This window comes from Zootoca vivipara, chromosome 6, assembly GCF_963506605.1.
Source record: "Zootoca vivipara chromosome 6, rZooViv1.1, whole genome shotgun sequence".
NCBI lineage: Eukaryota > Metazoa > Chordata > Lepidosauria > Squamata > Lacertidae > Zootoca > Zootoca vivipara.
In genome coordinates, this window is record NC_083281.1 from 32,480,860 (window position 1) to 32,552,436 (window position 71,577).

At 47.5% G+C, this 71,577-nt stretch overlaps 1 protein-coding gene across 3 annotated transcripts; it reads left to right on the forward strand.

Annotated features, from left to right (window-relative positions):
- The first annotated feature begins 27,132 nt into the window (after positions 1-27,132).
- Positions 27,133-60,128, forward strand: TMEM200B (transmembrane protein 200B). 3 transcript variants are annotated; one of them, XM_060275738.1, is made up of 4 exons: positions 27,133-27,768; positions 28,944-29,170; positions 32,193-36,570; positions 57,932-60,128. In XM_060275738.1, exons 3-4 carry the CDS (start codon positions 36,533-36,535, stop codon positions 59,319-59,321), a joined length of 1,428 nt encoding a protein of 475 aa, XP_060131721.1. In that variant the 5' UTR covers positions 27,133-27,768; positions 28,944-29,170; positions 32,193-36,532; the 3' UTR covers positions 59,322-60,128. The 3 variants fall into 3 exon arrangements, with proteins under 3 accessions (XP_060131721.1, XP_034976278.1, XP_060131722.1); XM_035120387.2 differs by lacking the exon at positions 32,193-36,570; XM_060275739.1 differs by having other exon boundaries at positions 29,020-36,570.
- The last annotated feature ends 11,449 nt before the right edge of the window (positions 60,129-71,577 follow it).

Sequence of the window (71,577 nt, forward strand, 5' to 3'; positions counted from 1 at the left end):
GGGAAAAATGTTATGTTAATATTGCAGCTGTTGTATAAGGGATTATTATTTTGATCGGAATGTAATTGAAATTAATAAGATTTTGGAATGCAGAAATAAAGAAAATCATCAAACCATCAAATCTAGCATGTGGGGGACCACCTAAATTATATAATTCAGTATTTGAATGATTGGTATTAGCAATTGTATTATAATTTGGTATTGTTACAATGAGGCTATTATTGGATTTTAATAGAAAATTATTATCAAAAAATAAACATGAAAAAAATGCATGACAACCACATAACAAAAGTAGTCATAAGCAATAAATGAAGAATTTAAAAATACAAAGCCAAATGCAACAATTTCCACATACAGTAAATCAATTTCCGCAGAATAAAAAATAAACTGCATGGACTTTTAAACCCTAATTTTATTTAACAATGTGCTGCCTTGAGTGGAAGTGCCCAGTCTGTTTACTGCTGTTGAATTCTGCAGTTATATGGCAGTGCAAAATTACAGCTACATGACTGGCCCTTGAGGAAGGAAATCAATCAATTTAGGGTTGTTGCTAAGTGGATTAAATCCAGCCAAACAAGTTTGGATGCTGTCAGCTAGCCATCAGGGTGAAAGGCTGTTGGCTTCCTGCAGGGAATTTTCAAAACAGAGACCTGGGATTGAATGAAGAGCTGGACTTCAGCAAGCAGCAATTCATACTGTTTCAAGTGGGCAGTGTTGTCAAATGCATACTGGTTAGAGCAGAGCTGGGGAACCTCAGCCTGGGGGACGGGGTGAATGTGGCCCTCCAGGCCTTTCTAACTGGCCCTCAAAGCTCTCCCGATGCCACAAGACCCCTCACTGGCCCTGTGCCAGCCTTAACAGTTGAGGATGGGTGAATCTGCCAGTTTCAGTTTCTCTCAGTTTTCCAGTCTCCAGTCCGGTTCTCTGCATTTCCGCAACACTTTGTTGGGGGGTTTTATATTAAAAAAATCATTATGAATTTCTCCTACTATGCATGAGTTTATATGCAATGTTGCTTTAAAAACACATTTTTGCAAAGCAATTTCCCCTAATAGAAAGTGTTTTAAAATGTTATTTTCATCAGTACTGTACATTTTGTGCACACATTGCCCTACCCTACTACCTTTTTATTTTTTTATTTTTATTTTTCTACAAAAACACACATCACTTGGCTAAAGAACTGCATTGCAAAGAGGAGCAGCTTATAATAGCAATAATTGTATTATTTATACTCCAACCATCGGACTGTATCCTGATCCCCTGGTCTACCTGGTGGCAAGTCAGTATGTCAAGTCCCCAGTCCAGGGTCAATCCGAGTGTTCAAAGCCCTGCAAAAATCTTGGAGCATCCAAGCCGAGGTCCATCAATGTGGGCAGTTGAGCAGACCCAGCACCTCAGCTCTGCTTCCCTTTGGGACTTGATTGCAGCACCTGGGCTTGACGAGGCAGGTGACCCTCACCTGCTCCCAGCCTAGTCCAACTGAACCACACCCCTCCTCCCATAGCTAATGAGCCCCACCTGGCCTGCTAGTGAGCCACTCATGGGCCCTTGCCTGCCTCAGCCTCCTGAGCACCCTGCCTGCTGCTCCCTACGCCTCAGAGCCCGCTGTGTTTGGGGAGACAGGGCCCCCCTCTGGCTCTGGTGATGGGTCCTGCAGCTCTTGTTCTTGTGCACCGACCCCCATCCCTTCACCATCCTCTGTCACTCTGTGAGTACTTCCTATGCCAGCCTCTCCTTCCCCATCCCCTGCTTGCCTCCCCGGTGTGTCCCTGTCCAGGTTACATCTCTTGCCGGGATTCTCTTCCTCCTCCCCGTTGTCCTGCCAGTTCATGACAGGGTGGGTTGCTTTCGAAGGATAGCTATGTTTTGGTTTTCATGCTGTAGGATCGCCATACATCTGGAATTTACCAGACATGCCTGGAATACTGTAGTCAGAAGCAGTGTCCAGGTGGAAATCGTCCAAAAATGTCCGGGAAAATCCGGATGTATGAAGAAGTGTGCACGCACATGAAAGCTCATACCTATGACAAACTTAGTTGGTCTCTAAGGTGCTACTGGAAGGAATTTTTTTTAATTTTTTGTTTCAACTACGTCAGACCAACACGGCTACCTACCTGTAACATGTTGACAGTGTCATTTTTGCCAATTTTCCTTAAAAAGCTCAACAGTTTTTGTGTCTGGATTTTCACTTTTTGAAACATGGCAACCCTAAGCATATTGTTTCAGAAATCGCGAATTAGGTACTTCCACCTTTAAATGCGAACAGAATCAAATTTGTCTCCCAATCCTACTGTTAGTTTTGTGCTTTCCATTCTTGTTTTGATTCATGGTGTTAATATGAAACAAAACCAAGAATGGAAAGCACAAAACGTGTGTACACATGACAGACATCAAGCTAAAGATTGAGTTCCAGCCTGCGTTTGGTTTCAGAATTCCTAAGCCCCCAGGCAGCCCAAACCATACAGATTCCTCTCTCTCTCTCTCTCTCTCTCTCTCTCTCTCTCTCTCTCTCTCTCTCTCTCTCTCTCTCTCTCTCTCTCTCTCTCTCCTTCCTGGTACCCTGGTGCTTTTGCAACACATGGCTTGTGATGCTGGGAAGCAGGCCATTGTCTCCAGGAGTTCCTGGGCATGCCCAAGTATCTTAAGAGGGGTCATAGGGAGAGATTAAGAATCAGCCAGAAAAGGGAGGGGACCAGGAGGCTTGCCGGCCAGCAGTGGAGCAGGAAAGGGCAGAGGGAACGCTCTGTTCAGTTCTCAGCTTCCCTCTGGCATGAGCATCATGGAATCTGCTATGTGTGGTGGAGGCGAGCCAATAGGCTCTGCTGGAACCTGGAAGCGTTTTCCATGATGTAGACTGCAGGAATGGGCAGGGGTGGTTTGGTAAGCACACAGGCGAATGCACACACACACCCCTGCCTGAGCCCCTTTCAACGACTGAGGATGGAGAACTGCAAGGCTGGGATATGATGCAGCTCACTTCATAGCTCTGCATAGGAAGGTGGCTTACACTGAGTCTGTTTAGCTCAGATCAGCCCAAAAGCCTTTCATGTTGAGGAGAAACCATAAGTGGGTGGAGTCACTCCAGTACCCATACCCTCCAACATTTCTCCGATGAAATTAGGTACGTCCTATTCAATAGTAATAATAATAATAATAATAATAATAATAATAATAATAATAATAATACCCCGCCCATCTGACTGGGTTGCCCCAGCCACTCTAGGTGGTTTCCAACACATATAAAAACATAATAAAACATCAAACGTTTAAAAACTTCCCTATACAGGACTGCCTTCAGATGCTAGGGCGTCATATAACTCTGTACCCTCCAGTATTTCGCCAAGGAAATTAGGGACCTCCTAAGGAAAATGGGGACATTCCGGGATGACATCAGAAACTGGAACAGCTTCTGTAAATCTAGGACTGTCCCTGGAAAATAGGGGCACTTGGAGGGTCTGAGCCATTCAGGCACAGGGATCAAATGTGGCCCCTCACACATCTCTACCTGGACCTCAGGCTCCTGCTTGTACCACACACCCCAGTGGCCCTCCTCTAGTGATTTCACCAGGCTGGAATGAGTCATTGAACTCTTGCTTGTCTGGGATGGAGAGCGATGTGGGTCTGCTCACAGCTACTTTGGCCATGTACCCCAGTGGTACACACACCCCCAGAAGATTGTCCATGAGAGCATGTGGGCTCAGAATGATAAAGGTTTCCCAACCCTGCTTTGCTACTTGTGGCCCTGCTAACTCAGCACACGTGGCAATAGCGCCCAGAGACGTGAGATCCTCTTTCCAGCCCTATTGCCAAAACCCCAGAAGGGAAATGGTGCCCCCTTTGGTTATGTAATAAGATGATGGCTACTCCGCCCTGGCTGGCTGAGGGTTCTGCCTCCCCTGGTTTGAGTGCCAAAGCCATCTTAAGTCCACAGCTCATTTTCCAAAGCATTGACTCAGGCTCTGTCCTCAAGACATGATGGCCATGCGCTGCTGTGGACACAGCGATCTGCGTTTCTGCTTTAAGCGAGTGCCTTCTGCTTAATTAATTAACTGACAGAAGCAGAGGTTGCTTCCGCACATCTTCGACTTCTCCCAATCGGAAGTGACAGCTTAAACCCCGACAAATGTATTTGAGCAGAAGTAACACAGAGAAGGAATCTGCTCTGTCACACAACGGCATGCCGTAGGCCACCCTACTAAGACGGGAGAAGGGGAGCGGATGGAATCAATCCCCCAACCTAGCAAAAGGGCCGAGAAATTGGCCGTGGTTTTTAAAGCACGGTGCTGCACACTTGGAAGTAAGTCGCACTGATTTCAGCAGGAATTGTTCTCTAGGAAGCGCCTGTCAAGCTGCAGCCTTTGGACGAGTGCCTGTGTTAAAGAAGGCGCTTCAGTATGTCAGAACTTCTGAATACACAAGCCAAAACAAAGGAATGCTTAAATAAAAATATTTATTTTTTTACAAGATTTATATGTTACTTGATTGTTATGAAACCTCAAAAAATAAAACAATAAAAGTAGCAGTAAAAAAAAAGGTTTAAAACTACAGTTCCCTGCCTACTTATGTTGTTGTTGTTTAGTCGTTTAGTTGTGTCCGACTCTTCATGACCCCATGGACCATAGCACGCCAGGCACTCCTGTCTTCCACTGCCTCCCACAGTTTGGTCAAACTCATGTTCGTAGCTTCGAGAACACTGTCCAACCATCTCGTCCTCTGTTGTCCCCTTCTCCTAGTGCCCTCCATCTTTCCCAACATCAGGGTCTTTTCCAAGGATTCTTCTCTTCTCATGAGGTGGCCAAAGTATTGGAGCCTCAGCTTCACGGTCTGTCCTTCCAGTGAGCACTCAGGGCTGATTTCCTTCAGAATGGATGCCTACTTAAACAGGGGTTAAATTTTGGGCCCCTGTGGCACATAAGTGAAATTGTGTAAAGTGGAGAACAACCCACTTTAATAGGGAGGAGAGAGAGAGAGAGAGAGAGAGAGAGAGAGAGAGAGAGAGAGAGAGAGAGAGAGAGAAGGGCAATATGCACCTTAAAGGCAAACATATTTATTGTAGCATAAACTTCCTAAAGGACTCAGGGCTTAATGGGCTTTGGTGACAGAAGGGTAGATTTTGATTTGCCATTCAGAGACACTTCTTGATGGTAAGAGCAGTTTGACAATAGAACCGCATACTCAGAATGGGTGGTAGGGATGGGGAACAATCTCAATTCCATTCACATTTAAAAGTGGACCTACCTAATTCACCCTTTCCAACACAATACACAAACCGAAACACAAATTTGGACTTTGGACAAACCGAAACACAAATTCTGAATTTTGCGGTGCAGTTATCTAGCCAACTAACGTGTACAGTGTGCTCAGGGTCTTGGCATTAAGCAACATATAGAATCATTTAATCATAATAATAATAGCTTCCGAAGCAACTCTGGCTGAATTCTATGAGACTCACAGCACTCTTACCCATGCCTGCTCAGAAATAAGTCCTGTAGAATTCAGCTCCCAGGGAAATGAGGTTAGGATTGCAGCAGAGCAATGGACCTGATTCTTACTTTTGCAAAGTAGGCTGTGTTTCAACCACACCAATGTCAGTCAGTTCTATACACATACGTGCCCATCCCTCCATCTGGGCAGGCAAGAAGCATTGCCACAGTTCAAGGACACATTTCAGCCAGGCAAAGACACTTGAGGGGTGTATGGAACAAACGTGTGGTCTGAGAGGGGTATGAGGAGAGCCTGGGGGGGCCACAAGTGGCCCCTGGGACGGATGTTCCTCACCCCTGCTTTTTTTCCATCAAGAAACATGGCAGCTGAGAGTGGGCTGCCAGGAGGCAAAAGGGACAGCCATTTCACAGGAAACAAACATGTTGCCACCGCCTTGGGTAGTAATCTGAAGTCATCTTCACAATGTATGCATTCCACTGAAGTAATATGGGAGCGAGGCTCCTGACACCCCTTCTTTCCACCCCATCTGGTGCTTCTCAGCTTCTTTCCCCATGTACCCCAGCATTTGTCTTGCTGCACCCCAGAGGCATCTGTCTCTTTCTCCCAAATTTTTCAGCGACAAGAAGGAAATTCTGTTTCCTTAAAACTATGCTCAGCTAATTAATAATAATAATATTTTATTTATACCCCACCCTTCCCGGTTCAGAAACCCGGGCTCAGGGCGGCTAAGAACAAATTTAAAACGCTTAATTGTAATACAACATAAAAGCAGCATAAAATACAGTATAAAAGCATGAATAACAACTGAGCCGTTTAAGCCACGGATAAGCAAACTAAGGCCCAGGGGCCGGCTCTGACCATAGCTGCCAAGTTTTCCCTTTTCTCGTGAGGAAGCCTATTCAGCATAAGGGAAAATCCCTTTAAAAAAGGGATAACTTGGCAGCTATGGCTCTGACCCAATTGCCTTCTAAATCTGGCCCGCGGACAGTCCAGGAATCAGCATGTTTTTACATGAGTAGAATGTGTGCTTTTATTTAAAATGCATCCCTGGGCTATTTGTGGGGCATAGGAATTTGTTCATCCTCCCCCCCCCCCAAAAAAAAAATATAGTCCGGCCCCCCACAAGGTCTGAGGGACAGTGGACCGGCCCCTGCTGAAAAAAATTGCTGACCCCTGCTTTAAGCTTTCTGGTTGCAGGATGCATGTTTGGGGACCAGCAGCGCTTGCTAAGAATCTGCACCCTGATTTTAAGCAATCGACTCTGGACAACTTACCCGCCTCTGCTCGGTGGAGCCCAAGATATCACTTAAGAAGCCATGGGCCACTGATGTGATGTGACATGCCTCCTGGGCATCCGTCCTGCATCCAGGCTTGTGCTCCCCCTTGTTAAGACATTACCCTGTGGACTACACTGATAACTCTGCGAGTATTGAGGGGAATGGGTGAGCGGACGTTCCCTGCATCAGCTTAGATTGAGCAACAAACTACAGTAGTCCGATTATGAAGCCAAGTCAGAAGCAGGAGTTACATAAGGCCAGTGGGAATAAGTATTAAGGGGATCTCTAATGTTGTGTTTTATAAAGTGTATAAATTGTATCTTTTGAAATACTTTTTTTTTTATGGGGGGGAGCCATCCTGCTGGGGCTCTACCGGCTTCTCAGATCGTGGTGGGCTTGAAATCTGCAGGAGCTCTGCTGGCCATATATACAGCAAGGCTTCTGCAGAGCAGCAGCAATCAAGCCAGGAATCCCCTCTGCCCATAAGCTGCCCTGGTGGTAGCGGAGGAGGTATCTGGGCTCTGCTACTAGAATTTGGGAAGGGAGCATTAGCTCAGCGATAAAGCAGGTTCAATTCCTGGTTCAATTAGCTCAGCGAAAAAGCAGGTTCAATGCCTGGTTCAATTTCTGCCGTCTCTAATTGCAGACCCTCCAAGTGCCCCAGGGACGCTACCATATTTACAGGAGCCGTCCCGGTTTCTGATTTGATCCTGGAACGTCCTGTTTTTCCTTAAAGGTAAAGGACCCCTGGACAGTTAAGTCTAGTCGCAGACGACTCTGGGGTTGTGGTGCTCATCTTGCTGTACAGGCTGAGGGAGCCGGCGTTTGTCCGCAGACAGTTTTTCCAGGTCATGTAGCCAGCATGACTAAGCTGCTTCAGGTGAAACCAGAGCAGCGCACGGAAACACTGTTTACCTTCCCACCTATTTATCTACTTGCACTTTGATGTGCTTTCGAACTGCTAGGTTGGCAGGAGCTGGGACCGAGCAACGGGAGCTCACCCTGTTGCGGGGATTCGAACTGCCGACCTTCCGATTGGCAAGCCCAAGAGGCTCGGTGGTTTAGACCACAGCGCCACCTGCATCCCTGCTTTTCCTTAAAGGTAAAATGACCCCTGACCATTAGGTCCAGTGGTGACCAACTCTGGGGTCGCGGTGCTCATATCTCGTTATTGGCCGAGGGAGCCAGCGTACAGCTTCCAGGTCATGCGGCCAGCATGACTAAGCCACTTCTGGCAAACCAGAGCAGCGCACGGAAACACCATTTACCTTCCCGCTTGGAGCGGTACCTATTTGTCTACTTGCACTTTGACATGCTTTCGAACTGCTAGGTTGGCAGGAGCTGGGACCGAGCAATGGGAGCTCACCGCGTCGCAGGGATTCGAACCGCCAACCTTCTAATTGGCAAGCCCTAGACTCTGTGGTTTAACCCACAGCGCCACCTGCTTTTCCTTAGGACGTCCCTATTTCCATTGGAGAGATGTTTCAGGGTATGAAGTTATGCAATGCTCAAAGTGAGCAGCATTTTAGTTGGCTCTAAGGAAGGCAATGCATTGCTTTATTTATTTTTGTAAATAAAGGAGTGCTGTAATCCTGAACATTCTAATCCTAAACACCTTCCCTTGGAAGGTTACGTTCTTCCCCACACTGGAGGTTTTTCAGCAGACGTTGGATGGCCATCTGCCATCCATTTCTGCATTGCAGGTGGTGAAACTAGATCAACCAGAAGGTCAGTGGTTCGAATCCCTGCAATGGGGTGAGCTCCCATTGTTCGGTCCCTGCTCCTGCCCACCTACGGTAGCAGTTCGAAAGCACGTCAAAGTGCAAGTAGATAAATAGGTACCGCGTCATGCTGGCCACATGACCCAGAAGCTGTACACCGGCTCCCTCGGCCAACAACGCGAGATGAGCGCCGCAACCCCAGAGTCATCTGTGACTGGACCTAACGGTCAGGGGTACCTTTACCTTTACCTTATGCTTATCTGAGAGTAAGACCCATTGGTGATAGTGGGACTTAATTCAGAGTAAACATGCCTAGGTTTGCACTGTAAATGCAACCCTCAACTAGTCTACTCAGAGGTGAGACCCGCTGAAACTTAGCTTCCCCGAAGGCTTGCTGCTTATGCCCTCTGGTTCTAAGCTAGCCTTCTTCAACTCCGTGCCTGGCTTCTGCTGTTCTGGACTACAAATCCCATCACGCCAGCCACCACGAGACTGCACTAGCTGGGGCTGATGGGAGCAGGGTCATTCCAACCAATATGCAGATTGACCTGCAGCAGGGGCTGGGGGCAGAGAGCAGGCAGAGGCTGGCCACAGGATGGGAGTTGTATTCCCAAGAGCACAAGGTTAGGAAAGGCTGTCGTTCAGAGAAATCGCTCTCTAGCACCACAAACAACTGCTGACATCTGTTCCCTATTAGAATGAACTTTTGCTCCTTTTTCTTATGGGTAAGCTTTTCAAGTGGTCACGCCAGGTCTTGTGACAGGCGTCAATGCCAGCTAAGAACACTTTGCTCATGTTTTCACCTCCCCTTGGACTGGAATTGTGGAGATGTCATCATAAACCGCCTCTTCATTTGTTTCCGCCAAAGACACCCAGCACCAAGGACCCAGATGTCTCAGAGAAGGCTGTGGAGCAGCCTTGAGCAAGGATGAAGCACTGTCGAGTGCCTCAGCATCCCGGGGAGAGAGAAGCAGAAGGGGAAAGACACATTGACAGCATCAGATGCCGGCTTCTGCTTTAGCTACCCTGGCTTTCCCCAACCTGGTCCCCTCCCCAGATGTTTTAGACTACACCTGATCAGAGGCACTGTGGTTGAGTTCCCATTGCTGGTGTTATAGCAGTTGGGGTTGGCTTTTACAGGCCAACTCTCCATCAAGGATTCCTTGTCCTCTAAGTCCATGATGGGTCAGAGAATGGATGGAGGCAGGATCCAGTGAGAGGAAGGCAGCTCTTTATTTTCCTGTTGCAACAGATGGTCCCCCTGTTCTTTTTGAAAGGAGCTGAGGACACAGAACAAAGGTGTGCAAGAACTTTTGGAATTGCCCAGCCAAAGACCACCCCAAAAGCATCATGCATGTGTCACAGAAAGAGACAGTCTACAATGGAAATTTGAGAATGTGGCTTGTCTCCTGTCTGTCAGGATACATGGCAATGTTTTACTGATTGCATTACCTGGCCAGGCTGGGCCAATCTTTTGAGATGGTAAATACCTTAGTTCTAGACTCCTGATCACAGGCCTACCCTATTCAAACACAAAACATGTCCTTAAGACAGGATTTGAGGGATTTGTAAGGGAAAGAACTATTGGGAAAGGTTTCCCCAAGATAGTTCCTTCTGCAGAGGAAATAGAGGCAATATGGCTTTGGGATGGTCCTGTGTGCTAATGTGTCTATCAGGGAAGTTTTCCTAATTCTGAAGGGTGAAGGATTGTTTTCTGTGGAGTGCAGCCCGCATCTGGTTGGTGCCCCTGTGGGGATAAGATGCTGGACTAGATGGGTCACTGGCCTCATCCTGCAAGGTCTGCTTATGTTTTTATAGAGCAGGCTTGACTCTACCATTTTCATAGCTGCCAAGTCTCCCGTTTTTCGCAGGAAACCCCCGTTTTTCAAGCCGTTTCCCGCTGGCAGCCCAGATTGAAAAATATCCTGGAAATCCCCTGGATTTCCTACCTGCCAGGGAGGCTCCATTTTTGGTCCTGGTGCCACCCAATTTCCGGTGCCCATACATGGGTAGCGTGATGCGTAGAAGCGACTTCCGGTGCCGCACCGCTGCTGATCCCGCATTTTTCAGTGGGAGACTTGGCAGCTATGGTCATTTTAAAAATCTACCTGGGAAGCTCAGTTGGTTAGAGCATGGTGCTAATAATGCCAAGGTTGCAAGTTTGATCCCCACAGCTGCATTTTCCTGCATTGCAGAGAGCTGGGCTAGAATAGATGACCCTCAGGGTCCCTTTCAACTCTACAATGTTATGATCTCATTAGGGTGGAAGGAGTGCCCTCTGGGGTGGGGGTGGGGGCAGGTGTACTGAGACCACCTCAACATTTCTGTCTGCACCTGGAAAGCCCATGTGGGAAAATGCCTGGGTGCATTGAGAGGAGCCGAAAATTAACATCCTTGCAAAAAAGAAAAGAAAAAAGGAGCTTGTAAGAGCAAATCATTTTAATCTCATCCTTGCAAGGCACAGATATTTGGATGACATTTGGAGTCCCTGCCAACCCCCCTCTTTCTCTCTTGTTGGCTGTAGCATAAAAATTTATCTACAAATAAATAATGGAATGGTCCAAAGCCAAATAAGAATGAAATGCTTTATGCTGCCTAGAGAGAAATGCATGACTCAATTATGCCTCTTATTAATAATGCATCTTTTGCATGCTTTCCGCAGTTATCTTGGGGGAGGTCTTTTATCTTCCCAAATAATGGCCACCGCCAAACAAAGAGCAAAAATCCAAACTGTCCAGCCTGGAATCCTCCCAATTCCTAGCCCAGGAGCTTTCAAAATGTGTTGTGGGGTGGTGGACTTCCAGCCAGCAAAAAAACCGCCTATATTGCAGCCTGACAGTGGAGGCTGGTCTACTCAGGTGAGTAGCACACTGGATCATCATCCTCAGTTTGCCCCACAATCCCCACCTACCTTCTTACTTGCATCCAGTTCAGGGAGGTGGTGCTGACTGTCATCTTCCTCTTCCATTGCCTCAGAATTGCCCATGTGAAGCTCAGCAGAGACCAGAGGTGTGTAGTCAGTAGACTAGGGAGTCTACGCTAGTCCCCTAAACATTCCCCTGGTGCCTCCTTCCCAAAGCCCATGAAGCTTCTGCCCAGTTTAGGGAGGGATGTGTGATGCTGCGACTACCTGCCCAAAGCCCCCAAGGGAGGGAAATGCAGTGCTCATGTGTGCAACATTGCCCACGCCCAATTGCCCTTGCAAGCTGGTGCCTCTGGCCTTAACTGTACCCCTATGAAAAATTTCGCTGCATGCCACCGGCAGGGAGAAAGATGGGGACAAATCAGGCCACATTTCTGCCATACATGTGAAGCATGATGACACCACTTTAAACAGTCATGGCTTCCCCCCAAAGAATTCTGGGAGCTGTAGCTTGTCATGGATGGTGAGAGTCATTTGGCAGTGTGTCCACATTCTCCTTCCCAGAGTTATAATTCCCAGGGTGGTTGAGCAACCAACTCCTCTTCACAGAGTGAAAGACTAGGGCGATGGCAGCAGGTTCCTTATTTGGGGTCAAATTTTGTGGTGTGATCTGTGAGTTTGTTTGCACCCTGGGTGAGAGCCAGGAGGCTAGTATTCTTATTTATTAAATGTGTATACCACCCTTTATCCGTAGATTTCAGCGCAGTAGGCAACATAAATTTACTTAGAGGTGTCGAGTGGGGAAGCGCTTCAGAAGAAGGAATTTGCCTGTTTTTATATAGGGTACCTAGTAAGAGGTGGTATAAAAATAAGTGAAAAGTAAACTCATGAAGGCTAGGGCTACCGATGGCTATTAACCACAATAGTTCTACCTCCACTGCCTCTGAATCCCAGTTGCTGGGAACCACCACTATATTGTGAACTGCCCGAGATCTTTTGATGCAGGGAAGTATATATCAATCTAATAAATAATAATGACTAAATAGGAGGGAGCTGTACTTGCTCTTGCATCTTGCTTGGGGGAGTCTGTGAGAGCAGAATGCACAGAATAGGCCCATGACCTGGCCCAGTTGGACTCTCCGAACGCGCTTGTGGTTCTTAGCAATCCTGCGCATGTGTTGCTTATGTTTGTGTGAAAGCAGCCTTCTGGACCCAAGTACGCTCATGACGAATAAGTCAGGCTGCGGCTACCAGCTGAGCTGTAGGTGTCCCCCCCCCTCCTCCTCCTCCCTCTTCTTCTTCCACCTCCTCCTCTCTTTTCCTCCATTCCACATGACTCTGCCCACCACCGATTGCCATCTGCCATCTGCCATCAGCTGCCAGTCAAGATTCCGCCCCTCCCCACTCTGGGGATTTCTAATTTGCAGAATAGAATCCCACGGACTTTCTCTCGTCTTCTTGCGGACGGCCGTTTCTGGGTAGCGAGTCACTAATAAAGTTAACCTTATATAATCAGCATAAGCCGCTGGTTCAGACCTCAAGCCAGAAAAGCACGAAGCGGGGTGGGGGTGGGGGCAGGGGCGGACAAGAGGAGGCTGTCTCCTGCCAGCAGTAACAAGGGACGTCACTTAAACCCAATCTGATCTGGCAGTGGGGCAATCCTACAACTGTTCTCCGTTTTGACATTTTCACAAGCACAATCACAAATGGGAAGAAGTACACATCTGCACTGTAGATTTAAAGTACAGCACATGGCTTCCCCAAAAGAATATTGGGAACTGCAGTTAACCCTTGCTGAGCTACACTTCCCAGCACCCTGAACAAACTTCCATTCCCAGGATTCTTGGAGAAGTTTTTTTAAACGTGTGATTGGTATGCATCTTCCATGTCTGGAGAAGGAGCTTCCAGGTTTGCATGGATTCATTGCTTTTTGTATTATTATGAGTTTGTGGGTGTCAGGCCATCCAAAGTTTGTGGGTGTCAGGCCATCCAAATTCATGGATCTGGTAAGTGTTAGAATTTAAGTGTTAGAATTTAATCAAGGCTCGGGGTGTTTAAGTGGATGCTAGACACTTAATTCCTGGACTCGGCAAGTGTTAAAAGCTTATCAAGTCAGGCTAGCTTCCTGTGTTCAGGTGAGCCTGGGTGACGAGCCATTAAGAGAACAAAGGAAATGTGAGGAGGCATTAATAAAGCAATGGAGAGGAGGCTCTGTGCCAATCTCTGCTGTGCCTCATTCCCGAAAGGAAACACAATATCTGGGTAAGTACGAACCCCTGGAATCTTGCACTGTTGGAAGATTGGGGTGGTGTGCAACAGTATGTTTGCCAGAGTTGTTGTTGTTGCAGCAGCAGCAGCACTGATAACATCCTTAGACCTCTGCTTTGCTTTCTATGGGCCTCCTCCACAAGAGGTCTGGAGGGTGGCAATACAAGAATGGGGCCTTTTCTGTGGTGGCTTCCCATTTGCGGGATGCTCTCCCCAGGGAAGCTCTCCTGGTGCCTTTGTTACATATCTTTAGAAGCCAGGCAAAAATATCCCTCTTCTCTCAGGCCTAATTAATCTGTGGTCTTTAAACTCTCTGTGTGTGGTGGTATTGTTTTTGTTTGTTATTTATGATATATATATATATATATATATATATATATATATATATATATATATATACACACACACACACACACACACACACACACACACATCACATGACATGACATGGCATATATTTTTGTGTTTTTATATTGTAAGCCACCCTGTGATCCATGGTTGATGGGCAATATAGAAATTAAATAAATAAATAAATATACTAAATAATACTCTAAAATATTTAGCTGAACTCACTCGGGTTGTACCTAGTGGAGAGATTTGGAGTGCACAGGTCCAACCTTCAGAAATATTCCTTATTCCCAAAGCAAATCTCATTTTGATCTAGAAATTAATGGAATGGAAACTATTCATTGCAAATTAATAACCTAGGAAACGTGTACAAGTTTCACTCAACCCTACCACTCTTCTAGTATCTTGGGGCTTTTAGTACCTGGGTCAGTTCCCAAGACTTATTAAAGTATTTAGAGATAATTATTTTCACAGTGACATAGAAAGACGCTGTAGACTGTAATTGCAATACTCAAAAATAGCCAGAGCTTTTGGTTTTTAAAACACACACAAAGCTATCTGCTATCCTTTAGTATCAAGGAAATCTTTTCTTTCTTTCTTTCTTTCTCTATCTATCTATCTATCATCATCTCTCCTCTGCTTAACATCCAGCCCAAGGAAGAATTCTGGTGAACCTGAAAGCTCATACTTTGTGCTTCTTTTTGTTAGTCCTAAGAAAACTATTGGCCCCACTGTGCAGTTTGGATTTCCCCCCTTTTGGGTCAACTGGGCTATCTTTGCCTTTGGGGCTCCTCCAAACCACCCATTTACTGAGCGTTCACCCTGCACTTTTCAATGAATTTCCCCTGTAACTTTCCAAACAGTAAATAGTTTGCTAGTTTTAAAGGGGGATTTGTTGTGTCATTGAAACGAATAGACCTTAGTCAGGCATAGGCAAACTCGGCCCTCCAGATGTTTTGAGACTACAGTTTCCATCATCCCTGACCACTGGTCCTGTTAAGCTAGGGATAATGGGAGTTGCAGTCCCAAAACATCTGGAGGGCCAAGTTTGCCTATGCCTGACCTTAGTCATGTTTGCCCATTCCAGTGGGTCTCCTCTCAGTAAAAGCAAGTCACATGCATGCCACCCGCTCTTCAGACAGATGATTTCCCATGTCTTGCTCAGATCTGTGGACTACAAGTCCCACTGACGCCACCTGCTGGGAATCCTGTAGCCCCCAGATGTTGCAGCTGCTGTTGTGCTCATGTCCTGCTTTTGGGCTTCCCATTGTCACCTGGTTGGCCATAGTAAGTGCAGTGTTAGACTGAGTGGGTCTTTGGCCTGATTCAGAAGGGCTTTCTTATGTTCCTGTGACCTCTCAACTGCCATCAGCTCTGGTCAGCAAGGCCAGAGTTCATGGAAGCTCTGGTGCAGCAACATCTGGAGGGATACAGGTCCCAGAATTATGAAAGCCATCCAGTTTCTGATTTGACCTCGGAATTTCCCCATTTCCCCTGCCTGTGCAACTGCAGCCGAGCTCAGGGAGGAGGATGAGCCAGCATTTTCCCCAACTAGCAGAAATGAGGGAGCACCCCGTTGCCTCTCCCCATGGCTGCTGCTGCTGCTGCTGGCCTCCTCCCTTGGGCAGCTCCTAACCCAGGCATCCTCAAACTGACACCCTCCAGATGTTTTGGCCTACAACTCCCAAGATCCCTAGCTAACAGGACCAGTGGTCGGGGAAGATGGGAATTGTAGTCCAAAACATCTGGAGGGCTGACGTTTGGGAATGCCTGTCCTAGCAGCTGCTGGATGCTGGGTGAGGGGCAGGAGAGGCTGTGGCTGCCAAGACCCAGCCCCGTGAGATGTACTGGGCGGGAAGAAAGGAGGAATGAAAAAGGGCACAAGGAGTTTCGATTTAAAAAAAAAAACAACCCACAATGCTTTGTGCTCCTGCATCTAATCTTGCCCCTTTCTAAAATTTATTGATTTATTGCTGTGTGTTTTCCTTTCTGTAAATCTACCAAAGAATAAAACAAAATAAAATTGGGATTAAGGGTTTTTCTTAGAACAGTGTGCTGTGTCACATTGGTTGCACTTGTCCGCCTTCTGATAGGAAATGCTCTGCAGGGGGAGACAAAAAAAGGGGGATCAAGGAGGGGTCAGTTTGGAGGGACTGGTAAACGTCTCTATTTTCATCTGAGGAAAGTTAGAGGGTATGAGGTTGACCGCCTCTTGTTTAAATCGTGTGCCTCGCTGGTTTCGTGCAATAGGTACACAATGGCTTTGTAGCTCCTTACTGTACTGCAGACTGATGAATTTGTGCTCGGGGTGTAGCTGGCTCCTCAGCAATAGGATCTGGGTGGGTTTTTTTTTTTATAAACTCTGGACCATGGATTCCTGCAAAGGAGATCTACCCAGTATGCTCCCCCAAAGTCAAAGCTTGCTAACAGCCATGTCTCTTTCAGCGCAAGTCATCTCGCTCTGAGCTTAGTGGCCTCTCCAGAACCGCATTCTTTCTCTATGATATAAGGACCTGGCTGCAATGAAGTGCTGTTTGCTTATATTCCTTACAGACATCCCACATTTGCAGGCTAGATGCCTAAAAAATCTCCAGAATGAAGTGTTACAGATTAGGCAGTTTAGCTGAGGTAGCCTGTTCCACTAAGGGATTGAAAAATGTACTGCAGATGTTGATTGACGGCCCTCTTTGGTTGAGGCAGGGGGGGGGCACCCGAGGTCTGGAAGCCTTCCACAAATTCTGTGCAGCTTCAAGCTGAACTGCCAGTTCAGAAATATCATGCAATGCTCTGGACAGCTTCATAGAAACTTCCAAACCATAAGAGCTGTGGAACAGACTACCTCAGGAGGTGGTAGGCTCTCCTTGGCTGGAGGTATTTAAGCAGAGGCTGGATAGCTATGTATCTGCCAAGGATGCTGTAGTTGCGGGTGGCACTGTGGTCTAAACCACGGAGCCTCTTGGGCTTACCAATCAGGTGGTCAGCGGTTCGAATCCCCAAAACAGGTTGAGCTCCCATTGCTCTGTCCCAGCTCCTGGCAACCTAGCAGTTTCAAAGCATAACAGTGCAAGTAGATAAAAAGGTACCCAGTTGGGAAGGTAAATGGCGTTTCCATGCACTCTGGTTTCCATCACAGTGTTCCGTTGCAGCAGAAGTGGTTTAGTCATGCTGGCCCATGACCTGCAAAGCTGTCTGTGGACAAATGCAGGCTCCCTTGGCCTGAAAGCAAGACAAGCGCTGCAACCCCATATAGTCACCTTTGACTGGACTTACCTGTCCAGGGGTCCTTTACCTTTACTTTTACCTAGTTGGCGTGCTATGGTCCATGGGGTCATGAAGAGTTGGACACGACTAAACGACTAAACAACAACAACAGTTGCATCTTGCATTGTAGATGATGCATTGAACAGGGGGTTGCACCAGATTAATAATCTGCAGAATATGTGTCCATTCATTTGTGTCAAGGTAATGTCTCATCGCACCAGATATATGGAACAAACTCATACAAAAAATCTAGATCACTCACTTGCTCCGATTGCTTCCCCGGGGTCAAACAACAGTGTCAATGAAAGAGATCTGCTGCTACAACTTGGGGGGGGGGGCAGTTTACCTCCTCTTCCCCTATATTCCATTGTATCACCGTTCATCCTTCATTTTTGTTCTCCACTGACACAGTATAAGGAAATATTGATAAAGAGAGGCATTCAAAATTCTAGCATGCTCAGTATATTGTGTGTGTTCTCTATTTCCAGGAGTTACATGAAATTGCAGGGGCAGCACGATTAGGTTAAGTTTCCCTTGGGTGAGGGAGAATGGAGAGAAATATATACAGCTTTCTGTAATGTATGTTTATTGATAATATCACAAGCAGAACACAAGTGGTGGCAAAGAGAAGTCAGGGGTAAGTTGAGTAGTTAATGTGCATAACAGCTGGCCACTCTGCACATTCACCAGGCATAAAGCAGAAATGGTCAGAGAATATACAAAATATAATTGAGATATGCACATTCCCAAAGTCCTGTTGGAGATTATGTACATTGACTGGGAAATGTGCACAATCTCCTCCTCAATGTCAGATCATGCACACATTCTCTATGAAGCCCGGTGAATGTGCACAATGACTGGTGGGTATGCACATTAACCACTCAATTTGTATTACCCTGAACAGAGACACCCCTTCAAGTCAGATGATCCAATGAGAGACCCTGAAGGAATCTTCACCTTCAGCCAACTCAAATCTCGTTAACTACCAACTGTAATTTTTCACAAATACACACCCTACCTGCCCCTCTCCTCAACCTGAAGCTTGTCACCTTTCCAAAATCCTGCTTGGTAACTCAGTCAAAACCACAAATTTCCCCAGTTGTAAGTAGACATCTCATACCATTGGCTTTCAATCACAGAACATCACCCAATTATGTTGGACTTCTAACCAGCAATTTGCTTAATGAAGGGATGGTTGGGCAGATGTGTGTGCATGCGACTAACAATATATCAAAATATCAATGCCACCTAAGTAAAATTATGACTAAAATTGGTTTAGGAAAAGGACGAAGGGGTTACTGTGCCGCAGGGAAGATCCTCGGACTGCTTAGGTTGCTTATTTCTGTGGGAAAGCAGAAAGACCTGCAAACTGATCCATTTTAGCCCAATTGAAGTCGATCCCAGTGAACAGGCTTCAAGCCAAGTGCAGCCGTTTAATGCAATTGGGGCTCAAATTATATCTATAGCTAATGAAACCTGGAGCATCTCAGCACCTGAGAATGAAATCAAATCTGGAATCACTTGAATGCTGCAAAGAAGGGGCTGTCTGTCGTGTGCCTAGTGACCCTGAATATCAATCAACCTCCCCTCCTTTGAAGAAGGGTGTTTTTCTTTTCCCTCACTTGCAGCATGCAGAATGCAGACAGGTTCAATCAATAGAGGAAGGAGATTTTAATGTGTCTTGATGCTTTTTCAAGGCAAGGCCAGGGGGACTTGGAAAAGGCCAGGAATGCATTTCTTAGTGTGAAATGTACAAAGTGCTGTCACATGCCGTTCCAGTCTCCAAGCAGCGAGGGGCTCCAGGGGTTCCAAGTGCTTTTCTGGGGTCCAGTTTCCTTAGAACGTAGGTCAGTGGAGATGGTGGGTGTCCCTAGCATATAGGGCAGGCACAGGCAAACTCGGCCCTCCAGATGTTTTGGGACTACAACTCCCACCATCCCTGGCTAACAGGACCAGTGGTCAGGGATGATGGGAATTGTAGAATCAAAACATCTGGAGGGCCGAGTTTGCTTATGCCTGATATAGGGTTTTGTTTACATATGTATACAGCAAGGGGATAAGATGGAGGAGCTCACAGCATTAACACCCCAACAGATCTTACCTCCCGATTCGGCTTGCAGGTGAGCCCCAGAGCCCAGCACAGAGCAAACCTCTCCTTCTTTCTCCTGCTTCCAGCATCGAACAGTCATGCACCACAACTCTAGCTATTCTCTTCCAAATACCAGTCATAAGAGGGGAAGGGAGAGAAGTCCCACCCATTTGTTCTATCACAGAGCTACTTCTTTGGATATGCCAAATTGTGGTAGTTAACTAGCCAGCCAAAGCCATCACCTTGGCAAAGGAACTGGTTTGGAAAGCTTCCTCTTATGCATTCTACCTGCGCAGATACAGGAAAATTGGAAGGGACTCCAATCCAGACTTAGCTCCCCAACTCATAATGGCACAAAGCCTTCTCACCCATCTGCATTTATGATGGCACCCTTTTTTGTTCAGACTCTGCTTCTGTGTCTTCAGCATCGGACTCTGACATAAAGGAACGATGCAAGAGAAGCTCTTTCTCATTCCTTTATCTCTTAACACCAGGAACAGCTTCACCCAGCGGTGGCTGGTGCCCAAGAGTTGGTGGAGCCAGAGGCAACGGTGGGCAGAAAAATAATAATTCTTCTACCTGGCTGAGTTCTACAAGGGGCAATGCTGAGACTATGGAGGAAGAAACTGACAGGCTGTATGTAAGTAAGGATTGGGAGGGATGTAAACAGGAAGTTGGGCAGGTGGGAGTTGGATGAGGGTAGACTGAGCTTGGTGGTACAGTACCCCGCCAAGGGGGGGGGAGACTAAAGATCTACATGGGGATCTACTGCCCCTGTGGATCTTGCCACCTGAGGCAGTTGCCTCATGGGTATGCTGGCCCTGCCTGGCAGGCTGATTTGGCCCCTGGGACCTGAGTTCCCCACCCTTCCAATAGGTTATTTGTTATAATAATAATTTATTGGCTACTTTTTTCATAGAAAGTGACTCAAATCAACCTACAAAGTGCATGGTGGGGAACCTTTGACCCCCCCTCCCGATGTTGCCGAACCACAACTCCCATCATCCGTGCCCGTTAGTCGTACTGTTTGGTGCTGATGGAGTTGTAATTCGGCAACACCTGGAAGGCCACATGTCCCCACGCTCACTCTAGTGACCTGGGAGGTCCAGGCTTTTTACAAAGAACTCTTCTTCAAGCATGTTGTGCAGTTAGTCATTGCTGGAGTCAGAGAGAGCCGCTGTGCTTGGTGATGGGACCTCTCCGCTTTAGTCACCAAGGTAGTTCTTGTGTTGATATGAGGAAGGAGAACTGGAATGGCAAACACTTGAGCTCTGCAGGAATGACGCCACAGACTTCTGCGAAGAATCTCAAGGGGCTTCTCTGAACAGTGCTGCAAGCGCACAGAGACAGACACAAGGAGATAAAAATGAAGTGCCTGAGGGTAGTAACTTGTGTAGCACACGGAATAGGAGTCTGTGGCTCCCCAAGTGCTGCTGGACTTCTTTCAGCCCCAGATTGCATAGTCAAAGGACAGGGATGGTGGGACTTTTAAGACCAACACATAGGCAGAACCACACCATACATTTAAAACACATCTAGGTCACATATAAAGGACAAGACTCCATCCCCAAGAAACCCGTGAACTGTGGTTTCCTCCTCACAAAGCTGCAGTTCCCAGCGACCATAACAAATGGCAGTTCCCGTGATTATTTGGGAGAGGTCATGTGCATTAAATGTATGGCATGCATCTGCGTGCACATCTGGAGGACCACGGGCTCCCCACTTTGTTACATATCAAATAACATATCAAATGAAATATTTAAATTAAAAACTTAAAAGTTTGATGAATAGTTTAACCAAAAAAAAAAGGCTTTCCAACAATTATCGGGAGATTAAAAGTTTTGAGGGATAGATGTAGAGGCAATTTCCTAGGGCTGGGGTAGCCAACCTTTGCGACCCCACGTCACATCTATTGCAAATTGCCTTGTGGGCAGTGCGTAAACCGTCTAAATAAAATATGCAAAGATATACATTGGCAAACTCGAGAAACTGTGGTGGGCAGCCACAACTCTCCCCAGCCCATCTGTAACCCCCACCGTACCACAGTCAGCCCCCTCCCATGCTACAATTAGGCACTATGCACATTCAAAGCACACACACCCCTCCAAAGAAAGAAAGAAAGAAAGAAAGAAAGAAAGAAAGAAAGAAAGAAAGAAAGAAAGAAAGAAAGAAAGAATTCTGGGCACTGTAGTTAGTTAAGGGGTGCAGGAAATTGTAACTCTGGGAAGGGTAAACTGCACTGCCTAGAATTCTTTGAGGAAAAAGATGTGCTTTGTGTGTTTTAAAGGTACAGAGAGCACAATGGCTTCTATTGGCTAAGGAAAGCTTCTTTCAAGCTCAATTTGAGCAGGGGGCAGGCAAGCAACAGGATCCTGCATGCACCTGGAAAGACCTCTGTGGGCACACCTGCACCTGCAGGCACCAGGTTGGTGACCCATGTCCTAGGATCTGTTTTGTTTTGTTTCTACGGATGCGAAACATGAGCCAAGGTGGCTCTCTTCATTTTGCATTCATTGTTGCCATGAATATTAAAGATCAGCTTCCCATCAACCTAATAGTTTCAATTATTAATAATAGTTCATTACTCTTCTCATGTCTACCTACATCAAACTTAACCTGGCAGATTCCTGCAAGCTCAGTTAGCCTGGCTATTTGATGTGCGCTAGCAAAGCATCCCGGTCCTGTCCGTAGATCAATGCACTGATCGTAATTCTGACGGAAGCTGCAGACTGTGATGTAAGGTTGTGGGTGGGTGCAGGGCTGCACATGCTTCTATTGCTGGCTATTTATAGGACGCCATTGTGCATCTTGCCAAAGTTTTGGATCAAAGGCTCGCCATAGCTGGAAGCAACAGGGAGAGAAAACACTTGGGCACATTTAAGCCACTTAATCTGGCCTCCCCAATTCACCCTCGCCGGAAGAACAGCTTCCATCTGAAAATTGCAGGATCTGTTTACATCGCCCGGTGGAAAAATAGGTAGGGCAGTATCCAATGAATGTCTCTCATCTCCACAAGGGTTTATGCTTCTACAGTGGAACTCCCCCCAAATCTGCTATGGAAGGTTGGGAGAAACCCCTACAACAGATACAGGGGTACCTCAGGTTACAAATTTAATTCATTCTGGAAGTCTGTTCTTAACCCGAAGCGTTCATAACCCAAGGCACGCATTCCCTACATAGGCCTCCAATGGCCCCGGAAGTGATTTGCGTTCGTATCCCAGGGCAAAATTCGCAACCTGGAAAACCTACTTCCAGGTTTGTGGAGTTCGTAACGCGAAGTGTTCATAAGCAGGAATGTTACCCACTGTATAGATGGTGTGTAGGCAGAAGAGAGGAGGAACTAGGGTAAATCCTTGCACTTACGGGATGCATTAGTTGGATACCACCCCTAGATAGGCTGTGAAATTACTTACACCGGAATAGACACTTAGAGCCGGTCCTACCGTTAGACAGTGGAGGGTGAGTGCTGCCTCAGGCAGAAGGTGCTGTTGGCAAGGGAATGGCAACAAGGTGTTGAAGATTTGTGCGCCACATGTCTTGCCCTGCACCCTCTAAGCTTGCTTGCTGCCCCCAGGTGCAGTGCAGGATGCTGTTCTGTTGCTGATACAACATTCAGTTGCCAATCCACTTGGTTTCAGCATCTTGAAGGAGGAAGCATCTTCTCCCTGTTTCCCTGTTTCACCCCATGCTCTCCAACATGCCTGTGTGGCATCATGGTTAGTTACGGAGGTTGGTTCAAAAATCAGGCAGTTCTGCGGGCATACTGGAGTGCAGGGAGAGGTTTTACTTGTTGCAGTATCTAGTCTGCTATTTTGCAGAGAATCAGAGTTTCTGAGCATTGAAAAGACAGCTTCCAGGGTGGTGGAGTTGTGGGGTGGGGAGGGGAGTGGGGTGGGGTGGGGTGGGGCCAGCTTCCCTATCAGAGACATATACTGCCAGAAGCAGTTCAGTCATGCTGGCCATATGACCAGGAAAGCTGTCTGTGGACAAACACCGGCTCCCTCGGCCTGAAGCAAGATGAGCGCCACAAACCCAGAGTCACCATCCAGGGGTCTTTTTTTTTTTGTACCGCCTATAATGGAATAGAGATGTTCTGCAGTAGTAAAAAGGTAAAGGGACTCCTGACTGTTAGGTCCAGTCACGGACAACTCTGGAGTTGCAGCGCTAATCTTGCTTTACTGGCCAAGGGAGCGGGCGTACAGCTTCCGGGTCATGTGGCCAGCATGACTAAGCCGCTTCTGGCGAAACCAGAGCAGCGCACCGCAACACCGTTTACCTTCCTGCCATAGCGGTACCTATTTATCTACTTGTACTTTGACGTGCTTTCAAACTGCTAGGTTGGCAGGAGCAGGGACCGAGCTACGGGAGCTCACCCTGTCGCGGGGATTTGAACCGCTGACCTTCTGATCAGCAAGCCCTAGGCTCTGTGGTTTAGAACACAGCACCACCCATGTCCTTTCTGCAGTAGTAGCCAGTGCCTATTGAGATTGGTAGGGTGGGAAGCAAGGAGATGAACAGTAGATGGCGCCAGAGCCAACGACAGGCAGAGCCTTATAGTTCTGTCTGCATCCTCCTCTCTGAGATATTCTATAAAGTCAACGTTAAAATTAAAAAGGACCACCCTCTGTACTGGTAAAAAGAGAGAAAGCCAGAAGGCGGGGAGTTGGCTGAGGGAAGACAAAGGTTGGTGAGGCAACCCATTTGCCCTTAATGGACCTGCATCTATTGTATTATGGCCAATTATTTCCTCTATTTCTGATATTAAGATAGGAGTCCCAAAACTTACCTAGCAATAATAATAATAATAAATATACTGCCCTATACTCAGAGGTCTCAGGGTGGTTCACACACACGAAAGAGAGGTGAAGGACAAGCAGGGTCCTGTGAGCTGAAAATTCATGGAAGCAGGAAAAAATATTTAGGGAAAAGCCCACTGAGATTGCACATATGGTACTCAATAGTTAGGGAATGCTGACCTGCTGTTGGGAGAGGAAGGGGAACTGAGTGACAAGGGGACTGTAAAGGAAAGCCGTGGAGGAGAGCATGGCTGGCTGGCTGGAACACTGAACAGGAGCATTCCACGCAGCAACATTTTGTTGCAGCGCTCATCAGGACCCACTCACAGCCTGATGCATCCTAATTTGTAAGACACAAGATCATGTCTGCCAGCGAATCCCATGAGTTATGTATTGCATGAAATAAAACCTCCTTGTGTTTATCCTAAGTGCGCTGCCGATTAGTCTTATTGGATGACTCCAAGTAAGCCACTATGAAAGATGAGTTTGATATAAGTGTGAAGAGCAAACAGACAATGATTCACTTTCTGCTCTAGAATGTGTGTGGCTGTGTACATGGGTGCAAATAACTTCCTGGCAGTAAGAGCTGTTTGATGGTGAAATGGACTACCTTGGAAAGTGGAGGGTTTTAAACAGAGGTTGGATGGCCACCTGCCAAGGACCCTGCAGCTGTGATTCGTGCATTGCAGGGGGTTGGACTAGATGACCCCCTGGAACCCGTGCAGCTCCACACTTATATTCTATGAGTCTATTCTTTTATCTCTGTGTTTGATTGCAACAGGTGAGGGCTGCTCTCTAACCAAGATTCACAGGTCGAATGCTGCTTAGTGTAGATGTGAATTTTAGATCAGGTAGTACAACAACATATGAATCCCACTGACACAACATTGCTGCTGGTAGGTCTCTGTTGCTGTTGTTGTTAAAAAGTTTGAAAACCACTGGAATATTCCATGTTCCTTGGACCTTTGAGGTTGCTCTTATTACTTGAAGCATATGTTGTGTGCATGTGATAATGAAGCATCTGGCCTTGAGTGACGGGGGCTGCTGTTACAGCACTGAATGTTCACAAACATTCCAAGGTCCCATAGAAAAAAGTGGAATGTCTGCCATCCGGTTTCTGTGAAGGAAGGGGTGCTGCTGGCCAGTTTGGCTGGGATTGAAAACCTTATTCAGCTTGGAGGGGTGGCAGCTTTGTAGGCAGGCCGGCACCTAGAGAAGAAAGGAACCTTAGAGATAGGAAGCCTAAAGGCAAGGTACTGAAGAAAGGGGAGAGAATAGGAAAGGAACTAAGAAACAGAAACCAAAGTACATAAGAAAGAGACAGGTAAACAAGTGCCTAGGAAAGGGCTGGGAACCTGGGGCCCAACAGATGATGTTGGACTCCAACTCCCATCAGACCCAGCCAGGATGGCCAATGGTCAGGGACAAAAGGAACTATTGTCCAACAACACGTGGAGTACCAAAGGTTCGTCAGCAATAGGATGGGAGATGTCTGTGTGGCAGGCCCAGCACCAGAATGCATTTATTGGGGTACCAGCAACCTGATAGGGCCTTTTCCTGACATCTGCATTGGGTCCCCTTTAAAGCTTTAAAATGACCAGTGCATTTTAATCTCCCACAAATGTCCACACTACATGATGGGAAATTAAAATGTCAGCCACCTAGCACTGATCAGAGATCCTCAATGCTGTTGTCACCAGTTAAGCCTGTTGATGTCTTCTTTTAATCTGGAGCCAAGCTCTGATGCCTGGCATATATGAGTTTCATGTGTTTGGGTTAGATCCAGACTTAGGGCTATATTTGACTCTAAGAGCTACCCAAAGCAGACGCACTGAAATCAATGGACCTATGTCATGTTTATGGGTCTACTCTGAGTATTTCTAATGTTGGATACAACCAATTGTCATGCATAGAGTAGACCCAGTGAAATTCATGGGACTTGAGTCAGCTATGACTAAATTTCACTGTTACTCTAAACAGGACTAGGTCTGTAGCGAACCACTGGTTTGAATTAACCAGCCAATTATTTGGCTACAGGCTTTTGAGTATCCAGCCTTAGTCAAACTCAAAGCATCCCCAATGAAATTAATGGACATTACTAAATGAGGACTATTAATTGCAATGGGTTTACTCTGATTGAACTTAGTCGGCTACAACCCCATTTAGTTTTTCGCCAGAATCTGTAATTTTGGTGGCATGCACAACACCATACATTTAAAGTGCATGGCTTCCCACAAGAAATCTTGGGAGTTGTAGTTAACCTCACAGAGCTACAATTCCCAGCACCTTTAACAAACTAGGAGAGTTTTTGTGTGTGGAGGATATGTGTCTTAAATCAATGGCTACTAGACATCATGGCGATATCCAGTGTCCAATGAATACCAGTTGCTGGACCCAGCAGGAGGGCAGAATGCTCTTCTTTTCCAGTCCTGCTTCCCCTAGGCATCTGGTTGGCCACTGTGAGAACAGGACGCTGGCCTTGATTGGCTATTGGTCTGATGCAGCAGGGTTTGTGCTTTTTTTATTAAATATTTTTTATTAAAGGTTTCTTGAATTACAAAGGTTTGTGCACCAGGTTTGTTCTTTATGCACGGTGTGCATCAGCCTTAAAGAAGCAGATTACACGCCTCACATCACAGCTACCATAGGAGCCAACGGTTCTAGGGGGCCGAGGGGTCTTGGCCCCCCCAATAAAATATTTGAGTGGGCTGCCCCTCTAAAGTTGATGGACATTGTCATTCCAATGTTGTGCGTACACCGCATCATGTGTGGGGGGCGGGGAGTATTTTATTCAAGTTGGCACCCCTGACGGCTACTTTCCCCAGCTCCTTGCCCATTTCGTAAGGGCAATTGAGGGCACCCACCTACCCACAGAGAATGTTTCAGAATCATTTCCCTAGGCAAGCAGTTGACGCACCTTCTATTCAATCCTACTCTGAATTCAGCTGCTCCAACACGTGTGTGTGCGCGCGGGGCGGGGGGCGCAACTCGGTTGGTTCTCTGTCCCCGCCCCCGTTTCTTCTTCGCCTTCCCCCTAACCCCTCCCCTCTTGGGCCACGAACTCTTTCCCTCTACCAAGTTTGAAGCGAGAACTGGGCGGGCAGGGAGCGAGCAAGCGAGGGCGCGACCTACCTTTTCCAGTTTCAGCCTTGGGGAAGGAGAGCGTCTCGCTCCGCGAATGAACGCAAGGCAAGAAAAGAGCGGGAGCAAATCTCTTCCAAGCGCGATCGCGAGCACGACAATTAGTCCTGAGTTCCGAGCAGAGTACAGTACTGTGTAACCCGATACAAGAGAGAGAGAGAGAGAAACTCTGGAGACAGAGCGTGTGCGTAAAAGCGCACGAGAGAAAGATTGCAGAAGGGGCCAAAGAACAAATAACAGACTTGGGCGCAACAGAAACGGGATCTAGCAGAACGACGCAGAGGAATCCTCTTCTGGAGAGGGCAGAGCGGAGGCAGGTGGGCTGGGATCCAGCGGATCTGGCTGGGTCTCTGCGCCGCCGCGGCCGCCTCTCTCTCCCCCCTCCCCACGTGGCTGCTCCATTTTGCCCTAACTGCGCGAAACCAGGAGGAGGGGGATCAAGGAGGAGGAGGAGGCGGCATCCACTGCGCTTGGGCCGCCGCGAAGGCGCCTTTGCGGGGGTGGGAAGAAGCCGGGAGCAGCTGCCGAGACTGTGGGGAGCCCGGCGGCGTGGCGCAAGGTAACGGGGGTAGCAAGGGAGTGGGACAGTCCGCGCCAGGCGCTTCGGGCGTCCGTTCCCGGGCTCGAACTTCCTTTGGCACCTCGTGGAGAGAAAGGGAGAGGAGAGGGCTGGGGCTTTGATGTGGGACGCGGTTTGGCGGAGCTAAGACGCGGCAAGGCTTGGCGACAGAGGAAGGGGGGCTGTTTTCTGGGGAGGTGGGAGAGGGTGTTTTCTCGCCTCTTCCCGGCAACAGATCCTCCAGGCTGCGGAAACTCTTCCTGCTGGGGAGCGACCCGCTTTGTGCTTTGCCCGCTATCCCATTATAAAAGGAGTAATAATGTTCATAATATGACCATATAAGACCGAGAGAGAGAGAGAGAGAGAGAGAGAGAGAGAGAGGAGAGCGCGACAGAGAACTTCGTTGGAAGCTGGCTTTTGCGGAGCCAAACCATTGCTCTACCCAGCTCAATATCCTCCACGAGGGCTCTCGGGGGTTTCAAGCGGAAGCCTCCCCACCCCCTCCGACCCTACATGCAGAACTTGCGGCCCTTTCCCCTTAATTTGCACGTGGGCGCCGTGGAACTGACTTGTGCGGAGCCCCGTAGAACACACGTGTATGTGTGTGAGAGACCACTTGGGTACAAAACCACTGCTTCCAGTATCTCCATGCATCAAGCCCTCTTCCATCCCCCCCCCTGCAAAAAAGAGGAAACAGTAATGCCCAACCAGGGAGGGCTAAACTCCCCTCCCCCAGTCAGCAACACCCCCCTCCCCATCCGCCCCAATTCCCTCAGTCAAGGGGTTGTGTGTTGTTACACAGGCAGGAATATGAGAGGAACTTTGCTCATGCAAGGTAAGCCAGAGGCCCCCAAGCATTTAAAACCCACTCAGCGTACATTTAATGCACATGACTTCACCCAAAGAAACCTGGGAACTGTAGTTCTCCCCTCACAGAGCTGCAATTCCAAGCACCCTTTATGAAACTACAGTTCCCAGGATTCTTTTTGGGGAGAGGTGCTTTAAATGTGCGTCAAAATGTGCTTTAGATATATGGTGTGGATGGACTTAATTTTCATATGCATCCTTTTGGTTTTTCTTGCTGTTTTGTGCCCGGCCAAACAAACAAACAAAACCAGAAACTAGTCTGAGAGAAACTCACAGAGGTTTACTTCTCTCTCCCCCCCCCTTTCAAGCTCACCTTCGCAAAGAGTTTATGGCTGCAGCCTGCTCCCTCCCCCTTCCTGACATGTTTCCCTTCGGATGGCTCAGGAGGAACCAGCAAGCTGGGATGCTCCACTTCTGAGCTCCTCTCTCTTCCTCCATCCTCCGCGGGAGAGCAGACCCGGGTGCCGCTGGGGGAATAAGCCGAAGGCAAAGCGATCAGCCCATACACTTGAAGCAATGCGGTGGTGGACGAACGGTAGGTGGCTCCTTCAAGTTGATTCCCCTGGGAGTTGGGGTAGGTGGGTTGCGTGCAGCTTCTCCGAAAGGGGTGTCAGGGGCATGCAAGATGTTTAGATGCATTTGTTCAGAAGGGAACGTCTTGTACTTGGAGGGAGTGTTAAACTCTGCACTTAATGTTCTTACGGGAGGGGGGCTCTTTCTTAGATGGTAGGGTGTATTAATTACTCTGTTTACTTCAAAAGGTAGGAAGGCAACCCTTCTGTGTTGTTCGGTTTTTTGAGGGGGGTGGAGTGAGGATTCCAGCTTTTTATGCTGCCTGCAATGCCTAGCCTGATGGCACCGCTGCCTGAATTCCTTCTCAGAAAGCTTCAAGTCTCTCCTTAGACAGCCCCAAAATGACATTCCTAGAAGTGTTGTAAGGGCAGGGGTGGGGTGACCCAAAGAGACCTGAAAATGGTTGAAGTTCCTGTCTGAACGCAACGCTAAGCAAGGCATTTATGCTCGACTCAGTGCAGACACTTGCTTTCTCAACTGCTGTGCCTCAGATTGGCTGGAGGGCTAAAGTCAGACAGTGGGGCTGGCCCCCTGGTTGTTTCTTTCTCTGATATAGGGATCCTTGGGGCAGTTCAGGAGAGGGGGGGGTTCAGGAAGAGAAGGAACATCCATTGTTTGAAGCCCAAAGCGTAAAGCTCTTGAAGGAAGACTGGGGGTGGAAGCATGTCCATAAATCTAGGTTCTTGGCGCGGTGACAAAATCATAATAATAATAATAAACAACCCTCCCGGGTTTTATAGGACTGGTGGGGCTGCAGAAGTGCCTGTAGCATTTCACTGTTTTTTAATCGAGGAGGCGGCTGTGTCCTGAGCATGGCTATGTGCAGGGAGGGAGGGAGAGAAGCCCTTTGGCAGGTATCCATCCACTGTTGATAAAAAGAGATTTAAACGCAAGGAGACAGGCTTTACAGCCCAAGAGAGAGAGGAGATGCAGTGGGGTGAGAGTTCAAGACAGTGTCAGGCAATATCCTAGTAAAACTAGCTGGACTCATAATTCCTCCTCTGGGGAAGGGCCATGGCTGAGTGGTACAGCATCTGCTTTGCATGCAGAAGGTCTCAGGTTCAATTCCTGGGGCTGGGGCTGTCTCTTGTCTGAAACCCTGGAGAGCTGCTGCCAGTCAATGTAGAATAGATCAGGCTGAGCTAGATATACTAATTGTCCAGCTCCAGTTAGAAATTAGCCATGTGCCAGGTGCGTTTTTCAACTGGCATGGGTCCAGTTGTGACCCATGGAGATCTCTGGATGCCAGGATGGCGACCAGTGTAGCCAGTGATGGGAGCTGTAGTCCAAAATGTATGGAGGGCGCCAGGTTGGGGAAGGATTATCTGAGCCACTGTTGTCAATTCTGACTGGCAGGAGTTCTCCAGATCCACTGGCAGAGAAGTCTTTCCCAGGCCTGTTATCTGACTTTTTTTTAGCTGGAGATACTGTGGATTGAGCCTAGGGCTTTGCAACGCATGTCCTGTGCCAATTAGCTGATTCTCAAGTGAGCATAGAATTGCAGCCTTAATTACACAGGGTGGGATTCAGTTAGGTGTTACTCAAAGTAGACCCACTGCAATTAATGGACCTAACAGAGCTATGCCCATTAATTTGAATGGTTCTGCTATGAATTGCACTTCATTGAATTCCACACATACCTTAAGATCCATAGATGTAAAATATCCCAATTCACTTGGCACATTCTCACCTCCCTCCAATAATGTGAGCTACTCTCCTGTTCTTTTACCATTGTTGGAAAAAAGTTATTAAGCACAAAAAAACCCTCTCTCCTTCCTTTGTGCGACCTTTCCTGTATGGAGTAGATAATTTTAAATGGCTAATGGGGGATCAACATTTACAGTGCAATTCTATATAATTGAGTTCAGTGGGGCTTACTCCCTGGTAAGCTGTTTCTTCCCACAGTTTTGTTTAAGGAAACTCTGCCCCCCATGGGGATTTTAGACCGTGATGCAAAAACAAAAAACAAAACAAAAACCCATTTCGGAAGAGTTTTTCTTTAGCAATTGCTTAAGCAGAGCTCCCAAACTGTGCTTTAGACTCCTCTCTTATTAATGTGTGTGATGCAAAACATGGATGAGCAGCATGGAGGGAAATGGTTATAAAAACCTCTTGAGAGATTATCTAGAACTCAGATTATGACTCAAGCCTTTCCCCACTGTTTATCACACAGCAGAAATTATTATCGTTGTGCTTCCATAAATGTAACATTCATTTGCAAACTTGAAAAGCAAAAAGCCCCCTTAGCTCCATGCAGAGCACACACTTTGTACTGAAAGGTCCCAGGTTCAGTCCCTGACATCTCCCCCTAAGGCTGAGAAAGGTCCCTGTCTCAGATTCCCTGGAGAGCTGCTGCCAGTCAGTGTAGAATGTGCTGGGTGAGATGGACCACTTATCTGACTTGATAGTTTTCTGTGTTCATATGATGCTTTTTCAAATACATTTGTAATTTTCAGTTCTCATTTTAAGCAGTGCCGGGCCAACCTAAAAGTGGAGTTTCAAGAACATGTTGATGCCCCATCAGAGGACCCTCTTTTTTTTTTCAGGGGGAGGCAAAGGAGTCCCAAAATGGAGTGGTGGGACGGAATGTGTCCATGCAACACAGCAAGGCAGTGGATGTTTCTCTCGTGGCATCCATTCTATCAGACTGTAGAGCGGGGAGGGGAGAAGGAAGGCAGGGCTATTATTCCATTGGCTCTGCTGAGAGACCATCTATTGCCTTGGGCGCTCCCTCAGCCTAGTGGTAGCATCCATTCCATCAGGCTGCAGAGCAGAGAGAAGCAGGGATATTCTGTTGGCTCTACAAAGAGACCATCTTCTGCCTTTGACTCTGCACCCAAAAAATGTCCCCTAGCAGCAGCCGTTCCATCAGGCTACCTAAATTGTTTCCTAGTTGTTAAGAAAACTGGTAACTTTCAGAACTTGTGCCTGACTTTTTCCTTCTCCTTCTCCATCCCTGTTTCCTTTTGTGTTATGTCCTTTAGATTCTGAGCTTGAGGACGGGGGCTGTGTGGCTTTGCAAATCACCCTGGGAGTCTTCTTGCCTGAAGAGTGGGATAAAAATACTTTTAATAAATGGGTTTGTGTCAATGGAGCCTGTCTGCCATCCTAACTTAAACACTTAAACACCCATTCAAAGTAAGGGGAAAGGATTGGCACTGTTGGTTCTCATTTACATTGTCCTATAGCTGGACCTGATCGGCTCTGTGACACCGTGGTGCCTTCGTGTTCACTGTGTGATCCCTAATTGGTTGGGATCACAGCAAAAAAGGAGAAAGCCTTTACAAATGGCACAGAAACAGCAGCATGGCATGAATCCCTAGTTGGAAGACTACTGCAATATTTCAGTAAAAATGAGATATGCCCCCTTGCCCCATTCTCTACTGTAGGGGTTGGCAAAGTTTTTGTGACTTGGGCCGGTTCACAGTCCCGCAGACACTGCGGTGGGCTGGAGTGGACGCACACGCATGCACAAACACTATTTCTGGTGTTCCTTCCGGCGTGGAGGAGGCGTGCGCAACTTCCCATTGGCTGCAGGAGCTTCTGCAGCTAATCGGAAGCCGGCCAGCGTCATGGAAGGCAGTCCCCACTCTGCTCCATGGCGGTTTAGCGCGGCACATGGGAGCCAACCAAGCGAGGAGCGGCGGGGGTCCCCAAGTGGGTGCCGGGGGTCCATGGGCCAGTTAAACGACCCCCATAGGCCACTTGTGGCCCATGGGCTTTAGGTTGCTAACCCCTGCTCTACTGTAACAAAGGCAAAGTGCATGTAATGGCAGTAATCCTATACACTCTCCCTGTTCATTCCCTTTCCCTTTCCATGCTTTGCATAGGAACATAGGAAGCTGCCTTATATGGAGCTGTCGGACCATTGAGTCATCCAACTCATTACTTTTGACATTGACTGGCAGTGACTTTCTCAAATGCCAAGTGGGCTCCCTCCCCCCCCCTGGGTCCTACTTGGAAGTGCTGGAGATTGAACTTGGGGCTCTCCCGCTGAACTTTGACTGCTTGGTCTCCCTCGTGGCATTGTCCAGATTGTAAGCTTCTTGGGGCAGGGATCTGACCACCTTGGAATAAGTCTCAAAGTGGTTCTCTTCCTAAGACAGTCTGCATTAGCAGATGGCATTTCATCAGTCCGTGGTAATACCAAGCGCTTTGGTGGTTTGGCATGGCAGTTAAAGGGAAGCGCTGGGGAACAAATTGGCAACCGTTTCACTTTGAGGAACTCGGGTGACACACATGTAAGCCATTTGTTGAACTAGGGAGGCTGGGGAGTTCCATGGAGGAGCATTTAACATCATGCATTTCTTTCTTTCTTTTTTAAAAAAGAAGAAATGGATCTGCCCAAGTGCAAAGCATGTTGCTCTGGATTTCTGGCTTAATTATTAAGGATGGGAACCAGCTTTGCTTAAAGAATGCCAAAGTGCTGAGTAGAAATGCTTTGCAGGAGTTGGCCGCAGTGTGCTAAATGGTCCCACGGGTATGAGTCAGGGTATATTTTTACTTTTTTGCTTTCTGTCATCCAGAGATTCCAATTACAGTCGTACCGTGGTTGTTGAATGCCCTGGAACTCGGACGTTTTGGCTCCCGATCTCCGCAAACCCGGAAGTGATTGTTCCGGTTTGCAAACGTTCTTTGGAACCTGAACGTCCAATGGGGTTGGAGCTTCCTGCAGCCAATCGGAAGCTGCACCTTGGTTTCCGAACCTTTTGGAAGTCGAACGGACTTCCGGAATGGATTCCGCTCGACTTCCAAGGTATGACTGTATATATATTTTTTGTATCCAGATTTCTCGGGGGTCCCTTCCAATTCTATTGTTCTGTGATTTTCATCTCTCTCCTCCCCTCCTCTCACTGCATGTCAACTCCTCCCTCACCGACAGTCTTAGTGATGTGTGATGTGGATTTTCAGAACAGAGCTGTGGCTCCGTGGTTGAGCATCTACTTTGCACATGGAAGGTCTCAGGTTCAGCCCCCAATATCTCCAAGTGGGGGTTCAGCCCCCAATATCTCCAAGTGGGGCTGGGAAAGTATCCTGCCTAAAACCCTGGAGAGCTGCTGACAGTCAGTGTAGGCCAGGCATAGGGAAACTTGGCCCTCCAGATGTTTTGGGACTACAACTCCCATCATCCCTAGCTAACAGGACCAGTGGTCAGGGATGATGGGAACTGTAGTCTCAAAACATCTGGAGGACCGAGTTTGCCTATGCCTGGTGTAGGCAGTACTGAGCTAGATGGACCAATGAGTCTGACCCTGTATCTGACGTGCCTAACATTTCTGATTTGGTATGTTTGAATGATGTGCTTCTTCTGGCTTTATACGATCACCTTATCTACCACCCCACCTATTTACAGATACATAGAATACATAGAACGTTTGTTTGTGCGGTGTATTTAAAATATTGCATCCAGCTAAATTTTACTGAAGAGTTGACCCATTGAAATTAATGGACCTAAGTTAACTGCACCCACTGATTTCAGTGGGTCTAGCACTGAAGGCAACCCTGTGCTTCCCGAAAAAAGATAATTGCAACTCTGAAATGGGCTTTGCTTGTATCCATATAGGGTGTTGCAGGAATTAACGTTCTGAAGTCACGGATTTCTCTGAACCGCATCGCTGTAGAGTTGGGCGGCGAGGGAGGAAAGGGCCCCTGCACCTTTAACAGTTGTGTAGGAAGAGGGGGTTTCTTCAGGCTGCCATGTGGCCCTCCCCTCTTTTATGTCTAGCTCCCCTGCCATTCAGTGCAGGGAAGGGGGCATGGCTCAGTGGCAGAGCATCAGTTTTGCAGGCAGAAGGTCCCAGGTTCAATCCCTGGCATCTTCAGGTTTGGATGGAAATGTCCCCCATTTGAAGCCCCAGAGAGCCGCTGCCAGCTGCTGCTGCCGGTACGGAGGGAGATGGTCCAATGGTCAGACTTCGGTGTGATGCTGAATGCGGGTGAACAAACTGAAGCCTGATCCAGACAAGACAGGTGTTCCTGGTGAGTCAAAAAGTCAGACAGGCTCCCCCTGAAAACTCAGGTTCGCTGCTTGGGTGTATTCCTGGATTCAATCCTGAGGCTAGATGCCCAGGTGTTGGGGGTGGGTGTCAACTGTACCCCTGTCTGAAGATGTCTGATCTGGCCATAGCGATGCACAGTTTAGTTATATCCTGTTTGGATAATTGTCATGGGGACTGCCTTCTGCAGGTCCAAGATGCTGCTGCCAGATTGCTGACCAGAGCTGGTTATAGTGGAAACAGAAGCTCATTGTTACAGCAGTTCCAATGTGCTGGCTGTGACCTACAAAGCCCTATACATACGGCTTGGGTCTAGGCTACCCAAAGAACCATATCTCCCTATATGAGCCTGCCTGAGCTTTGAGAACTTCTGGGGAGGGGGGGGGGCTTTGTCTCAATTTTGCCACCTTCACAGGCAGGTTCATGAGGACACAAGGCAGGGCCTTCTCAGTGGCTGCCCCCAGATTGGGAATTTGCTTCCATGGAAAGCTAGACAGGTCCCCTCTCTGCTTTGCTTTCACCAACAGGCAAAGACTTTTTTGTACAGACACTAACTGGCTGTCTTCTGAGGGTGGGTGCTGCACATGTTGTCTTTTGTGTGTGCTTTCAAACAGTGTCGAGTGTTTCTAGGGCTGTTTTTAAATAGGGCTGTTTACTTTTTTCTTTTTAAAATATTTATATTGATTGTGTGTTTTTAGCTGCATTTGTTTCAATTCATGCTGGGAGCCTCCTTAGATCCTGTAAGAGGAAAAAAAGTGGGATATAAATAACATAAAACATAACATAGGCAGCTTCCTATGTATGTGTAGCCAGATTGCTGTACATGTAAGTTTTCCCTTACAAGGCAAAATAGCATCTTTGATGAAATTACTTTAGTTGGGGAAGCGATGTGGGAAACAACAGCAGATCTCCCCTCTCTCAGCACCACTGCCCTGATCAAGATGGTGTTTCACTCCTTGAAGCAGTTTTTTTGGCCATTTTTAAAGAGATGGGAGATCAGATCTTCATCATCTCCTTTCTTCCCGCCCCCTTTGGACCTTGTCAAAAATGCTTTGATGGTGTTTCCTGCTTGGCAGGGGGTTGGACTGGATGGCCCTTGTGGTCTCTTCCAACTCTATGATTCTATGATTCTTTTACATCATTGTCACCAAAACCCAATGGAATATGGGTTGCGGTAAGTAGCTGGAGGTTTGTAAGGTGTGTCTTGTTTCTCCCTTGTAGACCCTTTGGGGAAAGAGCTCTTAAAACATGGATGAGGAACCTGCAGTCCTACAAATGTTAGGCTGGACACCATCACCCTGAGCAACTTGCCATGCTGGCTGGGGCTGATGGGAGTTGCAGTTCAACAACATCTGGATGGCCTCAGGTTAGCCATCCCTGCCTTAAAATGTCCTCTCTTGTCAAGTACGGTTAACAGCATAAGAATTTGCAAGCTCAGAAGGACAAAGGACAAACATGGGGCTTTCCAACGGTCCGATTCTCTTATGCCATCCCTTCAACTACAGGCCCGTTCAGAACAGGCTGTGCTACGAGTTACCCTAGCTTGTTGCAAGGATCTGCCCCATCAGTTCCCATGCATGCTTTGACCTTAAGCTTACCATAAGAGTTGAGCAATGCAGATGCCCTGATTTCTGAGGATACTAAATGGCTGGAAAGTGTTCAGTGTGTTTCTGTAGTCTTTGGTAGAAACTGGATCGTGCCAAACGTTAAGGCTTCAGGCGGCCAACTCATTTGGTGACCCTTCTGCTTTATGAGAGACTGCGGATCCCTTTCCTAGCTAGAGAGCTGAGTTTAATTAGCAGTGTGGAAATGGGGGCGGGAGACAGTAGACTCCGTAATTAGCATTTGGCCATTGCACTGAATAGTTCAGCATGCCACTTCTGTCGTACAGAAGAATGCACCAGACGGGCTCAAGAGCCCTCCTTTATGAAAAGGAAAGGTTACTGCAATCCTTTATTGTTATTTATTAAATGTGTATGCCGCCCTTCATCCAAAAATCACAGGGCAGTTCGCAACAGAAAAATGAGAACACAATACAAAGCAAAAACAAGAATAAAAACTGACCACCAACCCACCTCCCACAACCACACTTAAAAGGCCATGAAATGTTAATCAGCGAAATGCCTGGTTGAAGAGAAGCATTTTCACCTGGTGCCTAAAGGTATGTAATGAAGGGCCAGTCGAGCCTCCCTGGGGAGAGCATTCCACAAATGGGAAGCCACAGCAGAAAGGCTCATTCTAGTGTTGCCACCCTCCAGACCTCTCAAGGAGGAGGCACACAAAGGAGGGCCTCAGAAGATGATCGCAAGGTCTGGGGCAGTTCACACTGGGAGAGACAGTCCTTGAGGTATTGAGGTCCTGAGCCATTTAAGGCTTTATAGGTCAAAACCAGCACTTGGAAACTTAAATGCAGACAGGCCAGGATTGGTGTAATAGGCTCAAACCATCTTGTCCCAGTGAGCAACCTGGCTGCTGAATCCTACACCAGCTAAAGTATCGAAACCATCTTCAGAGGCAGCAGCCCTATGTATAATGGTTTGCAGTAATCTAACCTCAAGGTTACCAGATACTCACGGATCTGTGGGTTTGATTCCTCTGCTGGGAACTGGTGCATGCAGCCAAAATCAGCAGGTTTTAACCTCCACTCATCAGCTGATGAGCAGGTATTAAATCCTGTTCAGTTTGGCTGTCTGTGCCTATTCCTCTGCTGGGAACAGGCATGCCCAGCCAAAGCTCCTAAGGGGCTGTTTGAAAGCCCTTTTGCAAATAGCCTTGCACTGCTCTTTAAACCTCTGGTGGGTTTTTTGGGGGGTGATTCAAAAAAGCAGTGTGGGATTGTTTGCAAAAGCTGTTTCAGAGAGCTCCGCTCTGCTCTTAGGAGCCCCAACAGCCAGGGCTTCACAGTGCTGTCAAATCTGATGTTGCTATGATGTCAGGTGATTGACAGGAGAGAAGCCCCAACCACCTGTCAGATTTGGCCCTCCAGAGGTGGAGAGAGAAGGATCTGGCCTCCTGGCCAGAAAAGGTTCCCCGCCCTTGATATATAGTTTTGAACTAAGCATCTAGTTCTTCTGCAAGCTTCTGGAATTAATGCACAGCGACGGTGCCAGGGCCATAAACTCTGACATTGTAACCATAGTGGGCATTCTACCAATTATTTGAGTTCATTTCTGTATGCACAGTCTCTTAGCAGGCTTTCAGAATCAGTCTACGTGAAAGAGATAGATAGATAGAAAATGGAACTGAGCACAGGAATTCTCACTGCTTTTACGGAAATGACACTCTTCGCTTCCATCTCTCCTGTGACTCTGAGCTGATTGCTGCTGTGTGCCAACTTGTGGCTTGGGTCCAGCTCCGTAAAAAGAGCAGTTCTGTTGACAGCTCTCTGGTGGAGAGAGCAAAAGTGCCAGTTAACGAAGGGCACATTCACAGATCACAAGCCCGCTGCCAGCTCTTCCAAACTGGAGCATCCTTACCATTTTCAAACTTCTCTTGGCATTCTTTTTTTGCTTTAATCTCATGCCACATCAGGCCTTGTTGCTGTGTTTACTGAACCAGAGAGTTCAGTATGAAGGATGTGGCCAACATGACAGTCAAGTCTGGGCAATGGGATGGGCTTCCTTTAGTCTGTAGCTCAGCGGTAGAGCAGATGGTTTGCATGCAGTTCCCAGGATTGATCCTTGGCATCTCTGGTTAGAAAGAGCAGGTGGCAAGCAATCGGAAAGAGACCCTGAGACCCAGTCAGAGTAGACAACACTGGGTTAGATGGACAAAGAAGACAGCTTTTTCATGATGCTTCTGATTCCTACAATATCCATGTGCAGGATGCTCTGGACACTGAAATGTGGAATGACAGGGTGGAGAGAGAAACAACCTTTTAAGTTTGTTTTTATCCTATATAATAATTTGCAAGTTGTCCCTGCGTCCAAGCTGTCCCGTGTGTCCCTGGGTCACTGCGCATGTCCCCCAGGGACACAGGGATTGGACAGCAGAGACTGGACACACACGCGCGCGCGCTCTCCCCCCCACCTACCGTTTCCCTGCGGCCGCCAACCGCTGATCCCAGCCGGACTGAGCGTTGGCGGGGGGGGGGGAGAGAGCGCGCGCGTGTGTGTCCAGCAATGTCTCCTTCCTGTCACTTCCCGTTTCCCGGCGGCGGCGGACCAAGGGGACCACGTTTCCCGTAGGCGACGGGGAAAGCCTGGCCGCCCTTGAGGAGCCCGGCGCCTCGCGGACAACCCTCCCTGTCTCCTTGCTGTCGGCGGCTGCGGGAGAGGTACGGAGGAGGAGAAAGCAGCGCTTTCTCCTCCTCCGTTCCTGTCCCCCTGCCGCCAACAGCAAGGACAGCAAGGACAGGTCCCAGGGTTCGGAGAAGCGCTTGCGCAAGCGCTTCTCCGAACCCTGGGATGTCTCCTTGCTGTCGGTGGCTGCGGGAGAGGTACGGAGGAGGAGAAAGCAGTGCTTTCTCCTCCTCCGTTCCTGTCCCCCTGCCGCCAACAGCAAGGACAGGTCCCAGGGTTCGGAGAAGCGCTTGCGCAAGCGCTTCTCCGAACCCTGGGATGTCTCCTTGCTGTCGGTGGCTGCGGGAGAGGTACGGAGGAGGAGAAAGCAGTGCTTTCTCCTCCTCCGTTCCTGTCCCCCTGCCGCCAACAGCAAGGACAGGTCCCAGGGTTCGGAGAAGCGCTTGCGCAAGCGCTTCTCCGAACCCTGGGATGTCTCCTTGCTGTCGGTGGCTGCGGGAGAGGTACGGAGGAGGAGAAAGCAGCGCTTTCTCCTCCTCGGTTCCTGTCCCCCTGCCGCCAACAGCAAGGACAGGTCCCAGGGTTCGGAGAAGCGCTTGCGCAAGCGCTTCTCCGAACCCTGGGATGTCTCCTTGCTGTCGGTGGCTGCGGGAGAGGTACGGAGGAGGAGAAAGCAGCGCTTTCTCCTCCTCCGTTCCTGTCCCCCTGCCGCCGACAGCAAGGACAGGTCCCAGGGTTCGGAGAAGCGCTGCGCAAGCGCTTCTCCGAACCCCAGGATGTTCTAGCGCCCGTTATTGAACGGGCTGAAATACACTAGTTGTATATAATGCCTTCCCCCGCATGGCAGAGGTCAAGGCAGTATTCATAGGATTCCTGAAAAGTCTCCCATCCAAAGATTGACCAGAGTAAGACCTGCTTAGCTTCAGCAAGGTGGCTGCATCATATACCTTCATACCATGTTGTCAACTGCACATAGTTGACATAAGTATTCTGGCAGCAGTGTTAGAAACTGATATATAAAAGTTATTCGCCATATGACCCCTTACACCTACGCATAGCTGCCAAGTTTTCGCTTTTCTCGCGAGGAAGCCTATTCAGCATAAGGGAAAATCCCTGTAAAAAGGGGATAACTTGGCAGCTATGCACCTACGGGAATGTTTAGGCCCCTTTTGAAAAAAAGAATATTACAAAGCTGAAAATGAATTGTGTATATTGTCAGCTCCAGCTAAAATCTGACTCATGCCATAGCACAGCACCAAAAAAATGCTGCTGTGCACCAGCGAGTCAGATGGTGGAGATGTCAGGTGCCATCTTGGCACCGGGGCATCTTCACTTGGTTGCAAGTGACCAATAACCAGGTGCAAAATGCACCTGGCGCCTGGCTAATTTCAAACAGTTTGGCAGGGAGGGTTTTCATTAGAGTGTTAGCGGCTGGCGCAAAGTCAGTAGCGGGCAGCGGGGCTTACCTGACCTCCCATTGCTGCAGCCTGCCAGGGGCAGAAGGGGCAAGGTTGGCATGGTGCGAATGCATTGGCAGAGCCAATCCATACTCCTGCTGGTTCAATGGCACTGCTCCATCTTTGCTACTGCCCTCTCCCTGGCCCAGGAAGCTGCAGCAATGCTAGTGATGGGTAGGTACGCGCCACCACCTCACTGACATCTGCTGTGCTAAACCTACAATCCTGTGCCAGCTTACTTGGGAAGACACCTTATTGACTACAGCAAGACTAACTTCAGAGTAAACATGCATAGGATTGCCTTATAAATCTGGGTTCAGGGGGTGTAATAACATGTTCTTAGGGTCTTTTTTTTGCAAACAAGCATTACTGGTGTAATGGTGAACACAAAGGACATTTTCATGTGTGGGATTAAGGGGAAGAAATCTGATGAAGATCACTTGTGAAAGTGAGCCTACCTAATTCACACATTTTGGAAAAACAGGAGAATTGAAACACAACTCTGCCATTTTACTGCAAACCAAACGATAGCTCTGAGCCTCCCGTTGAGCATTGCAACACTGCTGTTGTCGCTGTCTGCTCCCATTCTGGCCAGCGCAGGGGTTCACAAGAGGGCACCTTGCTCAGGGTCCTCTTAGTCCTGGAGCCCATCTTACTGAGCACAATGGGCTTCCCTTCACCTTCAACACAGCAGTGAGTGTGCTTTCCAAAATCTATGACTTGTTTGCCTATTATTGGCATATTTTTTGTGTGTTTTATCAGTGGAGGCTGATCACCCTCCCTTCCGTTCTCTGCAGGTTAACACAGTGATTTTACCATCTGAGCAGGTATTATTCGCATGATGCAGTTAATGCGATAGTATCATTTTTATAAAGTACTTTTTTGTGCGTGTTCATTTTCAAACATTTGTGGGGTGCTTAATCTTGCAAGTCTGGTGAGGTGCTACGGCTTGTTTCACATCCTTTCTTCTAAAAAATCACCCACCGGGTCCTTTTTAGACCACATTCTGTTGAGAAACCCATGTGGCTGCTCTGACCTACTTGCCTGTCTAACCTTGAACGCAAGCCTGGACAGGAAAGAGCAATGGGAACAGAAATATAGGGATGACTAATAAGCAGCAGCAGAAACCTTGCTCCATGGGGTCTTCAGGTTTGGCTGCCCCCATCCCAAGAATAATTTCCTGGAGCTGAGAAAGGTGTGGGGATCAGGGTAACCAAGCTCACATTCACACCATCCGGTTAAAGCACATGACTTTGTGCCAAAGAATTTTGGGAACTGTAGTTTGTTAAGGGTGCTTGGTATTGTAGCTCAGTTGGGGGTAGGTTAAGCTAACATTCCTAGAAGTGGTATAAATGTGCTTTAAATGTATGGTGCAGATGTGACTCTCAGATGCTTCAAGGTGCATTAAAAAACCCAACCTCTTCTACAAGGAAAGGTCAAATACTTTGGAGGGTTTTTTTTGTTGTTGTTTAAGGAGAAAACCACCAGTAGAACCCTGTGTATGTCTCCTCAGAAGCAAGTCCTGTTGAGTTCAATGGGTTTCACTGCCTGCTGAGTGTGTGTTCAGGGCTGCAGATTTTCAGTGGGACCTGCAACAAAAAGTTGCAGTATGGAGTGCTCTTGTTCACTCTTCCAGTCCACAAGCCACGCCTTCCCCCACAATCCTCCATTCCGCTCTAGTTTTCCTGCCCCTCCACTGTCAACATGCTCAGCCCTTTGAGAGTGTGCAGCCCTTACTGTGTTGTTTTTGGGGTAACCTTCTTTATAAGTGTTTCAATTCCAGCGATTTTTGAAAAATGTTGGGGTTTCTCCAAGCCTGCTGATATTTCCCTCCTGTGCATGGACAGTGCTGTTTTGGAGACAGCGCTCCAGTAGAGTGAAAGGGGGTAGGGATGTGCATAAATATGGACAAAGCAGATAGAAACACTTCTTTCTCTTTCGCATAATATTTGAGCATGGAAGTTACCCAGTGAAACTGATTAGTAGCAGATTCAGGATGAGCAAGAGAGAAGCTTCTCCAAATCACACATACCTAATGGTGGGATTCATTGTGGCATTGACCACTGGCTGAGATGGCTTTGAAGTGGAGTGAGAGAAATTCGGGGGCGGGGGGGAGAATCAAATTCCTCAAGGCTCTGTGGTGCAATGGGTCAGTGTGTCTTTGCTGCTGGTTTGAGCCCACCCAGAGAGCCCAATGCAGAATTCCTGCATTGCAAGGGGTTGAACTAGATGACCCTTGCGTTCCCTTCCAATTCTATGGTTCTGTGGGTATAACACTTATTAGCAAAGATGGCAATGTGGCACCTCCGTGTTCTTGGCAGTATATCCCTGTAGACCAGTTTCCGGGGAGCAGTAGTGGGAGAGAGCTATTGCACTCATGTGCTTCTGATGGGCTTCCTGAAAGAATTGGTAGGGAACTGTGGGAAACTGGATTGTACAGACCACTGCTCTGATCCAGCAAGTTTCCTCTTAACACGTCTCTCATAACAAATTGGGTGGTTGAGTGCCAATCATCCAGGACCACAGAGGCTCTTCTTCTGATAGGTGCCACTTATAGTAAAGCCACATAACTGAGCTTGTAAGCGGTGAAATTACGCCAAAAGTGTAATGTTCATTTGAAGGACCAGGGGAAAGCTGCTTACGGCAGACGAGCTTTATCAGGGTTTGAGCCAGCGTTATTCTCAAAGCCAAAGAACCAGAATGTGCAGACAGCAGGGGGATGATCTGGCACAGCCAGGCAGGTGACTCAGGTGACCCTTTAGGGCATCTTTATCCAAAAGACCCTGAACAGCCACAGAGGAAGAGAAAGCACATCACACATTGTAGCTGGTCTAAGGAGAGTTCCAAGTTCTTAGTTTCACTGGAGGTGAGGATGGGGGTGGTTCAAAGAGAGCCCCCGACTCCCTGGCCGAAAAACTCAGCTGTTCCTTCTTTTGTCTGTAGACTCGCTATATTCAGCCTCTGGACTCTCTCTGGGATTTCCCAAACAGGGCTTTGCTTCATAAGGTGCCAAGCGTTTGGGTTACCTTCGTGGCTTTGGCAGAATGGAGCCAGCAAAGCGGGCCGGTTACAAAGGAGGCTCTGAAGAAGCTGGGCTTGCAAACAAAAGTTTGGCTCTGGGTGCCAGAGGCATGAAAAATACGCAACACTTTGATGTCTCCCCACTCTCACTGTTTCTCCTTTTGTGCCTTTTCCCAGCCTGCCCTTAGTGCTGCCTCTCTTTCCCACCCACCCACCCCACTCCAGCCACCCTTTCTCTTTCCTCCCTACTCAGCACCAGACTGAAATGCTTTTTGGCAGCCTGGGAGAAAAATAGTGAAGTTGACCTTCTTAACTGTGGCCGGTTTGCGAGCATCCTGCTGGCATTTGCTATCATTAGCTGACTGACTTTGGTCCATCCAGCTCTAACTTGATTATTAGCAGCGAATCTTGGGTGGGGTTTCAAGCAGGGGTCTCTCAGCCTCACCTGGAGATGCTGGGAATTGAACCTGGGACCTTCTGCATGCAAGGCAGTTGCTTTCCCACTGAACTGTGGCCCTTTCCTTTACAGTGGAACCTCGGTTTATGAACACCTCGGTTTATGAATTTTCGGTTTATGAACGCCGCGGACCCATCTGGAACGGATTAATTCATTTTCCATTACTTTCAATGGGAAAGTTCGCTTCAGTTTATGAACGCTTCAGTTTATGAACAGACTTCCGGAACCAATTACACCCATGCTTCAGTTTATGAACGCTTCAGTTTATGAACAGACTTCCGGAACCAATTGTGTTCATAAACCGAGGTACCACTGTACTCTCACGGCAACATGACTCCAGTTGAACTTGACTTGTATTCCATTTCCATCTGCAGGGTCTGTAGATGTTTGAATCTTGAACTGCCTTCACATTACAGAAGCTATAAATAAAGCAGTTACGGTTTTCCCTTTGGCTTAAGGAGAGCCTGTAGAACACACAATTCAGGGCGCGTTTAGTCTCTCTGGGTTTGCTTTGGAAACAGCCCCAGGGTGGCCCAATCAGGGCTGTGCTGTGCTGGGCCAAGGGGATTAATTCTCCCTGAGGTTGGAAGCAGCAATGCTTCTGAATGCCACTTCTTGGAAACCACAGGAGGAGGGCGGGCTCTTGTGCTCAGGTCCTGCTTGCAGGTTTCCTCACAGCTGGCCACTCTGCGGACAGGATGCTGGACTAGATGGGCCATTGGCCTGATCCAGCAGGCTCATCTTATGTTTTCTCACCCCCGTCTCCAATGCACACAATCCTGATGAAAGTCTCCCACACCTGAAGCTGCAGTTTGATCCAGGCGGAGGACTATAAATCAGTGGTAGAGTCTTGCATGCAGAAGGTTCTAGGTTCCATCCCTGGCATCTCCAGGTAGGGCTGGGGGAAAGCTCCTTCCTGAAACCCCAGAGAGCTCCTGCCAGCAAGTGTAGACAAGATGGAGCTGGAGGAAGCAGTAGGCAGTTTCCTGGAGAGAACTTAGCGTTAATGTCCAGCAGGAAGTCAGAGGCTGCAATGAATAAGCACCTCTCACTGAAACCCGTCTTCTAAATGGGGGTGGGGGAATTGCAGCAATGGGTACTGCATAATGTGGGCATGTTGTAGGAGACCCTGCAAAATAAAATAAAAAGAAAGCAAAATTTAAAAAAGAGAAAGCACCATCCTTTGCATGCTCTATTTCCCCCTTTTGGAACACAAGACATTTTTGAAGCCAATTAGCAGAGTGAGAGCGCAGGAGATTAGACAACGTAGCCACCTATTTATGGAAAATCACAGCATATTTATAATGTGGTGATGTGATGAGCTAAAAAGCAATATTCATCTATGTGAATGTTGGAAGATTTAGGACGGATGAAGCAAAGTGCTTCCTCACGCAGTGCATAGTTAGATTCGCTGCCCCAAAACGTGGCGATGGCCGCCGGCTTGGATGACTTTAAGCATGGATTAGACCAGGCATCCCCAAACTGCGGCCCTCCAGATGTTTTGGCCTACAACTCCCATGAACCCTAGCTAAGAGGACCAGTGGTCAGGGATGATGGGAATTGTAGTCCAAAACATCTGGAGGGCCGAAGTTTGGGGGTGCCTGGATTAGACAAATCCATGGAGGCTGCCAATGGCTACAGGCTATGGTCTTCCACCACCGTTGCGGGAGATATGCCTCTGAATCACAGTTGCTGGGAGATCAAAAGTGGGGGAACTGACATTTCGCTGAGCTCCTGCTTGTGTGTTTCCCATAGACATCTGGTTGGCCCTTGTGAGAACAGGATGCTTGGCTGTTGGACCACAGGCCTGATCCAAAAGCTCCTTTCAATTTTCATAGATATTACTGAGGACAATGTTCTTTGCACAAGCAACTGATTTTGTATCTCGGTTATGAATTGCTTATGGAGAGAGAGAGAGAGAGAGAGAGAGAGAGAGTTTGGATTTGATATCCCGCTTTATCACTACCCGAAGGATTCTCAAAGCGGCTAACAATCTCCTTCCCCTCCTCCCCCACAACAGACACCCTGTGAGGTGGGTGGGGCTGAGAGACTTCAGAGAAGTGTGACTAGCCCAAGGCCACCCAGCAGCTGCATGTGGAGGAGCGGAGATGCGAACCCGGTTCCCCAGATTACGAGTCTACCGCTCTTAACCACTACACCACACTGGCTATGGATATTCTGCTACTTATTTTTACTTGCCTAAACTATTGCTAATCTGATCCCCCACCTCCATCTTTTTATCATCATCTCCTTTCAATTATCTTCTTCTAAGTTGTTGCAGAACACAGAAATTAATGTGTCATTTACCATCACTTTTTTAAAAAATGGCTTCTCGCCGCTGCAGCAGAAAAAAATTGTGATCTTTTTCAGAACGTTCTCACAGAATCAGGAGAGTTGGTGGACCCCCCACCGAGGACTCTGCAAAGTTAATCCGGTTTCTTGCCCAACATTGTTTACACAACAGTAACAGGGAACAGAAGGCAGCAGGAACGATTTCAAAGCAAAGCCTAGTAGGGTGGATAGTAGCGTTTTTACTAAAGAATCTTCTGGGCGCCCCAGAGTGTTGCAGCAGGTGCTGCATTTTTGGATGCCGTCCAAAATTAAAATCAGAGTGAATGTTGCCATTTACATCCTTTGGAGGTGATGTGCACCTTTGGGCTATTATCCTCTGAGCAGCCATCAGCTGAGGAGCTCTCTGTTCTTCACTTGCTGATTTTGCAATCTGCTTGACATTCCGATCAAAATAAACCTCCCTTCAAGTCGGAACGTTGGGCTGTGTACACGTTGCAGTTGAATCTTGATCCATTGCACACCCACTGCTGGTGTTTGAAGCCGAGTGCTCTTGGTGTTGGCCACGATCCACCTGTATCCTGTAGTTTCTCGAGAAATGCTGCTGTTTGGCACGTTCTCCCTCAAGCCAGCTTCCATCCTATTTGAGAACCTAAGCTGAGGTGTGTACACTTGAAACAGTGATTGCACATGTGCCGATGACAGCTACCAGGAATTCAGGCAGGGGAAGGCACAGGCACAGGAAACAGATCAGGTAATGGGCATCAAGTGATGCCTTCTCTTTGGTGTGCATAGCAATGTAAAAATGTGACTTGAAACACAACAACCTCACTGTATTTGAAGCTGACAAGGTGTACACAGCCTTGATCTCAAAAGGCTGGCTTTCAGCACATCCCACTGATTTCTCCTGTTTTGAAGTGAATGGGTCCTCTGGTGAACATGGCATCTAGTAGCACCCAGATCCTGTCCCCCGAGCTCTCGGTGAATTGGCCATGGTAAGAAGCAGCAGAAGCCTCTCAGTTTGCATGGAAGAGACTCCAGCTCTTTCTTACATTCTCCAGACCCCAGCACAAATGTGAGGGAAAGTGCTTTATCTCTTAACGGCTTCTGACTTCACTGGAGAATTGGAGAGGGCTTGACTTCTTGGCTTAGTGAAGGGATGGGGAATGGGTGACTCCCAACAGCCATCAGCCATCATCAGCGTGGCTGATGGCCACAGTCAACACAAAATGGCTGAAAGTCCTATTCCTTCACAGTGGGCGCATAGTTCCTCCTTGCACGGGGGTGTCCTTGATTGGGCCAGTGTCCTCTCACACATGTACACTGCATGGGCTTTGGGAGGCATAGCTTCCAGGTGTGGCCAGGTCATGCATCGACATGGGATCTGCAACAAATATTGTGGCTTACTATGCAAGATTCTAGCCTGCCAGTCATCTCATCTTCCAGTGTGTTCCCATCTACATTCTGTCACCATCCCCTCCAAAATAAACACCCTTCAACATTCTGTGGCTACTGAGCATGCTCAGCCTTCACTGGGCTATTTTTGAATGCACCCTCCTTAGTTTCTCCCCCTGCCCCCAGTGTCCTTTGTTAGCTGCCAAGTTCTCCCCTTTTTTTAAGGGAAACTCCCTTATGCTGAATAGGCTTCCTTGTGAGAAAAGGGAAAACTTGACAGCTATGCCCCCCCCAAGCTTCCTGAAACCTCATTTTGGGGTATGGGTGGTGCTGTTTTGGCTACAGAAGCACTGAAACACACACCAGGACATCAGAAATTGATGGATTTGTGTCTGAGTGCTTAAGTAAATTATTGTTCCAAGAAGGTCTGGGAGGGCCTTCCATTTTTAGGATTTCTGAAGCATGGAGATGTAAAAGATTGACAGGAATATGGGAAGAGGCAGTGGGGCAAGGAGTCCTTAAATGCTGCTCCCTCCTTACCCCTACAGTGTAGGTGACACAAGAAGGCTGTGTTGAAAGGGGGCTATTTTTAACCCCCCCTTAATCTCAGCCTATGATTAAGATTCTTCTCCATCTCCACAGAAGGAGGTGACTGGAGAAATGAATGCAGTCGCAGTCAAGAGTTCATAGCTGCTGCTTCCTTTTCCGTAGCTGCCAGTTTCGGGGGTGATGATGCTTCGCTAGAAAGTATGTTATCAGAATTAGCTGAGCCTGCAACGACAAGGGAGGAGTGTAAGGCCACCTTTTGACTCCTCATACTTTTTAATATTTGGTCACATAAAGACATTTGGGCAGGAGGTGTGCTGTTTTCAATCTGGTGGAGCTGCACTGTGACCTTTTTTGCCATGTAGTTGAAAAAGAATGTATTCTATGCCCTCTGGCATGCCTTTGTTTCTAGAATTAATGTTTCAGCAGTGTAGGGGATCAGATTTGACGATCCCATCCCAATCGCTGATGTAGAACCACCCACTTTCGGCAGCACGTTCCCCTCACCTTTGGGGATGCGAATGATGCTGAGGGGTGTTATGGAGGCAAAGATAGTAGAAGCAGAGTTTGCTACCAGATCTGGATCAGGTGACAGCCATCTCTGTCGCTTTCATGCTGGATGACGTGCTGCCACTGCAGTAGAGCAGAGGATGTGGGTGGCGCTGTGGTCTAAACCACTGAGCCTCTTGGGCTTGCCAATCAGAAGGTCAGCGGTTCGAATCCCTGCGACAGGGTGAGCTCCCGTTGCTCTGTCTCAGCTCCTGCCAACCTACCAGTTCGAAAGCATGCCAGTGCAAGTGGATAAATAGGTACCGCTGCAGCGGGAAGGTAAACGGTGTTTCTGTACGCTCTGGTTTCTGTCACGGTGTTCTGTTGTTCCAGAAGCGGTTTAGTCATGTTATGTATTCAGGCCACATGACCTGGAAAGCTGTCTGTGGACAAACGCCGGCTCCCTCGGCCTGAAAAGGAGATGAGCGCTGAAACCCCATAGTCGCCTTAACCGTCCAGGGGTCCTTTACCTTTTTTTTTTTTTTTTTTTTACTGTTAGAGCAGAGTTGAGGAATCTGCTATCTTCCAGGTGTTGTTGCACTCCAGCTGCCATCATCCCTGATGGATGAGCATGTTAACAGGAGTTGATGGGGAGCTGCCCTATATTGAGTCAGATGCATTTGCCCCTCCAGTTTAGTACTGTCTACCCTGACTGGCAACAGCTCTTCAGAGGTTCAGTCTGAGCTACCAGTGACTGAACTTTCATGGTGTAATGGTTAAGAGCGGTTGACTCGTAATCTCGGGAACTGGGTTCGCGTCTGCGCTCCTCCACATGCAGCTGCTGGGTGACCTTGGGCTAGTCACACTTCTCTAAAGTCTCTCAGCCCCACTCACCTCACAGGGTGTTTGTTGTGGGGGAGGAAGGGAAAGGAGATTGTTAGCCGCTTTGAGACTCCTTAAGGGGAGTGAAAGGCGGGATATCAAGTCCAAACTCCTCCACCTCCTCCTCCTCCTCCTCTTCTTCTTCTTCTTCTTCTTCTTCTTCTTCTTCTTCTTCTTCTTCTTCTTCTTCTTCTTCTTCTTCTTGCGGCATACAAGGCAGATTCTCTGCCTCTGAGCTACGACCATTCCCCCAAATTACACAAGTAAGGACTGGATTTTTAAAGGGCTCTGTGGGGGTCTGGCTGCATTGCTCCATGTTGCCTGTTTCACATTCTGCTGGTGCCTAGCAGGCAAATTCCAAAACCCCAAGATTTATTTATGTTTTCTCAACAGGAAAGATCACTGGAAATATAATTTATTCCGACTGCTGAGTTGGTATCTTGGCAGTCGGAATCACAAATGCACACTTGCTCAACCTTTCTAGGGTCTCCACTGTATAACTGGTACCTTGGAGCAGTTTTGAGAATGGTTCGGTTCCGAGAAATCTTAAGTGTTTCCTCGTAGCTGTCATGTTGCAAAGAGGTCTCAGTTTTCCAAAAATAGCTAGCCTTCCCTCTTGAGAAGAATCTGCTGAGTATGCTAATGCACATGATCAGATGCAAGGCTAGTAGGGAGCGAAGGCTCTGTCGAGAACCCCAATGGCGTTGTATATTTTTCGTGCTCCTAGATACCTGATTAATGTGCATCAGCTTGGAGGAAACATCTCCATTCCAAATGTAAAAAGTTAATGCTTTTTAAAAAGCAGAATACCGCACTAATTGCCCAGTAATGCAGCCAGGCTTTGGAGCAGAAGGTGCAAGTAGTCGCTATAAAGCTGCAAACGCCAGAGAAATTGCACTTAAATACTCCAACTAAAAACCCCGTTGAATCTCAACGGAGCGTCGGCCAGCACAGTTACCATTTTGCCCGGGATGTCCTGTGTTCATTACCTACATCATTAGGCATACATTATGCTGCTTTCCGTAGCTACATTTATATATTTGCCTTTCTGCCAATGCACTCAAAGCCATTTGTAGCTCAAAATAAGACCTTCCCATTTAATAGATGTTCGACACATCACAAACGGGGGAAAGGATAGGGAGGGAAGATGGGATGGAGAAGAGGAAGCAGACGGAGGTATCGACCCTTCCATACTGTTACAAAAGGACTAGGTGGTGTTTATTAAATGTATTTCTTGCCCTTCCTTGCAAAGGAGCCCAGAGTACTTAAAACACAACCAAAACTCAAATAGAAACCTATTTAAAGCAAACCATCTAAAAAAACAGTAAAACTCAATAAAACACATGTACATTTAAGGACAGATAGAACGAAATCACATGTCTGGATAGGCCTGCCAAAACCATAGCTGCCAAGTTATCCCTTTTTTTAAGGGATTTTCCCTTATGCTGAATAGGCTTCCTCGCGAGAAAAGGGAAAACTTGGCAGCTATGGCCAAAACAGAAAAAGTTTCAGCAGGTGTCTATAAAGAGATGACCAGTGGTGTGCGGTCAGTGGATTAACCATCAATCAAATCTCCTTAAAATGTGTTAGAAAAAAAACGTAAAGGAAATGCTGCAAGCAGCAGCTTTTACATATGGAAAAGTGCTGTTGCTTGATATGCTAATAATATTTTCCGTTTTTATTACTGGTATCATTAACTAAGTACCACGTTGCCAATGGCATCCCATGCGCTCCACATGATTATATTTGACTGCAACGTGTTTTTTTTATTATTGTTTTTAATTTCTGGCCACTGTGCTTTTCAGTTGAGTAGGATCCTTGTGGTCCAGACTGGAGACTCCATAGCTGGCTCAACACAACCATCCTTCTGGAATGTGTTGCCTTGACTCTGATCCACTTTTTGCATTTCTGCAAAGCGTGCCACCATAATTCACTCACATTTGTGAACTCTTGGGTCCTGTGCAATGGTAACCACATCATAGAGTACAAGCAAAAGTCAAATTAGAACTAATTAGGTTCAGAAACTTCTCGGGGGTGTGTGTGTGTGTCCTGATCTTGATTTTGGACATTCCCTTGGCCAGAGATGGGGAACTTGTGGCCTGCCAGATGTTGTCAGGCTCCCATCATCCCTAGTCTCCATGGCCAATGGTCAGGGATGATGGGAGTTGGAGCCCAGAAACATCTGGAAGGAGAACCAGGCTCCCCATCCCTGCCCTAAAGTATATGGATAGATGGAGCTATCCTGTATCCTTGAAATTTACACCAGCAGGCTTTGAAGACCTTTGGAGCTCTGCTATAGAATCCTAGAATTGTAGAGTTGGAAGGGACCCCAACCACCTGCAATGCAGGAATCTCAGCTAAAGCATCCAGGACAGATGGCCATCCACCCTCTGCTTAAAAACCCCCAGTGAAGAAGAATCCACAACCTCCCAAGGGAGACCGTCCCACTGTTGAACAGCTCTTACTGTCAGAAAGTTCTTCCTGGTGTTTAGTTGGAATCTCCTTTCTTGTAACTTGAATCCATTGTTTTGAGTCCTACCCTCCAGAGTAGGAGAAAATAAGCTTGTTCCCCTTTTTTCATGTGATAGCTCTTGATATATTTGAAGATGGCTGCTGTATCTCCTCTCAATCTCCTCTTTTCCATGCTAAACTACCTAACAAGTCTGTCTCCTCTTCTGACACACCAGAGTGTAAATATGGGGTGTGCTTATTCCTATTCCCCTTGTGTCGTCCTTTTGTTCCATATCAAATCTAACCCCTTCTGCTATTGATCTAGGATGGATGTAGGCTCGTTTCCACAGGCCAATGTCATCTAGGGGAGGAGGGATTCCCACGGGAGCATTGGGCTCATAGGAGCTTCCTAGGAGAGAAGCACTGTTTGAGCAGGCCTATCCCCTTAGCAATTCCTGTGTTCAATTCCAACCATTTGGCTGAGCAGTCATAGGAAAGCAGCCTCAGTGTAATCAGTCCCAGGAGATAAGAGAAGCAACAAAGTGGAGGGAAAGCTTCCTGTCTACCTCTCCAGACTTGTTAAAAGCAGCATGGAGAACTAGGGGACACACACACAAACACAAACACACACTGGCGAGCAAGTGGGAGAGATTCTTGCAAACCATCTTACAAGCGCTTCAGATCTTTGCATTTTTCTTGAAGCCCACTCAGAAACAGTATACCCCAGGGCTCAGAACTTTGCTCACTTATTTCCAGGATTGCAAAACATTCGGTAGAGTGGTTTTGAAGGTTTGAGGTTGGTGCGTTTATATGTGTTGAGAAGTGCACTGGAGTTAGACTAATAGTCACCTTCCTTTGTCTTGACCTCTGCAACAAAGAGCCACGCATGGATTTACACAAGCACCAAAAGTCAGCTGATCTGTCAAATGTGGAGAGCGGGGTGGGGGACGGATCAGGTCTGCCAGCCCGATCCAGTTCCCTTCACCTTGCTATATAGAGCGGGACTGGGAAACCTGTGGCCCTCCAGATGTTTTGGACTTCAACTCTCATCAGCCCCAGCTAGCAGGGCCAGCAACATCTGGAGTGCCTGAACTTCCCCAGCCCTGCTGTTGAGGAATCTAAATAGCTATAAAACTCCTACTTGGGTGAAATTGTTGCAAGTTCCAAACGCTCCTAAATCCTCACCAGTTTTGTATATAAATTTGAAGGTTCTCTCCCCGCCCCCATGCTAGGCCAGTGTAGCTCAGCTATCAAAACTCTGATACATTGAATTAGGGAAATAATTCCATTTTTTTTATTTTAAAAAATTGAAAAACGCTATCTCACAAAACCTGAAAGCTTAAACTCTCAGAGTCCCAGCCAAGGCACTGAGCTGTCATAATGTTCTATGATGCTAATAACACACAAATTTCTGGAGCATTTCTCTTCCCTTGAGCTGTCACAAGCCTTAGCGCCACCCCCACCCACCCCAAAATTGAAATGAGGTGGTTGGGGCAGGGGAGAGTGGAAGAGTACTTTTTAATAGGAGGTGGGTAGATTCTGGAGCTGGATCACAAATGGCCATTGAAAGCAACCTCCTTTGCTGACTTTATATTTAGCTAAGTCAAATGTGCCTTGCTGTAAAGTATAAAATTAATCAGTTAACTTGAGCGACAATGTCAAAGAGTCCTAGACATATATATATATATCTTACGCAACCTTTCTTGGGAATTCTAATAATAAAGCCATGCTCTTGAACTCCATACAAAGAACAGCCTTTCCTAGCTCTGCTTTGTGTTCCCTTTTTCCTCTGCTTTTTAAATTCAACTTTGGCTGATGCCAGACAAATCGAGGTTGCTTTCAGATGACATATGAACGCTGCCTTTTAGCACGGGGCCAAATTGAAAGTCTGTGCATTTTTTTAAAAAAAAAAATTCACCAGAGTTAGCTAGCTATATCCTTCCTCGATCTTGACCTCTCAACCTTTGGTTTGTGTGCCTAGGGACCTGGTCTCAGCCCTTTCCATGTATTTAGACGTCATAACATTAAAGAAGGACCTTGAGTGGAGATCGGAGTGCTTGGATTTGGCCTCCTGTTTCCCACAGTTCAGCAATATGGCTGTCCAAAGTGGTTGAAGTGGGATAGTGTAAACACAACTTAAATGATCTAGGCGGGGAATAGGGTTGGGCAATATCTGGTTTTCAGCATAATGATATGTCACCAGCTCTAAATATCGCAATATATTGCCAATATATCACAATGTCTGAAATAAGGAATGGAGCAATATAGAGGCATTGGCTGGCTTCAGGTTTTTCCCACATTGTGATTTTTTGCATAGCACACACACATCATGATTCACAATATATTGCCAGGTCAAAAATTATGAAACCAATAACACTATATGGACTTCAAACAAGTTTGGGACAGTATTTCGATCTGTCGCCCAGCCCTAGAGGGGAAATGGTGGGGCTGACTCATTGCTAGCCAGGAAAGGCAGAAATCAAGGTAGACTTTGACCATAGCATGCAGGGAAACTTAAAGTCAAGCATTCAAGGCTATTGTTCGCAAAAGAGGACCAGCTGAGTGTGTGACGGTTAACAGCTGTACAACAGTTTATTGCCATGAGGCATAATCCCAACGGCAAGTCCTTTTATGCGGACCCCACTGAAACAAATGGGAATTGTGCCAGAGCTCGTGTGCTTGCAGCTATCCCGTTTACTTCAGTGGCTTGGATAGTGCCCTGTGGCAAGCTCCCCTGCTCAAGCTCCATCAAAATGACTGGGAACGCTAGAAGACCATGAACTCTTCCACAATACCCAGGGGCAAAGGGTTTCTTTCTGTGAATTAGTGCAGTGGTGGTTGATATAGCTGCCTTTTCTGTTAATGGAGGGGGGGCATACCTGCGTCCATTTTGTGGTCCTGCTCTCCCCCCACTCTTTTAGATGTGGCAGTTATTTTGGGCTTCGCCATTCACCCACGGCAGCCATTTTGCATTCCGCTGCGCCCTGCCACGGCAGCCATTTTGCGTTAGGCCATAAACTCTGCGGCAGCCATTTTGTGACCGCCGCCCACAGTTGGTGGGCCTTGCCTGAAAGGGCCCTGGCAGATTCTGCGATTGCATCCTCCTGTGTGCGCATTTGGAACAGGGGAAAACTAAGAGAGGAGTCTGAGAAGAGCCAGGGCAGTATGGAAGCAGGCACTAGGGGCTGCCTGTACCAATGGGGGTGGCCTGTGAGTTGGTTGAATCTGAGCCCCCCCCTCATGGCGATGCTTGGACCCTGACGCAGAGGACCCCTTGACGTGAAATATTTCAAGGACGAGACTGTCCCTGCTTGACCCAACAACATGTGATGGTAATTTGCAACGGCGCCTCATGGGTTTTGCAAAAAGAAAAAGTTTGGAAGGGCTGGTACCACCTACCTTGTCAGCAGGAGATTAAGCAGCTTACTGTAACAGTTTAAGGTAGGTCACATCTCAGATGGTAATTATAGTGAGTTATTCTCAGCAGCAGGCTGACGGGACAAGCACATTTCGAGCCACTGCAGCCTGAAGTGGGGCAGGCAGCGGGGAATAATCTCTGGAAAATTTGAGGGCAAGCTTAGAAATGCCTGTTATGGTGGATTTTCCCAATGCTGGCTGGCACCTGGAAGAGACAAAGGTTAGCCGCAGGGGGTTGCTCCGTCAAGAGGAAGGGCTTAAATTCATGTTGCCAAAGGATTAGCTGAGTTTGAAATGTTATCTTGCCTCTCCCCGACATATTATATATATATATATATATATATATATATATATATATATATATATATATATATAATATCCTTCCTAGAAATTGTCGTAGGTTGGCAGTTTGGGGCAAGAACACACTTTTCATTCTAAAGTTCAAACACTTAATTCCTTCCCGGGAGACTAATAATACCTTCAAAAGAAGAACATGGAAAAGAGGAGTTTTCTGTTGGAATTGCTGGTACTCCTTCTGCCTCTTGAATAGAATGAAGTGGTGCCCCGATGGCTTCTGATCTGAGATCCACTTTGAGCCCCAAATGAGTAAAACAGGACCCACTCCTGAAATTTATTAATAAGAATGTGTTGGTTCAGATGTAATACATAACCATAATTAGTGTTACGTGAATGAGCCTAGGGAAACCCTGAGTTTACACCCACACACACACCCCTATATCTTCTCCGGTACAGATCAGGTGCAAGGAGGTCCGAAAGGTTTTGTTTCTGATTTAGACCAGCCACAGCTTGCCATGTTGCTTAAGTCCCAACACACTGTAGTTCCTCTTAACTATGATCACCGAATGGCATAGATATACGCCACCTGTTGAGTTTTGCTGGTACTGTCTGGTTGGTTGCTGCATTTGGGAAGGACCTTCCTCATAGGTTAGTTTGGCCAGTGACTCCCCTCACTTCACTCCTGTAAAATGCAGCTTGGCTCACTTGCCTGAACTCTTTTGCTTATTTCATTCTGCTGGCCATTGCAGCGCCTCTTTTCTCTGTTTGTGCCACCCTTGGCAGATTGGGTAAATTGGGTGGGGATTGGGTGGTCTTATATGCAAAGATTCTGCAGAGAACTTGCCTTTACGTTTAAAACATAAGCCTAGAGAAGTTTCAATTTGTAAATCTCTTCTTGAGGGATGCAGGAACATAAAAATTAAAGGCACCTTTTAAAATGGAGTCTATAACCCTGTTGTTTATATATTATGCATAATATGCAGAGATAATGTGTATATTATATCCCATGTTTCTTTAGTCATAGAAATGAAGGTGGTTTATGCTTTGTGTTCCACTGTGGTTTCCCCTCCAGGCAGTGACCAGTTCAGGACTTTCTTAGCTTCAAGAAGATGGCAGCATCACATGCCTTCAAACCATGACCTGGGAATCTTGGGAGAGGATTGTACTTTAGGGGTAGGGCACCTTGAGGACACCGTGTTTGGGGAGATTAGGCTAAACTTTGCCAAAGGAAAGGTCAGGGCCATTGGATCGTAGAGTTAGAAGGGACCGTGAGGATCATCTAGTCCAACCCCTTGCAATGCAGGAAACTTTCACGCAGTGTGGGGCTCAAACCCACGATGCCGACATAAAGAGTCTCATGTGGAACACCTGGGAATCAGAGGAGGTCGCAGGTTCAATCCCTGACATATCCAGCTAGGACTGGAAAAAACTCCTGCCTGAAGTCCTAGTGAGCTGCTGCCAGTCAGTGTAGACCAGGGACAGGTCCCTCCAGATGTTTTTGACAACAACTTCCATCACTGCCTACCATTGACCACTCTGTCTGGGGCTGATGGGAGTTGGAGTCCAACAACATCTGGAGGGCCACACATTCCCCATCCTTATGTTGAGTTAGGCAGATCAATCATCTGAACTGGTAGAAGGCAGATTCCTATGTGCCAGGAATGTGGGGTGGGGTGTGAGTGTATTATTGCTACTATTTCCCAGTGGAGGGAGAGTTTGGACAAGTCTCCTCTGCTTCTTTCCCATGTCTCCCTCTCCTTAACACCTTCTCTCTTTGTTGTCAAGATGGCCGGCGGACGACATGGGGATGGTGACAGCTGGAGGCCCTGCTAAAGCCGCGAGAGCCATGAAGAACCACCCCCCTTCAGGGAACGCGCCCACAGCACCCACCAGCGCCCCTTCCCGATGGCACCGGCGCAGGTTCCGGCGCAAGGCCCCCTCCGAGGTGACCGTGAAGGGCCAGCTGCGCATGCGCTCTACCTCGGGAGCCTTTGTGATGGTGGGCGTCTCAGTGGTGCTGGTGGGCATGACCATCGCTGTCATCGGCTATTGGCCTCACCGTGCCAGGTCCGGAGGCGGCAGCCAGCTGGGCAATGCCAGCACCACCGATGAGATCAAGAAGGAAGTGAAGGCCTTGGCCCACCCCCGCCCCTTACCTCACAGCGAGAAGCTGAAGCTCATTGGGCCTGTCATCATGGGCATCGGCCTCTTCATCTTCATCTGCGCCAACACCATGCTGTACGAGAACAGAGACATGGAGACCCGCTTGCTGATGCAGAGAGAGCTCTACTCCATGAGTCTGAGGCTCCCACAGGACACCAGCCAAGCAAGCAGCTACTTTCAGAGGAAGCCTACCTTGTCCTCCCTCCAGGCAAACGCAGAATGCGTGGAAGGTTGCTACGAGGTGGACCTCTCCTCCAGCGGCTTCCAGTCTTGCTCCAGCCCAGTCGCCAAGTGGCCCAAGGCTTACGACTCAAACAGGCTACAGGCCACCACCCAGTTCCACAAGAGCGTCTCGCCGTCCCTTTCCCTCCTGAGCGTCCGCTCGGATTCTGGCAACGCCGTGCTGGATAACCGCGGCCTCCCTTTTGCCCGCGGTGCGGAGTCAGTCATCTCGGCCGTCAATGCTCTGTCTCTGCCTCTCATTAAACTCAACAACTGTCTCCTCGAAAGCCAGCGTGTTTCTCGAGCAGCCATCCGGGACTTGGAAGGCAATTGCCTCCACTTGCCAGAGGAGAAGGATGAGGTGCTGAGGCTGTCATGGACTGTCCTCCCGGGGTGCAATGCTGCGGCTCCCCGGAGAAGTGAGCTCAGAGGCAGCCACGTGGTTATCGATATGGATAACGATGAGCCTTCCTCAGCCACCTCAGTGGAAAGACTCCTGAACCCCGAACGCACAAAGAGGGCATTCAGCTCGGACACTCAGATCCCTAATGCAGGTCACTCCAAGTCCCTGGATCTCGGCCAGCCGGGGGTAGTGTTAGTGGCACCAGTCAAAGACAGGAAGCACAGGAGCTGGCCTAGACTCGACCACATTGGCCTGGTCAACTATGCAAAACTGGAAAGCCGGGGCGAGTCTTCTGATAGGCTTTTGGAGCCAGCGAAGGAGCCTATCAGTGGCTTGAGCAGGGAGCCTTCCCAGGAGGTTGTTGCAGAAACGGGTTGTGGAAACTGACTCCGCATTGGAAGACGGCGTGTGCCGTTGGGATTTGCCATGTCATGCCGGGTGTTGCCAGGAGCGAACGTGTATATAGATACTTTGAAATGAATGTTTTGCAGCAGCGGCTGCTTAGTCAGTCTGCCAGTGGCCAAGCCCAAGTCTCCTGCCAGGGGAGAGATGCCTTTGAGATGCTGCTGAATGGATTGATTTCCTCCTTCAAGGGCCTGTTCAATTCTTGCCTTATAAAGATCCCCTCTTCAACTCCCCCCCCCACTCTGTTTGTGCGTGAAAAGAACTATTTGCCTAGAAATGGAAAGAAGACTTAGGATTGCAATGGGGCGGGCGGGGGGGGGTTGGTGGGGGCTGGTACTCCTCACTACACCCAAACCCACCCAGCCTCCCTTGGAAACATAGATGGTAAGACTGCGGGGGAGAATGGGGCAATTGCTAAGGTTTCAGAAACAATAAACTGGTGCCTCCTAAAATAGCACAGGTCTAGTTTTAAAAGTCACGAGATTATAATTTTTATACACAGATGCTAGTTTCAGAGCTCTTTGGGGCTAAACATCAGACCTTGCCTGCAGTATCTACCCCACCCCACCCCTGGTAGTAAAACAATTTTATTTTTTTTAAAGAGATTCTTATTGTTTTCTTGTCAATCTCATGTTCTGGGCTCTGAGAAAGCCAAAACATTTTAAAGTCAAAATCTTGCAAGTTAATTGGTGACTTTTTCTCCTCCCTGCCTCATCCCCCGTCCTGAATCACTGGGTATGTACATGCCAAGCAGGGTTATTAAAAAAAAAGAAAAAATGGTTTGCCTCACTGCTTTGAAGACCTCGAGTCGTTTGTTATGACTTAAACATTGTTTGGGATTGCTCTCTTTCCGAGGGAAATTTATCAGCTGATTTCAGCTAGCCCTTGACCAAAAAATGATAAATAAGCTTTCTTTCCCCCATGGATGGTGAGAACGTTTAGCATAGGAGACCATGCATTTCCTTAACAACATCTGCAAACTGATCTGAAGGCTCAGAGAGATGCTTCTTCCCAACCACTCCAGAGCTGGGAACCCCAGTGCCTCAACACACACACACACACACACACACACACACACACACACACACACACACACACACCCAAGTGCCGGTTCCCAAAAGCTGGAGAGAGAAAACTCTTGCAGTTCAAATATAGCCTGAGAACGGGATTCTGGCTGCAGGCATTTCCCATAACTATGAGTGGCTGTTGTGATGCAGATGCTGTGGTGCAGATGTCAGGCACCGAGCCAGCTGTGAAGAGGAGGCCTTACAGGGCTGGGTGGTGGAAGGCAGAGAATCACTGCCAAACAGCTGGGACCATAAATACAGGTAGCCAGATCTGTTTCAAGCAATCTCATTGTGCAGCTTCTTAATAAGACTTCGTAGCAGCATCCTGCCTGTATGGGGTTTCCTTGTATCTCCACAAGTGAGAGGGCTAGAAACTTACTTTAAAAACAAGGAGAGTTAACAATTCCTAAGAACACCAGAGGGTGCTTTATAGCAAGTCCGACCATCGGGTCCATCTAGCTCAATATTGGCTACACAGACTGGCAGCAGCTCTCCAGGGTTTTGGACAGGGTGTCTCTCCTAGCCCTTCCTGGAGATGCTGAGGATTGAACCTGGAACTTCCTGCATGCAAGGCAGATGCTCTGTTGCTGAGCCTATTGGCCTTTTCATACATCACCCTGGAAATCCTATGTAAGGAATAAGACTTATGCATGTCCAGAGAGAGAGAGGGAGAGAAGCATCTGATTTTCATTTTGCTCCCTTTGATTTTGAATGTCTCTTGCCACATTCCTTTCACATTTTTTTCCAATTACTCTGCCACGACCTCAGCTTCCCTCCAATGCTGGGAGTGTGTTAAGCTAAACTTTCTGTCTCCTGGTTCGTTTCAAGAGGAAGTGACCCAAAAAGAAATACTCCTGCCATTCTGACCCCACAGACGGCTTTTAAATAGAAAAATAAAGCAGTGGTGCAGGCTGCAACCCAACACATCCCTAACCTGGGAATAGGGATGTGGAGAGTGCTCACCCTCCTCCCACCCAGCAGCGGCAAGGGCAGGGTTAGTTAGTGTGCTCTGTCCTGCCCTGGGCGCCAGCAGACAGTGCTACGCCACTGCTCTCCTCCATGAATTTGTCTGATCTTTTAAAGCCATCTAGGTTGGTGGCCATTACTGCCTCCTATGGGAAAGAGTTCCATAGTTTATGACTGTGCACAGCATAGTCTTCCAAAAGTCAGCTTCGTTGGAAGTCCACGAGTGCTATGAAACATGGTCATCCTTTGAAATTTGCACTTCTGAACTTATAAATGCAGACATTTGACCAAGAAATGTGTGCAAAAATGCATATGATGCAGTAAAGGGCATATAAATAAGTGAAGTGTGTGTGTGTGTGTGTGTGTGTGTGAAAATTGACAGAAATTTATTGCATTATAAGAAACCGCTTTGCAAAAATGTGTATACTGCATACAAAAATGTGCACACGAGCAGAAATTCACACTAAAATGCTGGTGAATCTTTCTGTGGATTTTTAAAATGCAATCTGTTTTGGCCGGTTTATAAAGGCGGAGAACGGAGCTTAATGTAAGAAAAATGAGAAACTGAAATAGATTTCAGTTGCTCATGCAGCCCTTCATTTTCATTTTCCCTCTTTTAAATGGCAACATCACTTTCCCATCCTTGGGGCAACCTGGCCAGTTTCTGTGAACTTTGACCATTTGGGAGGAGGGCTTCCTCCCTACTTCCTCCCTGGTCCCAGAGATCGCTCCTTTCAGCAGGTGAGTGGTGATAGGACCAAAAGCAGAAAAAAGAGAGGGAGATATCAGAATGCTAGGCAAATCACAGCACTGTAGAGGTATCAACAAAAAATGGGGGGGGGGGAGTAAGGGAGAAACAAGCAAAAATGGAACTGGAGATTCATAGAAGCTGGCAGATTGTACAAGAGAACACTACACTGCAACATTTTGCTGCAGCTGGTTCTTTGAATGCTGTGCCTTCCAGTTCTCCAGCACTGCGACAAACATGATGTGGGGGGGGGGGGGCAGGCACACATAAAACACAAAACTATGGTGATTTTATGAATATCCCACCGGCTCACCACAACACACTCCTTCTTTACAGCGAGATCTACCACATAGTGCTGCAGCCGTAATGTGGAGATGGGATATCATACAGCTGAACAGGATGATGGCTAGCTCAAGAGTCATGCTAAGGGGAGAACATCCATTTTATTTTTTAATCAGCAGAGCCCATTTCATTTCATTTTAATTTCCAATCAGCAAAAACCCTTGCCCTCCTGGAAGCTAAAGAGTTGGCTTAGATAGTTGGGCAGGTTGCCAGCAGACTCGGGGGTTTCGCTTTACTCAATCTCGAAATCAAATAAAAAACAGCGCAGTCAAAACACAGGAGTCCAGCTGCATGATTGCCTGAGAGTATAAACCACTGTAGAAAGAGGTTTGCTCTCTTTTCTGTGAAAAATCAACAGCTACCTCATTACTGCCTTCCCACCAAGGGCCCCCAAACAAGTCTTGTCTCTGTATACCTTTAAATATCAAAACGCCAGATGTGAGTACCAACAGGACCCAAACCAGGGCCAATGAGAAGCGGAGGGATGTATCAGGTTTAAAAAGTGGGGAAGGGGAACTGGGGGAGCAGCCCCCCCAAAAAAACACCTCAACCTAATGAGAACTGAGCATGCTCAGTGACTACAAAATGCTTCATATCTGTTAGGGGAAAGAAACAAAAAAGCAGAGGGATGGAAATCATAGAATTGAAGAGTTGGAAAAGATCACGAGGGTCATCTAGTCATGGGGAAACCAAGCCTTATGACCAGGGGTCAGCAAACCGTTTCAGCAGGGGGTCGGTCCACTGTCCCTCAGACCTTATGGGGGACCGGACTATATTTTTGGGGAAAAATATATGAACAAATTCATATAACCCACAAATAACCCAGAGATGTACCTGTATTTTAAATAAAAGCACACATTCTACTCATGTAAAAACATGCTGATTTCCCGGACCATCCACGGGCCGGATTTAGAAGGCGATTGGGCCAGATCCGGCCCCTGGGTCTTAGTTTGCCTACCCATGCTTATGAGGAATGGTTGAGAGTCTTGGGTATGTTTAGCCTGGAAAAGAGGAGGCAGAGATATGATAACCATCTTCCAATATCTATAGGGCTGTCACATGGAAGATGTGTTTTTCTCCTGCTCCAGAGCGTGGGATCAAAATCAATGGACTCACATTACAAGGAAGGAGGTTCTGACTAAACATTAGGAAGAATTTGCTGACAGTAAGAGCTGTTCAACAGTGGAACGCTCTCCTTTGGGAGGTTGTGGGCTCTCCTTCCTTGGAGGTTTGTCAGCAGAGGTTGGATGGCCATCTGTCACGGATGCCCCCTTTGAGATTCCTGCATTGCAGGTGGTTGAGCTAGATGACAATTCGGATCCCTTCCAACTCTACAATTCTGTGATTGTAAGAAATAACAATAGCCTCCCCGCCTCACCTAGCACAGAAAAACCAACTCCGCTTGATCACAAAACAGAAACAATAACAACAGTAAGACTAAGGAAGAAAACCGGCATAAAAGAACAGAAAATGTTGCAATACATACAGATCACAAAACAGCATGTAAAGAAGAAAGCCAAGACGGACTTAAAAACTGCCGAAACAAAAATAGGCTAATTCAGGAAGGCTTGGGAGAAAAGTTTCCAAGGCACTTGGAAAACATAACAATGTGGGAGGGCCTGCTTCCCTTCTAAGGGAAGAACATTCCAGGGAACTGGAGCCACGGCGCTAAAAGCATGTGGAATCGCAGCATGTTTTACCGCAGGGACACGTGGCATGGCGCCACCTTCCACAGATCTAAGTGACCAGTGGGCGGGAGAGGCGGCTTCCCAGATGCCCTGGATTAAAATCATCTAGGCAGCGGAGGCTGGTCCATAAGGGTGACTGAGACGCCTCTGCACCATCCTCAGTCTGCCCTTAGTAAAAGCCAGTCCTGCCTCTGCTGCCTGGTCTCAGGCCCCACCTGCAATCCACCTTTAAAGCTGCCTCATGCCACTTCAAACTGTCATGGGTTCCCCCCCCCCCCACAAAGATTCCAGGGAACTGCAGTTTGTTAAGCAAGTCGTTGGCAGAATCCTATGCCTCTCAAGGAGCACAACCCTGGGCTGAGTTGATGGGTTCCTTTACCCCTGCTGTAAGAGGATATAGGCGAGGCTTCCAGGTTTCTAGCTTTAAAGAAATTAACAGGAAATGAGAAACATTGTCCCTCCACATCTGCACTATACATTTAAAGCAGTATCACACCACTTTAAACAGCCCTGGCCCCAAGGCATCCTGGGAACTGAACGGTGCTGAACCAGAAGGGTTTGTCAATCAATCCCTCTTCCCAGGGAACTCTTGAGAGTTGTGGATCTGTGAGGGGATAGGGGTCTCCAGACAACTCTCAGCACCCTGATCAACTGCAGTGGGGACATGGGAGAGGAGGGCCTTCTTGGTGGTGGCTCCCAGACTTTGGAACTCCCTCCCCAGAGAAACTAGACTGGCTCCCTCCTTGTTGTCCTTCTGTCAGCAGGTGAAGACTTTCTTGTCCCAATGGGCTTTGGGGAACCGACTGCTTTTAATAAGAGGTTGTGCTGTTTTTTATTGTAATTATTTGTATGGTTTTAATAGATTTTATATATGTATGTAGTTTTACTTCTACCTCTGTTTAGTTGTTGTTTTTCTATGTTTTTAGCATTTTTATATGTAAGCCACCTTGGATCCCATCAGGGTAAAGGCAGGGCATAAATAAATATATGCCAATAAATAATAATAATAATAATAATAATAATAATAATAATAATAATAATAATGATAATAATAATAATAATAATTCCCAGGGTGCTCTGGGGAAAGTCACAGCTGTTTAAAAGTGGCATAGTAGTGCTTTCGGTGTCCAGGGCAGATGGCAGTCATGGTGCTGCTCCTGTAGAACTCAGCAGGAAGGAGGACGAAGAAAAACTAAAGTACAGGTATGTTGAATCTGCCGCTTGATCTGGCTCTGCCTCCAGTTGGCCTCCTTGCCCTTTGTCCCCACCAGTCCCGATGGGCACCAGCTGCCACTGCATAAGAGGGCTTTATACACCAGTAGGAAAAAAGGTGGCAGATAGGCAGGTGCCCAGCCAAGCCAGTCCCTTGACGCACGCCCTGCCCTATCTCACAACAAAAGACAACGTTCTTTTTCAAAGGTTCCCCCAAAAGGGGAGTTGCCTCATTCTGATTTCTCCTCCCTACCGCTGTGTGTCCTAATTAGACCCAGAGCGAGGACCATGCAAGAAGAAACAAATTATCTCATAATGACAGTTGTTTTCATGATTAAAGGTTGCACTAACTTAGTTACTTATTTGGCATAAATTATGTTTTTGTTATTATTAACTTGCTAAGAATCCATTTGCTTCCTTCCATTTGTTCTTTGGCTCCCCCTCTCCCCTCTCCCCAACCCGTTTACCTTTATTTCTCCTTTTGCTGCCATCTTTATAGCAATAGCAGCGGGAATTGAATTCAGCGGCCACACCTAGCAACCACCCATTTCCGTTTCCCACAACAGCCAAGACATTTGGGCTGTGCACACACCACACATTTAGAGAACATTTAAGGCACATGATTTCCACCAAAGAAATCCTGGGGGGCTGCAGCTTATCCCCTCACAGAGTTATAATTCCCAGCACCCTCAACAAACTACAGTTCCCAGAATTCCTTCAGAATTATTCCAGTCATGTGCTCCAAATGTATAGCGTGTGTTGCTCCAGTGCCTAAGGCCTTTTATTTCAGCATCCTGTGCTCACAGTGGCCACCCAGGTGCCTATGGGAAGCGCAGAAGCAGGACCTGAGCACAACACTCTCTTGCCTTGTGATACCCAAAAACTGGGATTCTGAGGCATATTGCCTCTGACAGGGGAGTCAGAACATAGACATCATGGCCAATAGCCTTCCCAAATTTGTCTAAACCTCTTTTAAAGCCACCCAAGTCTGTGCCAATGGCTACATCTTCTTAGAGCAAATTATTATTATTATTATTATTATTATTATTATTATTATTACTAATTTGTACCCCGCCCATCTGGCTGGGTTTCCCCAGCCACTCTGGGCGGCTTCCAACAAAGATTAAAAATACATTAAAATGCCACACATTAAAAACTTCCCTAAACAGGGCTGCCTTCAGATGTCTTCTAAAAGTCAGATAGTTGTTTATTTCTTTGACATCTGATGGGAGGGCATTCCACAGGGCAGGTGCCACTACCAATAAGGCCCTCTGCCTGGTTCCCTGCAGCTTTGCTTCTCGCAGTGAGGGAACCGCCAGAAGGCCCTCAGTGCTGGACCTCAGTGTCTGGGCTGAACGATGGGGGTGGAGATGCTCCTTCAGGTTGTTTCTCTGTGCTGTGCGAAGAAGTGCTTAATTTTTTTTGTCCTTCATTGGATGGTCCTGAGTTTTATAAGGTGGGGAGGGGAATGTCTCCCTATCCACTTTCTTCACGCCATGCTTAATCTGGTACACACCTCTGTCATGCTCCCTGCCCCCAATTTCTTGTCCTTTTGTCTATAAAAAAAATCCCTTGCTGCTGCCTTTCTTCAAGGAGGAGGTGGGAGCAAGATTGCAGCATTTATCTCATAACAATGTTCTTGGCATGCTTCCAACCTGATTTCAGGTGGGATTCAGTCGCATGCCTGCAAATTCAGGTTGCGCAATCGTCGTCGATTGGGAGGCCTCGATCAACAAACTTGTTTCTCCAGAAGTCTGGACGTTTGTGGTAACAAAAGTGACGGGGGGATGCACAAGAAAGTGTTCGATCACACTGCCTTTGATGCAACGTCATCTAATCTGCCCACAAACAAATCGGAAGGAATGTTCACTTCACTGGGAAGCGCTCTTAAGTTAAGCAATGTTTCTGCCATTTGCACAATATACAGCCTCTCTCTCAGGCTTGGATTCACTCCCTGCAAAAATGGGAGTCATGATTTACCTAATAAAGCTGTTATGAGAGAATGGGCAAGGGCTGGAAGGCAGCTGGAGTTATGAAAGTGTAATGTAAACTGTTCGTGGGACTTCATGTTTTTGGCAGAGTTTTGTCTGTCAGGTTTAGGAGATTGGAACATCTCAAGTCCTTTCCCGTGCCAAGCTTTCCAAATAAACTTCTAAGAGGCATTTACCAAGCAGAAATGTGCTTAGCAGCCCCACCTCCGCTCCTCAAAACAGGAAACCCAGTCAAGCAGCCTAACGGAACAGAGGGACAATGCGCTGACACCACTCTGCAAGAAATTAATCCACTCGTGTTCACCAACCCAATACATTTTGCTGCTTGAGTGTCATGGACTGGCTGGATGCAGAGGAACTGGGGGAGGCAGCAGCTGGAGGACTCACAAGGGAACCCCCAAGGGAAGAAGGCACAAAGCCAGGGGAGTCGTGGTGGGACGACAATGAGTGGTCAGAGGGAGGAGGAGGAGCAGACTAGGAGGAGGAGGTGTTGGAAGCAGAAGTGGTAAAAGGGTTTAGTGAGCAGGAGGAGGTTGTGGCAGAGAGCAGTCCAGATTCAGAGGCAGAAGCAGAGAGGGAACAAGAGGCAGAGAGGAGGCAGGCTGCTGAAGAAGCCAGGGAATCGTCCCAATCCTGCTGTGGCCAGCCCTCCCCCCCCCCGGTCTCCCAGAACACGGAGAGGAATGAAGAGGGTGGAGTAAAGAGAGAAAAGACGAAGGAGCCTTAGGCTGCTAGGGAAGGAACCAGGGGAGGAGGAGCCTTAGGGAGTGGTGGGAAGTCCTCGAAGCTGCCTCATTGGGGGCAAGGCCTACTGGGAAGAGTTGCTGTGCTCACTAGGCCTGTTTCGTTTCATTGGAATCTGTACTTCTCAGGATAGAGCAGGGCTGTGCAGAATTACTAAAACAGCAGAGAGCATTATTGGCTGCTCTCTCTCTACCTTATCTATACCACCAGGTGCCATAGAAAAGCACTAGACAAATCAAGAGATTCAATGCACCCTGGTCACCGTTTCTTCGAGCTCCTGCCATCGGGACGGAGATATAGAACAATGCAGGCAAGAGCAAGCCGTCTCAGGAACAATTTCTTCTCTAGAGCGATTTTGGCCTTGAATGGAAAGTCTGGACTTTGAAGCCATCTTATTTTACTTGTTATATTGTACTGTATTGCACTGTTTAAATTAGGGTTTTGTAGTAATTTTGGATTATGTGGAATGCTTTATCTGAGTGGATTTGGTAACTGAGTAATTTCGTTGTTCCCGTGAGGGGACAATGGCAATAAAGATTATCTTATCTTAACTAAAGAATTAACTTCACTGACACCTTGTGAGTTATTGCCGACCCGCTCCTGGTTCCCGCCTAGAAACTGAGGTGAAGAATAGGGCACCTCCCTGCACTGCTTGTAAAGAAGCCGACCAATCTGGCAACAGGACAGGGCATCCGAGGACAAAAGACTCACTAGAGGGGCACAGAGCACTATTCCCCAACACCTTTTCTACCTCCCAACACTTGCTGCCCAGGTGGCTAACTCACTCCACCCTGGGTGCTAAGATCAGCAGAGGGTGCTCTCTTGGCTGTTCTGCCACCTTCAAATTTGGCGATGGATTGAGGAGAGGGCCTTCTCTGTGGCAGCCCCAGAAGTGTGGAGCTCCCTCCCTGCAGAGGTGCGCCGGGCACCTACATTAATATACAGCTTTCAGCAAATGATAAAGGCACACCTCTCTACCCTAGCTTTTGACACTTGGGGTATATGTTTTAGGACACGATTTATGCCTTTAATTTTAAATTGTTTTTAATTTTATGTGTAATATTGTGTTTTAGTATAACTAGTGTGTTGTAATTGCTGTAACCCACCCTGGGACCTTGGGGTGAAGGGCAGGTAATAAATTTTAATAAAACTATAATAATAATAATAATAATAATAATAATAATAATAATAATAATAATAATGTAGCTATGCATGAAAATGCAAACTGGGGCACATTTTTCCTTCAACCCTGGCCCTAGCAGCTTCTGGGAAAGTGCAGTCCTTGGCTCCTATTTATATATTATTTATTCTTCTGTTGATCCCTTTCCCAAAACTCCCTGCGGGACAGAGACCACCTTTTGACATGTGCCCAGTTAAATAAACTTGAACTCCCACAAATCAAGCCAGATCCTCCTGCTTCTGCAGGAGTGGGAGAGACACTAACTAAAAATACACAGCTTTGGGATCTTACCTCTTTCAGAGTTCAAGATCTCCCCCTTCTTCATCCGAGTGATGCATGCTGCTTGGCAGGGACCAGCAGTTTGTCTCTCTGGAAAAGCTGTTTAATTTGCTTGGCTTTGGGAGCGGGGGCCGAATCATGGCTGCTTTATTAGCTGGAGAAGGAAGAATGCAAGACCAGGTTCTGCTTTGGTGCAAGGTGGGGGTCAGGAACCTCAGGCTTAGGGGCAGAGGTCATTTCTGGCCTTTAGGACTTTCCTTAGCCTCCCCCCTGCTTCCCAGGACACATTCAGCAATGCCCTCTTCAAGCGCTTTGGGCTGGCTAGAATGCGGTTCTTGAGCTGCGATTATACTTCTTGCTTGGCTGGGTAGACATTGGCACACATAGAATCTGCTAGTTTTCCCCTGCTATGCAGAGATTTACATTCCTTTCGGGCAGGTTGGGGAAATTGGGGGGAAAGGAGCAATGTTGAGATATCAAATACCAACCATCTCAGAGCCTACGATTGGCAGGTGATGCCTTGTTGGTGAGCTGGGAGCTGCCTGATTGCTGCTGACCCATGACAGGGCCTTTTCAGTGGTGGCTCCCCAGTTGGGGAATGCGCTCCCAAGTAAGGTACACCTGTCTCCATCATTCTTCGTTTTCAGGAGGAATTTGAAAACATTTCCTGTTTACTTAGGCATTTGGTGGCTGAAGAATACTATTCCCGGGAACTTCAAGATCATTGGATGGAAGAATGTTTTTAACTACAATTTCTTTTAGAGTGTTTTTAATTGTAATTGCTTTTATAGTGTTTCTGCTTTGCTTTTGATTTTAAATTGTGTGCCTGTTTGTTGCCCTAGGGCTCCTTGGGGATGAAGAAAGGCGGGATATAAATTCAACAAATAAATAAATATGGTCTCCCACATCAACTCTGTTGTGGACCTTATGTGCCATTGCTTAAGGCAGCCTTCCCCAACCTGATGCACACCAGATGTTTTGGACAATGGCTCCCATGATCTGGCTGGGGCTGGTGGAAGTGGAGACCACAGGTTCTCCACCACTCTGGTTCAAGGGGACCAGAGGTAAAGAAGGAGGCCGGGACTCTATTATTTTAATGGTTTCCTAGAAAAGAGAACTGGAGCTATTGCAGCTCATCATGCAAAGGTGAGATAAACAGTGATTGCTACCCCCCCCCCCAATGTGGAGCTATCATGGCACCTTTAAACCTGGTAAAGGGTATGGCTATCCCGAACAATAAATGCAGCCCCTTTGCTCAGATGAGCACAGCTTCTCCTTGTGCTGTTTGCCACTGTTTCTCTTAGCACAGAGGAGGAGGAACCAGCCTTCTTAACCCTGCCAAACCTCCGCTGCCCATTACCTTCCCTACCACGACCCTCCTCCTCCTCCTCCTCCTCCTCCAGCAAGGGCCCCCCATGGAGATCTTCCCTGGAGTCAGACAGCTTGATCCTTGCAGCTGGCTCCAGGCCTACTCCAGACTGTACGCATTAAGCTGCAAATGACCCAGTTGCAAAGGCACTTGCAAACTGCAAGCAAAGGAAAAACTGTGGCTGAGACCGTTGCGTGAGAAGGAGGAGGAGAGGGCTGCAGCCCGGAAGACGAAAGGAGCAGCCCAAGAGCTTTTGCTTGTTTGACTTTCTTCCCATATTTTTTGGGTGTGTGTGTGTGTGTTGGTGAAGGCACAGAGCCTCTTGGTCATGAAAGAGGTGACCCACCCTACTCCGCAGAGCAGGTGTAGGGAATCTTTGGCCCTCCAGATGTTGCTGAACTAAAATTCCCATCCCTGCTCTGGGATGTAGGGTCGGGGGGGGGGATCACCTCTGTCAATGGACACAAGGCTCTGTGGCTTCAGCCATGATCCACTAGCCCAAACCAACAGGTGGAATTTCCCCGCACCATTTTACATCACTGCCACCTAATTAAAGAATTTTAAAATCTAATGAATGTAGGTAAAACAGAAACACTGCTGGACTGGGAACACTGAATTCATAACAAAGCCACTAGTTATTTGGTGATGGTGT

Bases quoted from the DNA above. Each gene is read 5' to 3' on its own strand.
- TMEM200B (XM_060275738.1), top strand. From the start codon at position 36,533: ATGGGAGTTGCAGTTCAACAACATCTGGATGGCCTCAG. The intron at 36,571-57,931 runs GTTAGCCATCCC...TTTGTTGTCAAG, and splicing joins CAACATCTGGATGGCCTCAG to ATGGCCGGCGGACGACATGG.